This window comes from Impatiens glandulifera, chromosome 1 (genome assembly GCF_907164915.1).
Source record: "Impatiens glandulifera chromosome 1, dImpGla2.1, whole genome shotgun sequence".
NCBI lineage: Eukaryota > Viridiplantae > Streptophyta > Magnoliopsida > Ericales > Balsaminaceae > Impatiens > Impatiens glandulifera.
In genome coordinates, this window is record NC_061862.1 from 113,633,736 (window position 1) to 113,705,824 (window position 72,089).

At 29.6% G+C, this 72,089-nt stretch overlaps 2 protein-coding genes across 2 annotated transcripts; one reads left to right on the forward strand and one right to left on the reverse strand.

The window, feature by feature from the left end:
* Nucleotides 1–26,151: 26,151 nt before the first annotated feature.
* On the forward strand, nt 26,152–28,912 carry LOC124919608 (intracellular protein transport protein USO1). The gene has a single exon (XM_047459881.1). The coding sequence runs from the start codon at nt 26,266–26,268 to the stop codon at nt 28,783–28,785; it is 2,520 nt and encodes an 839-aa protein (XP_047315837.1). The 5' UTR covers nt 26,152–26,265; the 3' UTR covers nt 28,786–28,912.
* Nucleotides 28,913–35,025: 6,113 nt separating this feature from the next.
* LOC124919609 (gibberellin receptor GID1C) lies at nt 35,026–37,139 on the reverse strand. The gene is made up of 2 exons (XM_047459882.1): nt 36,726–37,139; nt 35,026–36,430 (listed from the first exon to the last, which is right to left on the reverse strand). The coding sequence occupies exons 1-2, from the start codon at nt 36,762–36,764 to the stop codon at nt 35,438–35,440; spliced, it is 1,032 nt and encodes a 343-aa protein (XP_047315838.1). The 5' UTR covers nt 36,765–37,139; the 3' UTR covers nt 35,026–35,437.
* Nucleotides 37,140–72,089: the final 34,950 nt, after the last annotated feature.

A 72,089-nucleotide genomic window follows, 5' to 3' on the forward strand; every position in this document is an offset into this window, starting at 1 on the left:
ATTGGGTTTATTCCGATTCTTTTTCTTCAAAACCTTATATGGAGGGTTACTCTTCAAATAATCGCTTACAAACGAAAAAGAGCTTATGACTGATATCTTTTGAATTGGAGTCATTGTGAAATCCTCGGTTTATTTCTAAGAAGATCACTTGAATAGAAGCAATGTTCTTATATTTGCCCCTACTTGTTTCCTAAAATCCGTCATATCAGATTTAGGATGAAATCGATGTTTTCTTCCTTTCTCAAAATTTTTTCTTTCTCTTAAGGATGCTAGGGAGTTTTATTTATTTATGTATGTTCAGGCTCGTTAACATGTAGGTTTCATATGTATATTCTCTCCTTTATTTTCTGCGTTGAGAAGAATTAGGTCTCCGTAGTTCAGACATTAGTCATTTTTCCATGTTATAAGTTATACAAAACATCAGATTGGATTATATTGAAATAAGCTTCTTTCAAGGTCGAGCTTTAAATTGTTCTGCGATTATACAAAATATATTTAAAGCGCATCGAGATTTCTTGGTACAATGAACTCTTTTCCTTCTATGTTAGATAGGCGGATAGCTCCTCTAAGGAGGATTTTCTTAACTAGGAAGGGTCAATCCTATTGGTGTTGAAATTTTCCCTAAGGACTAAGAGTTCTAGAGTTTGTTTTAGAACTAGATCACCTTCTTTGAGGTTTCTAGGTTTTTCCTTTATATTGAAGGTATCTGACATGCAATTTTGGTGGCTTGGGTTTTACATATAACGTTTAACCTCTTGTCTTTTATTAACGTTAGTTGGTCTTGTCATGATTTGAGTTAGTCTTCTTCGATAACATGGCTTTCTAAGAGTATTCATAAGGTTGGAATCTCGATTTCGATATGTTGTATGACATCCATTATGTAAACTAGGGAGTATGTGGTTTCATCCGTCGAAGTTCGAGTGGTCATACGATATCCCCATAAGGTGTATGACAACTTCTCATATCAGTCCTTATACATGTTGGTCATCTTCTTAATGATCATAATCACATTTTTTATCGCTTCAACCGCACCATTGGTTTGGGGTCTATAGGGCGATGATTTGTGATGCTCGATCTTAAACTCGATGAGCAATTGCAACACTTTTTCTTGGAAGTGTCGACCATTGTCAGAAATAAGGGCATGAATAAATGCATATCTAGTGATGATGCTAGTTCGGATGAACTTTTCCACTTGGAATGATTTTAAGACCTTATAAAAGGCTGCTTCAACCTATTTGGTGAAGTATTCTATAGCGACGAGTATGAACTCTCGTGTCCAGTTGACGTGTGGGGATAGTTTTTCTCAATGACATTGATGCCCTATGTAGAAAAAAGGCCCAAGGGGATGTCATATTATAGAGAAGCGAGGTCGGTGTATGCTTTAGGTTAACATTGATTTTGCAATGATGATAGCTTTTTACATTACTCACACATTCTTGTTTGAGGTTTTTCCAATAATATCCTAAACGGAGTATTTTCATAGATAAAGCCATTATATTCATATGTGGGTCGCATGTCCCTACATGTACTTCTTCCATGATCCTCATGGATTCCGGTTTATCAATGCAGATCATGTGAAGACCATCAAAAGATCGACGATAAAGCATGTTAGCGATCTAAGCGTTAGGGAAAATGACCATGTTCAGGAGATTTTTGTGCGCATATGCAGGAGAGAGAAAATTTTATTTATTTTTTTTGGGGAAAATGACCATGTTTGGGAAATTTTGTGCCATATATTTTTTTATTTATCTCTCCTACACAACCTTGTTTTCGTTCCCAAATTTCTTACCCCGCACTATATTATATATATATATATATATACATGTATATTTTTATATATTTTTTATCACTTAATAATATAAAATATGAAAAATAATAGAGGTAGCGAAGGGACAGCCAAAGCAAAACCACAAAGCAAAACCACAAATCACACGTTGTCTACCACGTCTCCCCACGTCTGTATTTAAAACAAATAATAATATAATTTTTCTTTTATTTTTCCCTTTGAATTTAAAAATAAGTGTATGTGAAAAAATATGACAAAAATATACATTTGAACTTTTTATTCTCCTGAAAATGTGCAGTTCAGGAGAAAAACATCCCGAAAATATGCAAGTTCGGGACATAAACATCCCGAAGTTATTAATATTCGGAAGAAAACGTCCTAAAAGGGTTCAAATTCGGGACGTTAATGTCCCGAATATGCACATTTTCGAGACGTTTATGTCTCAAAATTAAACATTTTTAAGACGTTTTCTCCCAAAAATGTGCATATTTGGGACATTTCGGATTGTTTTTTCCATAATATTAATACTTTTGGGACATTTATGTTCCAAAAGTGTTCAAATTCGTGACATTTTCCCCCAAAAGTGTTCAAATTAGGGACATTTATGTCCCGAAAGTGTTCAAATTTAGGACATTTATGTTCTGAATATGCACATTTTTGCGATGTTTATGTCCTGAACTTGCAAAATTTCGGGACGTTTTCTCCCGAAAATGTGCATGTTTGGGACATTTCGGGACATTTTCTCCCGAATATAAATACTTTTGGGACGTTTATGTCCCAAAAGTGTTCAAATTCAGGACATTTATGTCCTGAATATGCACATTTTCATGACGTTTATGTCCCAAACTTGTACATTTCAGGACATTTTCTCCCGACAATATGCATGTTTGGGACATTTTGGGATGTTTTCTTTCAAATATGAATATTTTCGGGACGTTTTCTCTTGAAAATGTGCATGTTTGGGACTTTTCAGGAAGTTTTCTCCTGAATATGCACATTCTCACAAGCTCACCAAACATTGGAACAAAATATCAATATTTCTATGAAGATTTTCATATTTGCACCATCTCCCAACAAAAATCTCCTACATCATCAAGTTTCTTCTCGAAAAGTTATTGTGGTCTAGTTCATACGAGAAGGATTCCACATCAGATTCCATTACAACGTTACCAAATTTGCATCAACTTTTCAAAATGAATTCTTGAAAATAAGTTTCTAGCAAACAAATCGGTACCTTTCGGGCTCAACGGGAGATTTGTTCAATGCATTGGGTTTTGGTGATTTTTTTGCAAAATAAATGTTTTGTATAACTATATCTGTAAAACATATCATGAGTTAAGGTTTTGAGTTGGGAGAAGATTTTCACAAGAGAGAGTTGAGAGAGAGAAATAATTGGAGGATTAGCGTTTGGGACTGAATTTATACCAAATAAAAATTTTCAAGCCATTTTATCCCAAATATGAACACTTTTAGGGCATTTTTTCTCAAATATGAACACTTTTGGGACGTTTATGTCCCGAATATACACATTTTTGAGTTTTTTATGCCCCGAACAATAGTTCAAATATGTTAATAATTTTCTCAGTTACACAAAATTAACATAATTAACTATTTTAATAATCAAGTTACAACATGTTTACAAGTTACAAAATTAACTATGTTAATAATCAAGTTACAACGTGTTTACAAGTTAAAAAATTAACATAGTTATTCTTTTGTGTCGTCAATGGTGGAGTAGTAGGCATTCACGTCTGTTGTCAATCTTACCTGCGAAAGTTAGGATGACAAGAGAAACACGAATGAAGTGTCATGCATACTCAAATTTGGATGTTGTTGAGCTGATAATGGAGTTGAAATTGAAGTTGTAATAGATTGAAACAAAAAACAATTACAAAACATTAATAATATGGTAATTAATTAAGACCAAAAATAATGTAGTTAGTCAAACCATCTTTCGTGATCTCGAGGATGACTTTCTCACAAATTTCTTAATGAAAGATTGTTTCTGCTTAGTCGGAGGTCGACCTCGATCCCTTATTTTCATAGGGAGTGTATCAAAAATAATGTTAATAAAGATACTTATGTGCCTTTATTTGGAGATGCTTCTCAGCCTTTGTATAGAGATGATTTTGTGCCTTTGTCCCCATGATAATGTTCCATAGACATAAAATGTTCCTTGGTGGGTTTTATGCTGTTGAGCAAAAAAGAACATTTTTCTTTAGATTTTTCTCTAAGGTGTTGAACCTCTTACATTAATAGGGTTAGACTGTTGTAAAGTTTTTTTTCCACGGGCATATCTGAATCGTTAATATCTTTATGCTATTGTTCCATGATATAACACATTAGTACCTCATTCACCCTCATTTTTGTCAACACAGCCATGATATGCCTACACAAAATACATTTGAACTCAAACATTCAACATTGACATTTAACATTGCAGTCAGTTCGGTATAGCGCACTTTGTAAGAAATATCTCTTAAATGTTCTCCATTAACCCCCAAAATGTGTTCATCAACTTCAAATATTATATTTGTTCTTTCCTCTTCAAATATTGAGATGTCGCAGAACAACATCCCTCTTACTTCTTGTTGGAACACCTTAAATATATGTTGAGTATAGAAGGTTTGGAATTTCCTTTAAAAGTCATAACCACTGACAATTTGGTATGATAGATATAAACGATTGAAAATTTAGTTTCTTTTCTTTGTCAATATTCCTCAACATAGCCCTATCATATTGCTCAACGAATTTTTTTAGGGATATTTTGAACTACACGTAGTCATCAAAGAAGGCTTTCATACTTTCACTCTTTTGAGATGTGGACATTCTCTGCCCAAAATTACCCTTTCACATAAACAGGTATCCATTTAAATCTTTCCAAAAATGAAGAATGCAACCAATCATTATCTTCTAACTGATAATCATCTAATAGTTTCATCAAATCTCTTTGCATTGTTCAATAGTAATGGAGTTGTATACAATATTTTTCAGCTTTTTCTTTATGAGTTTGTATTCAGCATGACTTCTAAATTTTGTTGGATGTTTCTTCATGATATGCCACAAACAAAAACAATGATGAGCTTTAGTAAATACCTTCTCAATTGCAATTGACATGGATCAACATTAGTGTGTGATGATGGAATTTAGAGATCGATCAATCATACATTCCAACCAAGTTGTGAACAACTAAGTGAAAGACTGTGAATCTTCACTTCACAATAAACCACATCTAAGTAAAATAGATTCACCATGATGATTGACCCTGACAAATGGAGCAAAGGGAATGTCATATCAATTTGTCAAATAGGTTGTATAGAAAGTGATAACATCAAAGAAATACTCATATACAGCCTTACACCTTCCATATTTCCAAAACACGTTTTTAAATCGAGATTCTTGTCTAAATCAATTAAGTAGAAAAAGTAAGAGTTCCTAATTTGCATTCTAAAAAATAATTAGTGAGTGTTTCAGCATTCCCGCTACTTAACCTCAACCTTCGTACTTCTGTAATGTAATTTATACATGATTTTTATCAAAAGACATGTTATCATACCCTCTAGCACCCACTACAAGGGATTGATATGTTTTGGCCATAGTTATTCCAGCTTCATCATTTGTATTCAATCTCCTCTTTGTATTTTTGTCTATTACTTTATAGGATCTAATATGGCGTATCTTTTAGGTCTTAATGTATGGTTGCACTCAAACATAAACTAGTTATCTCATATTCTCCTTCATTCCAAACAACTACATTAATCTTAACTTTATAGTTTGTCTTAGTTGTAGGTCTAGGTTGAAACTTAGATTTAGCCCTCAATTCTTTCATACAACTCATGGAACAACCAATGCTGAAGTATTTCTACTTACCACCTATATTTTTGGTCCCTAACTTGATGACGCCGAATCTAGTTGAGTGGGTATATGATGTGTAGAAATCACAAACTTCTTCTTCGGAGGAAAACGTCATTCCAACATTGGGAATTTAACTTTTGCAAAAGATCATTTCAAATTGGTCATTTTGAACTGAAAATAAGTGTAACTGAAAAATATGTAAATTTGAACAATTGTTTGGAACATAAACGTCCCGAACACTAATAATTTTAGGATAAAACGTCCCGAAAATATGTATATTTAGGATATAAACATCCGAAAAATGTGCATATTCAGGACAAAATCGTCCAGAAAATGTTCATTTTTGATAGAAAATGTCCTCAAAGTATTCACTTTTTAGAGAAAATGTCCCAAAAGTGAACACTTTTGGGAAAACGTCCCGAGAGTGTTTATTTCTGAGAGAAGAACATCCAAAAAAAGTGTTCACTTTTGGGAGAAAACGTCCTAAAAGTGTTCACTTTTGGAAGAAAATGTCTCAAAAATGAACAATTTCGGGAGAAGAACGTCCAGAAAGTGAACACTTTCGGGTCCTGAATATGAACACCTTAAGAATGTTTATGTCATGAACTAAAACATTTTCAGAACATTTCGGGATGTTTGCTCCCTATGACCCTAGGAAAAAAAACCTTGGTTTGTGTGGAAAAGGTCAAGGTTCGAGAAATTCAACATCGGTTTGCGTATCATGAATTTTCTATTTTAAATAAAACATTATTTTTTTAAAGATGTTGCTGATTCTTGATAGTTTTTTGAAACTAAATAAAAATAATTAATTTCGGGGTTCAATTTTAAATATTCCAGGGATTTATTGTAATCAAATCACAGTTTGATTTTTATAGAAAATCCTTTAGTTTAAATTAATTAAACATATTTAATTTTGTAGAAATTTAAGAGAGAAAATTTGTAGTGAATTTTATTGCTTGTTTATTAGTTGTGTTTATGACATAAGAAGTCTAGTGCTTAAATAGTGAAAATTATATTTGCAGGAAAGGAAGTGATTTAAATAGTTAATCAAATAAATTCATATGAATTGTAATTGACATGTCAATCAGCATCAGATCTTCAATCAACTAGCAAATCAATTAATCTAATTGATTTGCTATTGATTAATATTCCATTCTCGGTCAATTAGCAAATCAATTAGACTAGTTGATTTGTTACTGACTTTTAGTATTTCCTTCCAAGGAAGATTGAGAGATAAATATACACTCCCTCTTAAGTTGGGTAATAGATGTTGAGATTGTCCAACTTGCCACATACTTCTCAAATCGATTTAGGAAGAGCTTTGATGGTAATGTTATCCACCTAAGAGGAAGAGCCTTGGACAGCTATGAGAACGGAGAGGATGTTGTCGAGGGGATGAGATGTTACTAACAGTGAGTGATGTTTGAATTGTCTGAGTGTCGCTAGATGTTGACGACAGCGAGTGATGTTTGAATTGTCGGAGTGTCGCTGAATGTTGATGACAACAAGTGACGGTTTAAATCGCTGGAGTATCGCTGGATGTTGATGATAGCGAGTGATGGTTTGAATTATCGGAGTGTCGCTAGATGTTGATGATAGTGAGTGACGATTTGAATTGTCAGAGTGTCGTTGGATGTTGATGAGAGCGAGTGACAGTTTGAATCTTCGAAGTGTCGATGGATGTTGATGATAGCGAGTGACGGTTTGAATCGTCGGATTATCGTTGGATGTTGATGACAGCGAGTGACAGTTTGAATCGTTAGAGTGTCGGTAGATGTTGATGATAGTGAGTGACAGTTTGAATCGTCGAAGTGTTGTTGGATGTTGATGATAGCGAGTGACGTTGGATGTTGATGACAGTGAGTGACAGTTTGAATCGTCGGAGTGTCGCTGGAAGTTTATGATAGCGAGTGACGTTTGAATTGTCGGAGTGTCGTTGGATGTGATGATAGTGAGTGACGGTTTGAATTGCCAAAGTGTCGCTGAATGTTGATGACAACGAGTAACAGTTTGAATTTCTAGAGTGTCGTTGGATGTTGATGATAGCGAGTGACAGTTTGAATTTCTAGAGTGTCGTTGGATGTTGATGATAGCGAGTGACGGTTTGAATCGTTGGAGTCTCGCTGGATGTTGATGACAGCGAGTGACGTTTGAATTGCCGGAGTGTAGCTGAATGTTGATGAAAAATGATAAAAAAAAAATTGGACATAAATCGGTCGAGACACGAATACATACATATTAGGCCGGGATATAAAGTAAAATTTTAAAATAATATCCCACTTGTTTAACATAGTAGGTGATAAAATAAAGATAAAATATACTTAGGGAGTATGAGATAATATAATCATTTGAGTTCTCCTCCAATGGTTATTTCCACCATTGGAGGAGGCAGCGGAAAATTGTAAACAGGTTTCTTCAAGATGAAAGAACCTGCTGTAATAACATGTAGAGATTTAAGAGAGAAAGTTTGTAGAGAATTTTATTGCTTGTATTTATTACATAAGAAGTCTAGTGCTTAAATAGTAAAAATTATATTTGCAGGAAAGAAAATTATTTAAATAGTGAATCAAATAAAATCATATGAATTGTAATTGATTTGTCATTAGATACGAATCTTTAATCAATTAGAAAATCAATTAGTATAATTGATTTTCTATTGATTAATATTCCATTCTCGGTCAATTAGAAATCAATTAGACTAATTGATTTGCTAAAGACTTTTGGTATTTCCTTCCAAGGAAGATTGAGAAATAATTCTATAAATTTAAAAGATAATTTAGTTTGAAATAGAGTCGCCATTGATTTTTGTGAAAATTAATAAAAGTTGGCATACGTATACAAACGTATTGACCAGAGTTTTCTTTCAATTCGTAGTTTGGTGATACTCGGGAAAGAGTTTTATCTATTCATCCTCTATAACCGTTTTAAAAATGGTATCTACTTATAAAGTTGGCTTTTGAAAACTTATTGTATAACGATTTGAGTTTTAACCGTTTATTCTTCCGGTCCTAGTCATGCTTTTAGGTTTAGCGTTATTTAAAGTATTAAAATATCAATATTTAAATAATGGTACATGTTATAGATGATAACTAGGGAGAAAATACTTGAAGAATATTAGTCATTTTGAAAGTCATTAAGGTTTAGACATAAACACCAAACAAGCCTCGTTGAAATATTTTATGGAAATATACCAAAAATATTTAAAATGCATTTTCTAATTTTTCGAGATTTTTAAAAACTAATTTTAAGTCTCAAAATTATAAAAATAATTTTGAATTTTTAAAAGTGGAACCAAACAGGCCTAGACCAGAGTCCTAAGTCGGTCCTAGCCTAATAAGCCTTAGTCCTTCAAAACACAAAGATGCAATTTTTTAAATTTTTTATCTTTGATTCTATGATCGAAGAGTTTGGGTAGCTTCACAAAGCTCCCAAGAATATGTTGATCATCATCTCAATGTATGGATCGACCTAGATGATGATCGATTTGTTCAAAATAGTTTGTGATCAAATTTTGGAACTTTGATTTAAAAGTTGTTTTAAAGTGAAATGAATTATCTAATAGCATCCTTATATAATATATATTTGATTGGTACCAAAATAAGAATATTGGTTGTTCATTTTATTTTTAAATTTTTGATTTTGATGAGACATGATCGAGATGGATCAAACATGATCCAAATAGTTTCCCAACATGTTTAGAATCGTGTTGGGAAGTTCTCTGGGCTGTGATTAAACAAAATTAACACAAGAATAGCAAATCAGTTTTTTTTAATTCAAAATTGGGTTTTGGTTATTTGATTGATTGATCGATTCTATCCTATCCAGATAGTTCCTAAATGATCCTATGAATGATTTTCATCCATAAAACACTATGAACATCAAGCATACAAGCTTTTGTAATTTAAAATATAAAAATTTGAAATTCAAACTATAAATATGAATTAGAGGATGATTGGAATCATACCAAGAATTGAAGAACACTCCTTGGACCTTACAAAATTTGTTGAGACGTCTAGATCCAAGTTTTATGGTCTCAAATGGAATTTTCGAAAAATCCATAAGCTTTAATTGCAAATTTTCTAAAATCATCCGATTTGAAGGTGGAGATTGAATTCTCCACCTTCAGAATTACTTAGGGGGTATATATACTCATATTAAGTCGATTGGAGGTGTCTAGTGGCTTGAATCATCTAAAAGCCATTAATGGCTTTTTGCTAGTCTTGGTTGAAGTCGTCGAAATATGGATGATTCATCCCTATTTTGATAGGAAGACTTGATCATCATCGTAGGGTAATCATTTCCGGCTTTATATGAGCCGAAATAGTAGACTGTGAAGGAAGTTCTAAAAAGGGAAAATCATCCACGGTTGTTTAAGCTTATCTAGATGGCAGTCGCATTGAAGACGAAGGTGGAACTCAAAATGACGTCGTTTTGAGCGCTCTTCAGCGTTCCATTGGAGTTTTGTCAACGTTTGAGCAGTCCGTTTTCCAGTTAACGATCATCTCCCGATCTACCACGACCCGAGTGCGCGTCTCCTCGGCTACAATCGGCTACGTGTAGCGTTTCTAGGCGATGGATGAAATCAAGCGCTAATCCGATGGCAACAAATCCTCTACAGTGAATCCTCTAAGTTTTGACTACACTAGATTACTGATATTTGTTTTTATTTAAAACCTTAAGGGTTTATTTAAAATTAATTTTTTTTCACCATTTTGGCTTAATTTTGATCATTTAAAATACACAAAATATTAGAATAAATATGGAAAATATTTTCCCAATTTATTTTATTTTTTTGTATATTTTTAGGATTCAAATAAATAATTCTCTTTAGATGAATTGGATACAAAATTCATTTTAATTATTTCTTTTTTTCCCTTAATTTTTCTAAAATTATGGGTACAACATTTATCCCAAAATTTATTTTGTCCTTAACTTTTAATTAATTAATAAAATAATTAATCATAATTAATTATTTTAAATAAATTTTTGGCCATGGGGTTAATTATTTTGGTTTTACTTAGGATGGCCTAAAATCTGAAACATCGGCTCTAGGATGTGATCAAGGTTTTCTTCATTTATCATAATATTTTATTTTTCTAAGGAATGGACAGGGGAGTTTTATTTATGTGAGACCGGGCTCGCAAACATGCAGGTTTCTTACGTATCTTCTCGGTTTATGTTTTTGCATGAGAAGAATCTGATCTCCGTAGTTTGGATTTTAGTCCTTTGTCCATGTTGATACAAATTTGGGGTTGGATTATGTTGAGATAAGCTTCTTTTGAGAGATTTAACCCATTATGTGCATGCTTGATATTATACAAAATATCTTTTAAGCGCATCGAGATTCTTGGCGCAATAAACTCTTCTCCTTTTACGTTAGGTAGGATGACATCTCCTCTAGAGAGGATTTTTTAAGTAGTAAGGGTCATTCCCATTGGTTCGAAACTTTCCCCTAGGGTCTAGGAGTTCCCAGGTTCGTTTGAGAACTAGATCACCTTCTTTGAGTTTTCTATGTTTGACCTTTCTATTGAAGGTGTTAGACATGTATTTTTGGTAAGCTTGAGTTTTGTATAAAGCATTTAACCTTTTGTCCTCCAATAACATTAATTGGTCATATCGAGACTTGAGTTAGTCTTCTTCTATGACGTGGCTTTCTAATAGTACTCTTAGAGTTGGAATCTTGATTTTCATGGGTTGTATAGTGTCCATGTTGTAAACCAAAGAGTAGGGAGTTTTGTTCGTCAAAGTTTGAGCGGTTGTACGATATCCTCATAAGGCATATGGAAGCTTCTCGTGCCACTCCTTATATGTGTTGGTCATCTTCTTGATGATCCTATTCACGTTTTGTTAGTTGCTTCGACCGCGCCAATGGATTGGGGTCTATAGGGCGATGATTTTTTATGCTCGATCTTGAATTTGTCGAGCAATTTAAACATTTTTCCTTGGAAGTGTCGACCATTATTTGAAATCAATGCGTGAGGAACTCCATATCTAGCAATGATGTTAGTTCGGATGAACTTTGCCACTTGAGATGATTTCAAGACTTTGTAAGAGGCTACTTCAACCTATTTGGTGAAGTAGTCTATAGCGATGAGTATGAACTCGTGTCCATTTAACACGTGAGGATAGATTTTCCTAATTACGTCGATGACCTATGTAGAAAAGGGCCAAGGGGATGTCATGTTGTAAAGGAGTGAGGCCGGCATATGCTTTAGGTTAGTATACATTTGGCATTAATGATAGCTCCTTACATAACTCACACATTCTTGTTCGAGGTTTTGCCAATAATATACTAGCCTAAGTATTTTCTTGGTTAAAATCATTTCATTCATGTAAGGTCCACATGTCCCTACATTTACTTCTTCCATGATCCTCTTGGATTTATGATTATCTATGCAAAGAATGTTTTTACCGTCGAAAGATCGACGGTAAAGTTTGTTGGCAATCCAAGCGTAATTGGTGGAATATTGGTGCAATGTTTGTCGTTCTTTGGCTCGTAAATGGGAATTGTATTCTCCATACTTAATGTATTTCGAGAGAGTATTGTATCATGGTTTAGTAACATTCTCACAAGAAGTGACTGGTCCTGATTCAAAAGTAGGTCATTGCTTTTGTCGGATTTTTGAGGTTTGACTTTGATTCTATTAGAAATTTGAGTCATGGTTGCGAAAGTAGCTAGAGCATCTGCGGTTTTTGCTTCTTGGAGCATGAACAAATGATATTTGATCAAATTTGTTCATGAGTCTGGTCAAGTGGACGTGGTAGGGTTTCAAGTTTTCCCCTTTCACTTGCCACGTGCCATTGGCTTGGAATATGACCAAGTTAGAGTCATCAATGACTTCTAGCTTAATTGTCCCTTTTTCATATGTCAACATGAGACCCGAGAGGCATGCCTCATATCCGGCATCGTTGTTGGTGACGGGATATTCGAGCTTTATGGATATTGGGTAGTACGTCTCATTCAGGTCAACTAACAAAATCTCAATTCCGTAATCCTGTTTTCTAGAAGCTACGTCAAATATTAGTTTCCATATGTCTGATGTTATACTCATAATTCCCTCGTCGGGGAATTCGAGTTTGTCTTTTAACTCAACAATGATAAGTTGGTCAGCAAGGAAGTCTACAACAATACTTCCTTTGATAGAATTTTGTATCTCGTAGGCTATGTCGTATTCGGATAACATAATCATCCATTTGGCTAACCTCGGTGACAAAAAGGTTCGTTAGAACAAGAAGTGCATTGGGTCCAATCCTGATACCAACTGATGGGGTGTGCTTACATGTAGTGTCTCAAACTTTTGGTGACCCATGCTAAGGCACAATAGATTTTCTCAATTGAAGTTTAATTAAGTTCACACTCAGTCAATCCTTTTACTAATATATTACACAGTCGTTTCGAGTTTGTCCTCACTTTTTAGCCAACAGGCTTCCTATGGATGTGTCTGTTATAGTAAGATATAGGATAAGAGGAAGGCCAACTCTAGGTTGTATGAGTATAGGAGGGGATTTTAAATAATCTTTGATTCTGTCAAAGTCTAGTTGAGAATATTCATTCCATACAAACTTTTGGTCTTTCTTTAGTAGCTTAAACAGCAGATCACGTGTCATAGTAAGCTTATTAATGAATCGGCTAATGTATTGGATTTACCCAAAAATCATCAGACTTCTCTTTCATTTTGAGGGACCGGAATAGACATGATTGCTTCAATCTTAGAGGGATTGGCTTCGATTCTCCTCTGTGTGATTAAGAAGTCTAACATCTTACTAGTCGTAACCCCTTTTTCATATGCCAACTTGAGACCCGAGAGGCATACCTCATATTTGGCATCATTGTTGGTGACGGAATATTCGAGTTTTATGGATATTGGGTTGTACGTCCCTTTTGGGTCTACTAACAAAATCCCAATTTTTTAACCCTACTTTTTTAAGCTCCATCAAACATCAGTTTCCATGTGTCTGATGATATACTCATAATTCCCTCGTCAAGAAATTTGAGTTCGTCTTCTGACTCAACAATGATAAGTTGGTCAGTAGTGAAGTATGCAACAACGCTTCCTTTGATATAATTTTGTACCATGTAGGCTATGTTGTATTTGGATAACATCATCGTCCATTTGGCTAACCTTGGTGACAGAAGGGTTCATTGGAATAAGAAATGGATCGGGTCCAATCTTGATACCAACTGATGGGGTGGGCTTGTTTGTAGTGTCTGAACCTTTTGATGACCCATTCTAAGGTCCAAAAAAATTTCTCTACTGGAGTGTAATTAAGTTCACACCCAGTCATCCTTTTACTGATGTAGTACACAGTCGTTTCGAGTTTGTCCTCGTTTTCTTGAGCCAACATGCTTCCCATGGTTGTGTATGTTATAGTAAAATATAGGATAAGAGGAATGCCAGCTTTGGGTGGCATGAGTATGGGAGGGGATTTTAAATAATCCTTGATTTTGTGAAAGGCTAATTTACAATCTTCATCCCATAAAAACTTTTGGTCTTTCTTCAATAACTTAAATAGCGGATCGCATGTCATAGTAAGCTTATTGATGAATCGACTAATGTAATGGATTTTACCCAAAAATACTTGGATCTCTCTTCTGTTTCGAGGGATTGGCACAGTCATGATTGCTTCAATCTTAGAGGAATCAATTGTGATGCCCCTCTTTGTGATTAAGAAGCCTAACATCTTACTAGTTGTGACTCCGAAGTTGCATTTTCTTCGTGTTGAGTCGTAGATGATATTTCCTTATTCATTTCAAGAATTTTTCGAGGTTTAGGACATGTCCTTCTCTATCCTTCGATTTGACAATAATGTCGTCGACATATACTTCCACTTCGTTGTGGATCATTTCATGAAAGATCATGATGGCTGCCCTTTTATAGGTGGCTCCCACATTCTTAAGACTGAAATACATGACCCTATAACAGAAAATTCATACTTCTGTTATAAACATGATCTTTTCCTTGTCTTGTAGGGATATCAGGATTTAGTTGTATCCTAAAAATTTGTCCATAAATGACAATCGTTCATGACCGGCAGCATGATCGCCAGTATGTCAATGTGTGATAGCGGGAAATGATCTTTAGGTCTGGCCTTGTTCAGATCTTGGTAATTTACACACACGTAGTTTTTGTCTTTCTTCAGAACGGGGACTACATTGGCTATCCAGGTAGGATATTGAACTACCTCGAGAAATTCGGCTTCGAGTTGCTTTCGGACTTCTTCTCATATTTTATTCACGACTTCCTCTTTCAACCGTCTAAGCTTTTATTTTATTGGCTTATCGTCAGAGTATAGAGGAGTATGATGTCATGTGATTTTTGGATCAATAATTGGCATGTCCATGTATGACAAGGAGAAGATGTCTTTGTTGACGTGTGATTGTATAACATGTTGATCATCATCTCAAGGTATGGATTGACCTAGATGATGATCAATTTGTTCAAAACAGTTTGTGATCAAATTTTGGATTTAAAGGTTGTTTTGAAGTGAAATGAGCTATCAAATAGCTTTCTTAGATCATATATACTTTATTGGTATCAAAACAAGAACACTGTATGTTCGTTTTGACCAATTCAAGACCTCACAATTTTCATTTTAATTTTAAATTTTTGATTTTGATCAAACATGATCCAAACAGTATCATAACATGTTTACAATCATGTTGGTAAGCTTTTTGGGTTGTGATTCAACAAAATTAACCGAAGAACAGCAAACCCGTTTTTTTATTTCAATATTCAAAATTGGGTTTTTGTTATTTAGATCGATTGATCGGTTCTATCATATCCAGATAGTTCCTAAATGATCCTATGAATTATTTTCATCCATAAAACACTATGAAGAACATGCATACAAGTTTTTGCAATTTCAAATTCAAACTGTAAATATAAATTAGAGGGTGATTGAAATTATACCAAGGATTGAAGAACACTTATTAGACCTTAGGGAAGCTGTTGGGACGTCTAGATCCAAGCTTTAAGGTCTCAGGAGTATTCGAAAAATCCAAAAGTTTTGAGCTTCAATGATGGATTTCTCAAATCTTCTGATTTGAAGGTGGAGATTTGATTTTCTGCCTTCGGAATTACTTAGGGTATTTATATTTGTCCTGAGTCGATTGGAGGCGTCTAGTAGATGAATCAGCCAAAATCCATTAATGGCTTTTAGTTGTTCTTGGTTGAAGTTGCCGGAATAGGGATGATTCATCCCTATTTTGATAGGGAGAAATGATCAACATCGTAGGTTGATCATTTCAGGCTTTAAATGATACGAAATGGTGGACTGTGGAGGAAGTTTCAAAAAGGAGAAATCATCCACGGTTGTTGAAGGTTATCCATATGGCGGTCGCGTTAGAGATGAAGGTGACACTCAAAACGACGTTGTTTTGAGCGCTTTCCAACGTTCCGTTGGAGTTTCGTCAGCGCTTGAGTGGTCCGTTAGCGTTCCAACTAACGGTCGTCTCCTTATCTGTTGCGACCTCAGCGTGTGTCTCCTCGGCTACAACCGGCTACGCGGAGCATTCTTGGGCGCTAGATAAAAATCCAACACTCATCCGATGGCCACAAATCCTGCTATAGAGAATCATCCGGATTTCGGCTGAACTGGATTACTAATATATTTTTTAATTTAAAACCTTAAGGTTTTTTTTTTAAATTGATTTTTCTTTAAACATTTTGGCTTTAATTTTGATCTTTTAAAATACAAAAAATATTAAAATAAATATGGCAAATATTTTCCCAATTTATTTTATTTTATTTTGTATTTTTTAGGATTCAAATAAATATTTCTCTTTAGATGAATTGGATACAAAATTCATTCAAAATTATATATTTTTGTCCCTTAACTTTTCTAAAATTATTTTGAGATAATATGGGTACAATATTTATCCCAAATAATTTTATTTTTTTATTTTGACCCTAACATTTAATAAATTTGATTAATTAACACAATAATTAATCATAATTAATTATTTTAAATAAGTTTTTGGCCATGGAGTTAATTATTTTAATTTTATTTATTTAAAAATAATTCAAAATAATTATTTTAATATTTTTAAATTGAAGTGTAAATTTTTAATGCTCATTCCCGAATATGCACATTCTCACCAGTTCCAACCTAAAATATCCCCAAACATTTGCATTTATACCACATCCCAACATTTGTGTGAGCATTTGCACATTTGCACAAACTTCCAACAAAAATCTCCTACGTTATCAAATTTCTTCTCGAGAAGTTCATACAATATAGTTCAAACGAGAGGGATTCTCACATTAAATTCCATTACAGCGTTATCGGACTTGCATCAACTTCTCAAAATGAAATCTTGAAAATAGGTTTCTAGTAGAGAAATTGGTATCTTACGAGCTCAACGGGTGATTTGTTCAATGCTTCAACTATTAGGATGTTGTCTTTGCTAGTTTCCTAAATATGAAACATGCATTAAGTTCGTTATCATGAGCTAGGGTTTTGGGCTAGTAGAAGATTTTGTATATTTAGATCTAAAAACATATCATGAGCTAGGATTTTGGGTTGGGAGAAGATATTCGCATGACAGAGCTAAGAGAAAGAAATAATTTGAGAATTAATGTTAGGGATTGAATATATACCAGATATTTTTTTTCTCTTTCCTGCACATGTGTTAGGCCACGTCGGATTCGTGGTCTTCCTTTCGCTTCCTCTATCATTCCTCATAAAATATATATTGTCTCATAAATAATTTATATATATATAATAACACTATAATATATATATATATATTAAAAAAATTATAAATGGTATGTAAAAATAACTAATTCTCCTACCTAATTATTTTTTCTCTCATCATATATATATATATATATATATATATATATATATATATATATATATGATAAGCGATAAAATATATTTATATTAAATTAATTAGGAGACATATAATATATATATATTCTCACTAATCATATAAATTATATATTTTCTCATCAATAATTTTTTTAATATTTTAATAATCTCAAGTGGTCTAGCGGTTAAAGTGTTCTAATTTTAGAGTTTAAATCCAAAAAAATGTGAATTTAAAAGTTAGTATTATAAATATTTGAGAGGTTAATGTTAAAGAATACATTTTGAGTATAATATATAGTGGCGCAACTCTTAGACAAAGGATAAGAGTCATGTGAAAGTGTGAGGTCAAAATTTGTGGTTAGTTTGGCAAGCATTTGAAAGTGTGATGTCACGAGATGAGGTTGGGTGGTGAGTGGTTTGTCGAGGGATAAAGAGGCATATGAAAAAGTTTGAGTCACAAAATTAGGTTCAATTGGAGGGATTAGGAGTTTTTTTAACGAGGGATAAAAGAGATTTGATCGATTGAGATTAGTTGTTGATTTGTTGAAGTATGGGTGAAAGATGTCGACTAAGATTAGTGGGTAGTTTGCGAGGGGATAAAAAACCTTATTAAAATGTGTGAGTAACAAGATGAGGGTCTATTGGGGGGTTGGTGGTTGATTTGACGAAGGATAAGAGGTGTGTAAAAATGAGACAATATGAGATATCGATTGAGATTTGGTGGTTGGTTTGCCAAAGATGGGATAAATATAAGAGGTCTTTAACAAATCAGATATTAGTGGTTAAAAATATATGAACAATATATTGGTTTACCGAGTGATAAATTAGGATTGATTATTGATTTGTTGATGTGAGGGTAAAAAAAGAGGTCGTGTGGGGATTTGTTGTTGATTTATCGGGATATATCGACAGTTAAAAATATATAAATAAGATGTTGATTGACCGGAGTGAAATGTGTGTGAGGTCACAAGATGAAGGTCATTGGGGGGATTAGTGGTTGGTTTGACGAGGAATAAGAGAGGTGTGGTCGATTGAGATTGGTTGTTTATTTGTTGAAGTAGAGGTAAAAGAGGTCGACTAAGATTGGTGGGTGGTTTGCCGAGAAGATAAAGAAGCGTATGAAAAGTGTGAGTCATAATATGAGGGTCAATTAGGGGGATTGGTGGTTAGTTTGACGAGGGATAAGAGGTGTGTAAAAGTGTGTGAGATCACGATATGAGATATCGATTGAGATTTGGTGGTTGGTTTGCTTAAATTAGGGTAAATGTAATAGGTTTTTAACAAATTATATATTAGTTATTAAAAATATAATGAATGAGATGTTGATTGATCGAAGTGGTCGATTGGATTAGTTGTTGATTTATTGAAGTGGGGGTAAAAGAGATCGCAATGACAACAATGCGAGGTGGGGATTTGTGGTTGATTTGTTGGGATAAAATGTCGGTAATAAAAGGAGATATCGGCGGTTAAAAATATATAAATGAGTTGTTGATTAATTAGAGTGTAAACGTGTGTGAAACCACAAGATTAGAGGTCTAAATTAGGATTTATGGGTGATTTGTCGGGGGATAAAGAGACATATCAAAAAATATGAGTCATAAGATGAGAAGTTGATTTAGGGATTGATGGATGGTTTAACGAGTGATAAGAAATGTTTGAAAGTGTGTGTAAGGTCATGAGATAAGATGTGAATTGAGATTTGATGATTGGTTTTCCGAAAGTGGAGAAAAATTTAAGAAGTAGGCAACAAATGAGATATTAGTGGTTAAAAATATATGAATGGTATGTTGATTGACCGAAATGTAAAAGTGTGTGAGGTCACGAGATTAAATTTTGATTGTGATTGATGAGTAGTTTATCGAGGTGACAAAGAGACATATAAAAAAATGTGAGTCACAAAATGAGAGATCGATTGGGAGATTAGTGTTGGTTTGACAAGGATAAGAGGTCTATGAAAGTGTGTGAGATCACGAGAGATCTCAATTGAGATTTAGTGATTAGTTTACCGAAGTGGGGGTAAAAAATAAGTCGCGGTAATATAAAAGAGGATAGTAACAAATGAGATATTAGTGGTTAAAATATATGAATGAGATGTTGATTAACTGAAGTATAAAAGTGTGTGAAGTCACGAGATTAGAGATCGATTGAAATTTGTGGATGGGTTTCCAAGTGGATAAAAAGGAATATGAAAAAATGTGAGTTACAAAATAAGTGGTCGATGGGTGGGATTGGTGGTAAAGAAGTCGTGGTAAGGATAAAAATGATGAGATGAGAGATGGGATTTGTGGGGATAAGAGACCGATAATAAAAGAGATATCGATGGTTAAAAATAATATGAATGAAATTTTAATTGACCGAAATATGAAAAAAGTATGAGTTCACGATATTCGAGGTTCATTGTGATTGGTGGTTGGTTTGTCGAAGGGGATAAGAGGCATGTAAAAAAATGTGAGGTCATGAGATGAAAGATCGATTAAGATTGGTGGTTAGTTTAACGAGAGATAATAGATGTATGAGGTCACGATATGAGATGTGGATTGTGTGATTGGTGGTTGATTTGTCAAAATGGTGGTAAAAAAAATCACGAAGGGATAAGAGGTCGGTAATAGTGTAAAACACGTCTAGCATTATTTTAGATAAAAACAAAATGTATGACACAACTTCAAGTAAATTCTCTAGATCGATCTATTGTAACTAACGAGATAAATGGTGTAATTGACTTAATTCTTACTAAAATGAAATATACATTTCTTCACATAAATTTTTTTGTTTTAAATCTTTAGATATTTAATGAATTTTAAAATATATTTTAACACTAAATTTTAAATTTAATTTAATTTTTACAAATTAAAACTAATTTTAAATAATTAGATTTGAATAATATTAATTTTATTTAAAATATTTATACATAAATAATATTTTATTTATATTCTTATACGTGTAAATACACGGGATTCATGCTAGTCTATATATATCTAATGACGCTTAATTTGAAATGTTGGAGGTGTAAGAAAATGATCATCACCATCATAGGTATTTTCTCTTTCTTATATATATATATATTTCTCTCTCTTCATTTATCTTTATTAATTAATTGTTTTTCTTTCCCTCACCATATATATATATATATATATATTTTCATCAATACTATTAACAAATTTCATCATTAATTATTCTATGTCGGTTATTCTTTTATATATATATTAATATATATATATATATATATATATATATATATATATATTAATATTATATATATATTAATATATATATATATATTAATATTATATATATTAATATATTTTTATTAATTATTTTAAAATTAAACTTAATAATTCTCATCTAAAATATTATATATATTAATTGAATTTAACATTAAATATTAATTATAAAAAACTGCAAGAATCAAGAATAATAAGAGTTCCGTTATCATATTATATTAATTATAAAAAAAAAATTATCTATATTAATTCAGCTTAACATTAAATATTAAATATGAAAATATGCGAAATAAAAAAAGTTTCAGTTATCATATTATAATTATCTATTAATTTAATTTAACATTAAATAATGATTATATCAACGTATATAACTACAATTAAACCAATATATTAAATCAACTCGATTTTTCATCTTCTTCTCCACCCAAATATTTTCTTCCTATAAATAATTTTAGATTTCAATTTAAGAGAGAATAGTGATATCTTCATATCGACTCATAATATTTTTCAATTTCTCTATCAATATCATTCTTTCAATAATTGAATTTGCATTATGTTATGTTTCAACAATTTGTTGTTCACTGTTTTGCATTTTGATCGTTTTAAGAAACTACAACAACATCCTCGGTCTTCAAGCGTGTTATCTCGGTATCGACTCGTAATCTTCTCAATTTCTCTATCAATATAATGTTTTCAATAATTGAATTTGTATTATATTATGTTTCAACAATCTGTTGTTCACTGTTTTGCATTTTTCTTAGGAATTTGATCGTTTTAGGCAGCTGCAACCACGTCATACGCATTTCATCGATCTTCTTTTGAATCCGATCGTTTTAGGAAGCTGCAACAACATCCTACGCATTTCATCGATCTTCTTTTGAATCAGGTATGGTTAAAATATGAGTAATGATAAAATTCTATGAGTAATTAATAAAATAAAAATAATTTTTTTTAATGCATATATGATCTCTATATTCTTAGTCTAAGATTTTTTACTATTTTTCAAATTTCTTTTTGAAATATTATTATTTATTTATTATTCACATTATTTTATAATATTTGTCTTGATTATCCTATATTCATATTATATTAATAATAATGTGATTTAGTCTGAATTTAATCGTCGACGTTTGTTAATTCTATCATCATTTATTTAGGTTTTTGAAACATGTTTTATATATTAAATTGAATTTTATTATGGAGGACCTATAAAAAAATTCGAACTTAATTTGAAGAAAAATGGAAAGCGAAAAAGACGAGAATTTGAAATTAAGAAAAAGCCGAAGATTCTTTGACTCAATGAATTTAGAAAAGTTTTTTTTTAAATTAATTTTTTTAAATTAATTTTTTTAAATTAATTTTTTTTTATTATTTCATAACACAACCTAATAAGATATTTTATAGTAAAATTATAAGTAAAATTATATTTTAATAAATAATATTAATATTTTAATTATATACAAAAATATAATAAATAGATTATATATATATATATATATATATATATATATTCAAATAATACAAAATAATTTAACTTTATATTTTCACATGTTTTAAATAATTGATAAATATATATTATTTTAATTTATAATATTATTATAAATATATATTTTTTACACAAATATTATAAAATTGAATTTATTATTATTTTAATTAAAATAATAATTAATATTATTGTTTAACAAAATATATATATATATAATAATAATAATAATAATAATAACACTTTAAGTATAAGTATATGTAATTTTGAAATATGAATACATAAAAAAGATGGTTCATTATTATTTTTTAATAAATATTTCACATATATTTTAATTAATATTTTGACTTTTAATGGATAATAAATCGTTTTCAAAAATTTTGAGAGAATAGAGTAGAAACTTAAATAATTATGATCAAAAGAGAAAAAATATAAACATATTTTGTTAAATATTATTTTTGTCTATTTAAGATAAAGTGATAATTTAGTTAAAAAAATTAGAAAAATGAAATTAATTTAATAGAACAAAAAAAACTAAAATTTTAAATAAAATGACTATATTTGTAATAATTTATTTCAATTGTATCTAAGAAAATTATAATAAATATGAGATTAAATGACTTCACACAATATTAAAAAAATGGAACAAATGAAAAAACAATATTGATACTATAAAATTTATATAATGGTTCAGTATTATTTTTTAATAGAAATATCACATATATTTTAATTAATATTTTGACTTTTAATAGATAATAAACAATTTATAAGAGAATAGAGTAGAAACTGAAACAATTATAATCAAAAGATAAAAAACACAAACATATTATGCTAAACTAAAGTGATAAAGTGATAATTTACGTTAAAAAAATGGGAAATTTAATTAAATTAATAGAACGAAAAAACTAAAGTTTTGAATAAATGATCAGATTTGTAATAATTTATTTCAATATATCTAAAAAAATATTTTTATAAAAAAATTATAATAAATATGAGATTAAATGACTTCACACACTATTAAAAAAATGGAACAAATGAAAAAACAATATTGATACTATAAAATTTATGTAATGGTTCAGTATTATTTTTTAATAGATATTTCACATATATTTTAATTAATATTTTGACTTTTGATGGATAATAAACTGTTTCCAAAATTTATGAGAGAATAAAGTAAAAGCTGAAATAATTATGATCAAAAGAGAAAAAACACAAACATATTTTTGCTAAAATATTGTTTTTGCCTATTTAAAATAAAGTTATAATTTACATTAAGCAAATGAAAAATTAAATTAAATTAATAGAACAAAAAAACTAAAATTTATAATAAAATGACCATATTTGTAATAATTTATTTCATTTGTATCTAAAAAAAATGTTTCTATAAAAAAAATTATAATAAATATGAGAATAAATGACTCCACGCAATATTAAAAAAATGGAATAAATGAAAGAAAAATATTAAAAAAAATTCAAACATATATATTTAATATATACTGTGTTGCCTAACAATTATGATACTATAAAATTAATGTCAAAATACAATATAATGTTAAAATTTATGTAATAAAATTCAAATGATTATTAATTTTTTATAATTCACGTGTAAAGATATAAATACAAAAATGGAATGTTAAATTTTTATATAACAAAATTTAGTTAAGATAAAATTTTATGTTTATTGTATTTGATAAAATATTTTTCAACTATTGAATATAGCAGTCATTAATATATTATATAATATGATTCAATTTATTTTTTATAAATTTTTTTTTAATTTTATGTCTTAATTATTTCGCTTTATATTTGTCCGTTTGCATCGCACGAAAATTCTGCTATTAGTTAATAAATATAATGACACAAAAAATTTGGAGCTAAAAGTAAAACATTCTATTTTTCGGGTCTAACAAATGGTCAGAATTACCAAGCCCCACATACTTTTAATTATGAATCCATCATTTTTACACAAAAAAAAAAATCAATTCAATTTGTATTGACTTCTAGTGGAACTTGATAATTCGAAATATCATTCTCTTACATTAAACTCTATTTGTGGATCTAAATTCTAGAAAGAAATAAAATTTTGTAAAGCAAACCCCCAACCATCATTTATTCACAAAACTAATTAATAAATTTATTCGTGGGATCAAACCAACCAAAAATAAATCATCATGGGAATGAGAAAATTATAATATACTTCCGATTCTGATGCGATCGACAAGCTTTCTCTATTGTTCTTTTTTTTGAGTTCGGTATTAAAAGGCCTCTAGATGAAAGGCAAACTCTAAAACTCTTTATTAAAAAAATAAAATAGATTTTTAGATCCGACATTAATATCTTTTTACTGCAAAGAATGAGACGAATACGAACTCGATAAATGGTCACTAATACGATTAGAAGATAGAGTAAAGATGGCCCACAAAATATTGAGTATTATTTGGATTAAAAAATTCAAGATAATAAATCGGATCCAACTAAATAGAGTAAATAGAGTGTTGCACTAAATAAAATATAAAAACGAGTAGTGAAAAAAGAAATAAGACACACTTAGATACTAACAAAAACTAGTAAATAAACATGAATAAGATGAGTTTTCAACTTGAGTTTATTTTTAAAAAAGAAAGAGGAGGTTAAACATATATTTTTAATGGTCCCAATACATTTTTTAAATATTTTTTATGTTACATTAAGGCAGGGAAATTTGATGAAATGGCCCCATAACAGGGGAAATTCCAGAAAAGGCCCGCGCCTACTAATGTTGGCAAAAAGGGTCCTTTTGCCCTGCGAAATGTCAGAAATACCCCTCGCACGCCAGATTTTACGCTCAATGACGCGAATTGTCATTCACGCGATTTAATCTAAATCGCGTGATTTCATTAACGCGTTTTAGATGAAACGCGTGAATGTCAATTCGCGTTTTTCAATTAACGTGAATTTCCATCCACGCGTTTTAGATGAAACGCGTGAATGTCAATTCGCGTTTTTCAATTAACGTGAATTTCCATCCACGCGTTTCATCTAAATCGCGTTGATCAACTCACGCGATTTAGATTAAATCACGTGAATGACAATTCGCGTCTTTAGTCTTATATATAACTTTTTGGCCCTAATTTAAAACAAAACCTCCCCGATTGATTCTCCCTCCCACCCCGACTACCGACTTTCCATTCCGGCTTCCTTCAACATCGATCAAGATCATCGTTCATCAACATCATCGGGATTCCTCCAACATCATCGGGATCCCTCCAACATCATCGTTCTTCAACATCATCAGGTCAGTTTAGGGCTTAAGGTTTAGGTTTAGGTTTCGATTTATATTATACCGTTTATATTAATGGATATGGATGTATTTAGGTTTAGGGTTTGGTTTTGATGTATATTATGCCGTTTCCTATATATATTGATGTATTTAAGTTTAGGGTTAGGTTTCGATGTATATTCTGCCATTTATATTCATGAATATTTGTGTATTTAGAGTTTAAGGTTTGGTTTTGATGTATATTATACCGTTTCCTATATATATTGATGTATTTAGGTTTAGGGTTAGGTTTCGATGTATATTCTGCCATTTATATTCATGAATTTTGGTGTATTTAGAGTTTAAGGTTTGACATTCTATTTATAATACAAGTGGTTTGATTTGGGAATATTGATTTATTTATTTTAAATGAATTTTCTTTTACATGTATTATATAAATAAATTATTTTAATTTTCTAAAATTTAAAAATATTTAAAAACAATATAAGTTTTTTAATAATTTAAATGATGAACTTAAAAATAATCATTGATAAGTAATAATTTGAAGTAACTATATATCAAAAAAAGGTCTAAACATAACAATCAAATTTTGAATTTCGGGCCCTCACGTTTCTCCCTCCACTACTTTCCTGAAAAGACCATTAGACCCTTTTACCCATAAGGTCTCAAAACCCTAAATCCTCATTTTTCTCTAGATATTAAATTATACATCATCACTATATTCTCAGCCACATAAAAACCAAAACCCTAAAAATCTCTAACCTTACATCTCCCATCTCGGCGTCTCCTTTCATATTTCTCAAATATCTACCTCAGAAATCAGAATCCAAGCTAGACCCACTAATCCATGGCGAAAAAGAAATCGACCCATCTCGACAAACCGCCCAAGGAGGACCCAGGCGAGCATAACACTCCCCAACCAGCCGCCATGAAAGAAGAAAATGGGGCCGCTTCAGAGAAACTCGACAACCTTAAATCCCTTAACACAGTCCTCCTTAACGAAACAGTTCAACGTCGTCAACAGGTAACCTCTCTCCTCAAATCCAAAGCTTCTCTGGAATCGGACCTCACTCGCGCTCAAATGGACAACACCGCCCTTCAGGCTGAGTTGGCTGGTTTGCACGACAGCGTTGCTCAAATGGATTTGGAAAACAACGTCGTTTCTCTCTTCGTTGGGACTCAGGCCAGTCTGCAGGCGGAGGCGATTGGGAAGGAGAAGGTGGAAACCGATGAGAAGATTCGTAATGCTGTGATGGAGTTGGAGAAGGCGTTAAAAGAGAAAGCGGCGACTGAGGAAGTGAGAAGAGAGAAAGAGGTTCGTATTGAGTCATTGGAGAAGCAAATGAACCGTCTTTCTGAGGAGATTGATAATGAAAGGCTGGAACTGAAAAGGGTTTTTGCAGAAAGGGACGCCATGATTGCTGAGCTTGATGTTCAGATTGAGGAGACAAATGGGCTGAAGGTCAAGCTAGCAGAAGCGGAAATTTTTGGGAAAGAGACCTTAGAAGGCTTTGAGAAGCTTAATGTGAAGATCAATGGTCTAGTGAAAGAAAGAGAAGATAGAGAAAGAACAATGGAGTCAATTATGAAGCAGAAAACCGATGTTGATAGAGCCTTGCAGACTTCTAATCTAGAAGTGGAACAATTAAAGATCCAGGCTGAGGAAATCATGAGATTGAAGGAAAAGACAGAGGAGGATAGAAATGGGGAATTGAAGGAGAAAAATGAGTTGCAGAAACTTGTGGATCAGCTGAATCTTGACTTGCTGAATCTGAAGGAGAAGGAGAATCAGCTGCATGGCGAAATCGATGGTCTGGAAAGATTGCGCATTGAAGCAACAGAGAAGGAAAAGGAAATGACTTCCTCTATTGAAGTACTGATGAAGGAGCAAAGTGAGAAAGAAAGTAGAATCCAGATTCTAAGTGAGGAAAATGGTATTATAAAGAAGGATCTCGATGATGCCATGAAAGAAATAGACAATAAGATGAAGGATTTGGAGGAACTCATGAACTGCAAAATCAAGATCGATGAGGAGAAAGCTGAGAAAGAGAAAGAAGTTATTGAGTTACAGAGAGAACTAATTGAAACAAGAATCGCCATGTCTAAAATGGAAGAAACACTCAAAGCTGAATTAGACAACAACAAGCAGTTTCAGTCAGAAGTTAAGCAAGGCAAAGAAGTTATCAATCAGATTACCAACGAAAGAGATGAAGCAAGAAAAGGATTGAATGATAAGAAGGAGCAATGCAATAACTTGCTGTCCAAAATTGCCTCCATGGAGAAAGAAATCGAAGAAACCCAAAAACTGATGGACAAGATGGCAGACGAAAAGAACAATTTGTTGGGAGAAAGAGATGATGCAAGAAAAGGGTTGAATGATGAAAAGGAGGAAGGCCATAACTTGATTTTGAAAATATCTGCCATGGAGAAAGAAATCGAAGAAACCCAGAAACTGATAGAGAAGATGACTGACGAAAAGAACAATCTGTTGGGGGAAAGAGATGATGCAAGAAAAGGGTTGAATGATGAAAAGGAGGAAGGCCATAACTTGATTTTGAAAATATCCTCCATGGAGAAAGAAATTGAAGAAACCCAGAAACTGATAGAGAAGATGACAGACGAAAATAACAATCTGTTGGGGGAAAGAGATGATGCAAGAAAATTGTTGAATAATGAAAAGGAGCAAGGCCATAACTTGATGTTGAAAATATCCGCCATGGAGAAAGAAATCGAAGAAACCCAGAAACTGATTGAGAAGATGATAAGAGAAAAGAGCAATCTAGTGGAAGAAAGAGATGATGCAAGAAAATGGTTGAATGATGAAAAGGAGCACGGCCATAACTTGATGTTGAAAATATCCGCCATGGAGAAAGCAATCGAAGAAACCAAGAAACTGATTGAGAAGATGACAAGCGAAAAGTGCAATCTAGTGGAAGAAAGAGGAAAACTAGAAGCCCATTGTGAAATATTAAAGAAAGAAATCGATTCGTTGCAGATCTCCCTAAAGAAAGCGAAGGAACAAAACGATTCAATGAAAGCAGAAATAGAATCAGTTAGTGCTGATTCAAAGAAGGCGGTGGTGTTGCTGAGGAACACCCGAGCACTATTTGACTGCAACCCGAAGAAGGATGAGAGAAATGGAATTGAAGAAGTAGAAGATGGAGCGTATGAGGTTGAGTTGGAGACAATCAAGAATGCGTTCAAGAACAAAGAGGAGAAAGTGGAAGACATGAAAAGGGAGTTGGTTCTTTTGCAGAATTCAATGGAGGATGCAAACAAGAAGAAAAGTTTCTGGGCATTGGTTTCATCTGCAACCACTATCTGTTGTGCTGCAATTTCTCTTGCATATGTTGCAAAAGGCCATTGAAGACTGAGAAAGAAGGTTCTCTTCTTGTTTTCATCTTTTATTTTTTATTTTGTTTTTGCTTAAACTGGAAGATTGACAATACAATGCTCTTATCTTTTGAAGTTAAGTCATAACTCATATTTCATGATTCTCCAACAATAATTTCCTTTGATATATGTTGTTTGTTAGTAGTTCATTTGAAAATTCTTTTGTTTCGTAATCTGAATGTCTGAATCTGGCTAATGTCTACCTATAAGGTGCAACTAAATCATGTTGCCAATGATGAAGTTGTTTGGTCTAAGGTTTTTATTTTAGCCATACTCTAGTTGCAAGAGCTATTATATGGTTATCTTCTTCTTTTTTAGCTGTGTCTGAATTTGAACTTGAATAAGTTTTCTAACCAAAACTGATTTGAATCAATATATGAATTGGACATTTGAAATAAAAGTGTTTTAGCTTTGTGTTGTATTAAACCGAAAGAGATTGATTCTCGAAATTCAATTGATGAGAATTTTTTTAGCACAGAAAATGTAAGCAATCTAACTGGATTACATCTGTATTTCCCTTTCAGTTCTTAGTGTTAATTTGGGTAGTTTTATTTTGATTGAACTTTATTTTTAAACTTTGTAATATGTACTTAATCAATTATAAAATTGCCTTGTTCAACAATAAAAGGAAAAATCATCAATCATTTGATGTCAACAATCATCTATACCTTTATTTATTATTTTTTGCTACCTTATTAACTCCAAAATAAAATCCACTGAATTTAGATTAGATTTGTGAATAAAAGTTTTACAGGATCCTAAAATATCATTGTTACAATCAAAATCCTTAATTTGTTTAAAATGTTGAACTTTTGACTTGATATATAGTACTCACATTTTTGGATAAAATAGAATTTTAAATTTTTTAAAACAAATTTTTATCTTTTTAAAAAGAAAATTTTAAAACAAATTTGTGCTTAATCCCAACCTAAATTTTCTGAAAACTTGGATGGAAAAACTGAGTGTGAGGTATGTGTTTATTTCTATAAGTTTGGTCATATTAATTTACAATTTCAATTCAAAGTTGAAACTGTATTTAAATGGGCCAGAAGCAAATGTGGACTGTAGGGTTCTAGGGGGGTTTTATATGTTGCTAAAAAGTTGTCAAATTACTTTTCTCATGATTGGACTTTACAACTTTTTGTTGTAAAAATTATATTCCCCTATTATTAAAACAAATTAAATATGGTTAGAAATCAGGTTATACCTTGTCATGTATGCAAGTATATATATTAAAAATTAATTTAATGTAACAGTTTTTAATAATTATAGATCCGACATATTTGACCCTTTAAATGTATATAAACCTTGTGGTGTTTAGAAATTGATTCATTTTCAAATGCCTTTTTCTTGCTCTTTAGTAAATTTTTGTTTTTCAAATAAAGTTCACTACATTCTCAAATTACAAAGCAAACGGCCCAAACAAGTTGCCCAAAAACTCAATGATGCCTAACCGCATAAACGCGGTTCACACATGTAAACAATCCTCAGATGACAATATCGACTCAACAACCGAATGGGATTTAGGGTTTCAATTTCTTGTAAGTGTGTTTGCCATGAGAAGGTGAAAAGGCCTCAACCGAGTGTTTTTAATCCAACAGTTATGGTTGGCCCAAACCCTTTATAACACAACTTGTTTATTCCATAAGTTATTTATTTCATATCTTATTAATGAAAAGTTGAGGATAAATTACCTTTGGGATGTACTTTAGAAAATCATTCCTTTCATATTACATGTAATTTAATCAATCAATCATCATTAATTAAATTCACATGCATACCTTGTGTTTATCAATTTTTATAATTTTTGTAAATTAAAAAGTTTGTATTAATAATGAAAAGAATTTACAAGATTTTAATAGGATGCTCTAAATATGTCCACTTCAAATTTTAAAAAGTAAAAATGTTAATAAAAAATGTCATGATAATTTCATTAAAAAAAAATCACATATTACTGACCACAACTGCAAAATTAACTTACAAATATTTATTTCATATATAGAAATTATGGCGACAAATGAGTAAGTCAAGCTCGAACCAGCTTAAGCTCGAGCTTGACTCGATTAATTATTTATTAGCTTGACTCGAGCTCGAACGAGTTTATAAATTTAAGCTCGGACTCGACTATTTATCTACAAGCTCACCTCGACTCGAAAACTTGAACTAAAATTAAATTTTCAAGTTTAAATTCAAACTAAAATTTATTTTCAAAATGAAAATATCAAACTTTCATACTCATTCAACATTAAAAACATAATATTTTAAAATAAAAAAAATCAAATAAAGCAAATCAATATTTAATCATCAATAATAAATGACATAATATATCGATCTAACAAAGCCTAAGTAGACATTTTAAGTGGAGTATAATGAGATAAACTAATTGATAATTGACAAAAACATGACTATTAACATAATTATTAAACACCTATAAGTCCTCTAAGTCCTCTTACTACGAATACGTCTCGCAAGTTGAATATCTGTAGGCATAATAGTCACCCGTTTGGCATGGATGGCGTGGAGATTAGTGTCTTCAAATAGACTAACTAAATAAGCCTCAACTGCCTCCTAGAGAGCAAATATGGCGGAGCTCTAAAATCTCAAATCTGTATTGAAATCTTGTGCAATCTTACGAACAAATCTTTGGAATGAAAGTTTATGGATCAAAAGTTTCATACTCTTTTGGTACTTACAGATCTCTCTCAAAATAAATGTTCCTGAAGAAACTTGTGAGGCTTCTTCACACCTCTAGTAGCTAGCAATGATTTTATAGCCGCCTTCATCGCAAGTTACTTCCTCGACTCTTTGTCTCTAGTCGATTTCTTAGCGAGGTCTATTTTGTGTACGTCATTTGAATAAATGAGTGATAATATGGATAAATGAAAAAAACTTTGTGAATGAGTGAGAAAAATTGAATAAATGAGAGATAATATGAAAAAAAATAAAGAACTCTTGTGAATAAGTAAGAAAAATAGTGAATATGAAAAGTCATGTAAGATATAATAATGCATTAGAGAATTATGTTTTTATTTTTAACTTTTAGGCCATAAGATATAATAATGTGAATTGTGGGTCTATCATATGGACTTTGAAAAGAGAGAAGAAAAAATATTTGTTTTAGATATTATGTTTTAATATTAAATTAAATAATTATATATTATTAGCTCAAAAAAGCTCGACAAGCCATCAAGCCAGTATTATATGAGCTCGAACTCGACTCAAATATTAAACAAGTCGACTCGAACTTGGTCAAAGTCAAGCTCAAGTCGAGCTTTAACCGAGCGGCTTACGAGCAGCTCCCGAGCACTTGACTCATTTGCAGCCCTAATAGAAATATTTCGATTAATAAATAAAGTAAAAAAAGTAAAGCATTGTTCTTTAGGTTATTTCATTAACCATAACTAAAAATCATTATTTTACTCCCATTTTTCTCAAGAAATTTGACCAAATAACCTTAAAAAGGTTCTTAAATGCGTTGGTGACCAACGCATAAATTTAATTGCGCAAATGACCACTTCAAAATATTCTGACGAAATTATTTCGTCGCGTAACGCGAAGGGCAGAATCGTCTCGCGAATGAAAAGTCTGCGAAAAGTCCAGAATGATTGTGACCTTCGCGTGACGATCGTGCCTTTCGCGTTACGCGGCGGGGGTAATTTTACAGGGTTTTTTTTCGCGTAACGATCATTTCCTTCGCGTTACGCGACTAGAATAATTTGGTTATAATATTTTGAAGTGGTCATTTGCGCAATTTAATTTGAGCAACGCATTTAAGGCTATTTTTAGGATCATTTTGTCAAATTTTCCGTTTCCTCTATTATTCACTTAATTCATTAACAAAAATATTAAAATAATTTCTATTTTAAATTATTATCTTTTATTTTATTATTATTATTATTATTATTATTTATTAATACTTTTAAATATGTCTATAAAAAACGAAATTAAAAAGGAAGGTCTAAGAAGGCCCAACTTTTTAATAGTTGTGTGATGACTGATGAAGTGATGAGTAATAAATAAATGAAAACAGTAGTGGGCCAGTTGCAGAAAGTAAAAATGTATTTTACTCTTTAATAGAAAAATATAAAAAGAGGCCATTTTTATTCAATCCAAAATCCTCAAATTTGAACTTGGTTTTGATGAAAAATGATTAATAATTTATTATATTTTAAATATCAAATTTTAAGAATATTATAATTTTTGTAATTAGAACACTAAGATTTATATATTTCTTTGTTATAATAATAACTTTTAAATTTTATTTTTATTTATTTATGTAAAATAATATAAATATTTAAATTATTATACTAATTATATATAAATAGTATCTACTAAAATAGTTTAAGTGATAATTTAAATAAAAGTGAAAATTATAACAGTAAAATGTTACATTTTTTTAAATTAAAGATAATATTATATAAATAATTATTGTACATCAAAGACTCCCCCACCTTAATTTGTCTCATTTAATAATGAATCAATAACATCATTATCATATGTACTATATTTTTTTAACACTATTTAAAATTCACTCCAAAATCTTAAAATAACAAATGGGTAGTATACATTACGATTATATATATATATATTAGTCAATCAAAACATAAATTCTAAATTATTGTTACAAACATTAATATATATATTAAAAATGACTTATTTTTTTAAATAAATAAAATTAAGATTTTTGGGACATTTATATAAATTCCATTATTCAAAAATATATAATGTACTTATTTTATAATTTATATGATGAAAATTGATAAAAGAAAAATCCAAAAGCAAATTGAATGTGATTCCAAAAAGGTGAGTTTTTGTACTGTCGTACCAGATGTACTTTGTGGTCCCTCAATTTTTAACCATCCGATGTTCTAATCCCCAAATTCTATTAGGTGTTTGCCACGTATGACGTGTACATACATACTTATCTTCAAAAAAAAATAAAAAATTGTTCCATTTTTTATAAGATAGAAAATTCAATGAAGAGCATATATATATATAAGTTCAAATTTATTATCTAATCAAACATATTAATCTCAATTATTATTAACTCGCTTAGTTTAATAAGAGTTTTCAAGAGTTTAAATTTTCGAATATAGTTATCATCAAGAGTTGATTAAAATATTAATTTCTTAACCAAACAAAAAAAAATCAATTATTATTTATAAATAATTTCACTTTTACAATCAAATGACAGAGACATGAAAATGCTATTTGATATTTTAATAGCTTAAACTAATAACTAAAAATTTTAAAAATACAATACCTTAAAATTTAATTTTAAGTATTTGAAACATACAACAAAATAAATAACATTTGTCTCATTAAACCTATCAACCCGGAAAGAAGTTCATAACTTGTATTATAAAAAAAAAAAAAAAAATTTAATTTGAATAGTTCTGATATTATTTTGTATATTAAATAATCTCTTTAAATTTGTTTCCATTTAATGTATTAATTAATAATAATACATAGAAAAGACTAAAAATTTAAATTAGAACAAAATTGCAAATATTTAGTTTTAGATGAAAATGAATAATTCAATTGAATGTGTCATATAGATACACTGCCTTACTAAATACAATTTTTTCACTCACCACACTAAATGTGACAGTTTCATAATCGATGATAAGTCAAATCAATTGCAATTGCGAAGACACACTAATGAGGATTGTGTTTTCGTCTGCTTCCCCACTAACCAGGCTGTCTTCCCCATCATTGATTACACACCATATTGGGATAAAAATCTTCATTTTTATTTTTACCCAACAAAGATGAATGATCCCCACACCCTCTTTTTGCATTCTTTAGTCACCTCATCACATCAAAATATCATGAAATTTGTCAACAAAACCTTTCTTTTTTTCTCTTTTCCCCCAAAGATAAGGTGACCCTATGACACCCATTTGAGAAAAAAAAAAGTATACTATGATTGAACATAGACCATATCAAAAACCAAGCCAACATATGACTTACATGGACATTATTGACTCAGCCTCTGTCCCTTCTATTTATAGATAAGCTAAAGCAGAGAAAGCAAGCAATGTCTTTGAATTCCCATCAAGCAGAATAGAAGAGATTTCTCCTTTTCTTTACTCCAAAATGGGCATAAGATCCAGAAGAAATCTGCAATTTTCCCCCCCTTCATCAACCAATTCCATAACAAGACCTAACCCCACATTTTTGCCATGTTTGGTTTTCTTTCTTCACAAATTCATTATCAATAAAAACCAAAGTACCATTTCGTCAATCATCATCCATCATAACAACAATATAACAAATCTTAACTCTTTCAAACATAGTAATAATATTTATAAACACCATACATTCATCATAGAAAAACAATGGATGGTTTTGATCCATTGACTTACAATTAGTCCATAAAATCATTTACCCATCTCTAACTCACCCATGTCAGAAACGGGTAACATCAGGAATTAGTTCATATACGCTAATTTTGTTTTTACCCACCACACAGCTTTGCTGCTCTTACACAAATAGAGACGCAACATCACAATTCAGCAAGTTAAAAGCCGAACTACTTGCCTTTTATAGGCGAACAAACACAAGGAAGATATCCCACAATATTTTTTTTTGGTGCCAAGTCAGTAAAGCTGAAATATAGACAGTTAAGAACTCACAAAGTTACTAATCTCGTCCATGACAGTGTAGAAATGATCGTTATTTGGCAACAAGTAGAAACCGACGGTTGCCCTCTCCAAGAAAAGAAGTTTCACTTCTTGCCCGTTTCTCTTTAAACCATCAACATAAGCCAACTGCCAATCCTGAACAAGATCCAAACCGGCTACAACAACTAGACTCTTTGGGAAGAATTCGATCCCTTCAAGCGATTTCCCATTCGGACCAAATGGATTACAAGCTGGATGATCCCTATCCGCTCCTTCTGGAAGAAAAGCTCTCCAATACCAATCTCGGTCACGAATGGTAACAAAATATTTCCCATCAAGTCTCTTCTCCGATTCGGTTCTCCTTTCCCCACCAAACATCGGATTCAAAAGTACATTACCCAAAACTCGAATTCCTGATTCAACTGCCCTTGCAGCTACATTATGAACAATATTCCCTCCTGAACTATCTCCCACCAAATAAATATGAACTTTCGAGTCCTTTTCGCTCTGCAGCCATGTTTTCGAGTTAACCCACTTAACAGCTGCCCAACCATCGTCATACGCGCACGGACAGCAGTTTTCAGGTGCCCGTCGATAGTTTACCGATACCACAACTGCCTTACAATTACCCACTAGCCTACGACATAGAGTGTCGTAAATTGCTGTGTTTGCAGATGAATGAACGAAGCTTCCTCCATGGAAGAAGATTATTACAGGTAGAATTTCTCTGCCCAAAGGCTTCTCAAGTTCTATTATACTAGGTATACCTTCATCGACCGGGGCAGGGCGATAGATTCGACTGAGAAGGCTTGTTTCCCGGTTCATGATCACATCGAACGAGAGAACCCCGTCGACTGGATTTGCGTTGGCGGTTACTTTTCGGTCAAGGAATTCTGCTAAATGACGGTTGAAGGTTCCATCTGGTCTACGGAGAAGATTGTAAGACAGTTTGAAATTGGAAATGAGTACCCATGTATTCAATGGAACCACAGTCTGTGAAAAGAAACATCAAAGAATGAGTAAACAGAAAGAAATCTTGAAAAAAAACAACCAATCAAAGACTGTTCAGAGAAGATGACAGATGGCTGGATTCAAGGTTGTTTTTCCCAAAACACATGAGGGAAACCAATCAATGGAAGACACCGTAAAAAGGGAAGTTTATACACGTCTAAATAAGAAGATACTTATGGACAAAAACAAAGACACGATGATATAAACCTACTCATTCACTTCTCTTCAATAGCAATAAAATAGATTAAAAAACAAGTAGCTAGGTTTTGATGGTTACCATCGATTCACTGAGATTAATCTCTTCGTTTCCAGCCATTTCGTCGTTCAGGGAAGAATCAACAAACAACCCAAATCAAAAACCCCACACCCATAAACAGATCTTCCAAAAATTTCCAACTTTTATGGGCGGATCACAATTCTGAGTACCGAAATTCGAAACAGTGAACCCTTTTTTCTTCCTCTCCACTCTATCCCTCCCACTGAAAACCCATATTTCTCTCTTCTCCCTCTTTTTCACCCATCACTTCTCTGATGATCGATAATACTCTGAATCAAACTAAGTTATTCTACCTATAATCTCTCTTTTTTTCTCTCTATAGCTTAGATATTGTATAAACTGAACATCTTTCTCTCTCGATATAAGATTGTTTGAGCTCTCTGATAGAGTTACAGGGATGATGAGTCGGGGAGAGAAAAAGAGAATGAAGGAAGGAAGGAAGCAAACAAGCAAGCAAGCAGAGGATGAGAAAGGGGGCTACCAGGTGAAGGATAAGAGAATGGCGCAAGATAGAAATAGTATAGTAGATAATGCTAAAAGGGACAATAAATCAACGGCCAGGAAAGCTAGTTACGAACTTCTTGTATTAACCGTTGGATTGGGCATCAGACGTTAACCAATAAACCAACGGTGCAGATCTATTGCTCGTATAACTCGTGTCACGAGAAAATCAGAAGAATAAATTCTGCATACGGACAAAAGTAAAAAAAAAAAAAAAAAGTTAAAAAAAATATACTGAGTAACTCTTAGGGCTTGTTTGTTGTTGGTTATGTAGACGGGTGTTTTATTGGATTGTTTTGAAAAAAATCTTATCCGATAAAAAAAATGAAACAAAAGTAAGTTATTTTGAATTTAATTGATTGCATTTCATATTAAAATTAAAATTTTATAAAATTTTTATAAAAATATTTTAATTAATAAATTATATAATAAAAATATGAATTTTCAATAAAAGTAAAAATAAATAGCCAAGTCATGTCTAGATACTTATAAGTTATTTAAATAACTAATATAATCTCCTTATTTTTTTTATAAATTAAATATATTAATTTATTAATTAAAATATTAATTTTATTTTTTAAATTAAGTTTTATTAAATATTAAATATTTAATATTTTTAAAATCTTTTCATACACAAAAACAAACTTATTAAAATTAATTTGTTTGTTTCAGTTTAATTAAAACTCCCAAATTTTGGGAATGTGTCATCCACAAAATTAATGGTCAGTTTACAGTAATTGATTGTGAATTGGGATGTGAAAATCTCAATATAATAATGAAGTGTTATTATATATATATATATATATATATATATATATATATATATATATATTAAAATAATTAATTATTTTTTTATAAATTAAAATTAATTAATTCATCAATTAAAATATTATTTATTTTTTAAAATAATTATTTTTATTCAACATTAATATATTTTAAAATTTTACATCTATTAAATAAAATTTTCATATAACATTTATTAAAATTATATTATTATTTTTTTCATTTTAAATGACCACTCAAACTGACGTGGATGGGTCAATCTTAATTTAACGACCAGTTTATATTCACGGTATTGCATTATGATATTTATAATTAGTATTATTATATATATATAAACTTCAGATTAACCAGATTTATTGAATATATATATATATATATATATATATATTTATATAATAATAATAATTTTTTTTTCTTGGAAGAGTGAATGATATGAAGCAGGCTCATTACCTTAAAAAATAATAAAATATATTTATCTAGTCATTCTCTTTCACATTTTGATTCTTTCTCTATTTCTTCTCTTATTTTCCTAGGGATGGTAACGGGTATCTTACTCGTTGGGGAGAGAAGTATTCAAGAATTCATCATTAAATCCGATTTTAATTTATTATCCCACCTTAACTTCGAACTCGACGGGTATATCTATTTATATTCTGATCTTCGATTCGTCGGATATTCGATCCCCGACGGGTACCCAATTACCCGATACTAAATATTAAAATAATATTATATTTTAATTAACACATTTAAACTAAAATTATAAAAAATTATATAAATTTAATATATTATATTAACTATTATGTTACTACAAAATATAATTGATCTAAAACTATTAATAAGTATTTTATTTTTAAATAATAGACGATTAATTATCCACACTATATAATATAAATTCATCCATACTACAAAATACAAATAAATATTTAAAATTGATAGTGCAAAATTCTTAATTAAACACAAACTTAAAAAATCATTAAATCAGTTTTCTCAAAAAAAAAAAAATTTCTTGAATACACTTCTTCAACACATATAAATTATAACCTACAAAATTAATAAAAAAATAATCAACATTAACATATAAAAAAATATAAAATTAAGATTAAAGTATTTAACTAATAATATATCTCATATCTAAAATCTTCTATAAACAATTTATTACTTATAAATAATATTTATAAAAATAATAAATAAATAAGATATTAAACTTTTATTCTCTAAACATATAAATATAGTAAAACAATTAGGTGGACCTTTATTTTTTTCTTAAAAAATTGACTATTTATCAGGGCGGAGTCAGGATGAAAAATTACATAGGGCTGACTCCAACTTGCATCTTAGTTGTAACGTTTTATGCTCCGCTTATTTTTCAATAAAATTTCCACGATTATTAGAAGATGGAGACTCGTCATGCCCTCTCAAAGCACACGCTTGCAAAGTGAGCCACCGAGTGCTTTCAATAATTGTTGTAAGTCGTAATCTGTTATTTTGTTTTTCATCTAAAGACTATGCATTTAGTATTTTGTCAATATGACAAGGATATTCATTAGATTATCAAGATATTCAACTGCCCTATTATGTGGTGAAATATTACATCCTATATGCATAACAAAAGAGCATCTATCCTCATTTGTAACTCTTTTTCAATATTTGAATCTATTTATTGTAAATGTAGGTTTTGGGGGTTGCCTATGTTCAAACAAGAAACATGAGAAACAAAAAGCAGTATCTTTCAAAGAAGAGTATTCTAACTAAGTAAATTTCTTAAACCAATGATTTTGGAATCGTCGATTTTGATTTCCAAATTTGGTTGGCGGGTACTCATCCTTAATAGGTTGATATGACCCCATCTTGATATAAGCTTGTCTAGTTTCATCCCTTTGATTAAAATGATATTTATATATCGGAATACGTAATGATGGATCAAGTTTAAGAGAATTTACATCAACATCAATTCTATGAGATTTGTTAGGTTTTTGAACATGGATATCAAATTCTTTATTTAAATACCGAATCAAACCAATGTAACTATTTTAACTTGTTTATTAATATTAATTTATATTTTCTTATAAATTTTTGAAATAATTTAAAATTAAGAAATATAAAACACTATTATTATTTTAATTTTTATATTTTACCCTTATAAATAATTTGTATTATTAATTATATTGAAATAAATAAAAAATAATATATAATTATTATATAAATATAATTTTAAAATAAATAATATTATTATATGATTTACATTATTTTATATATAATTTTTTATATAAATAAATCTTATTTATATATTAATTAAAATTTATGTATTATTATAAATATTGTTAGTATAAAATAATATATTAATAATAATTATTTTAATAAAATTATATTTAAAATATAGGTGAGGCCAGGGTTTAATCACATTATCTCATACTGGGCTAAGGATCATATGTCAAATAAAAATATAAAATATTTTATTTTAAGATTTTAATTTAGGTGGGGCTGAAGCCCACCCTAGCCCATGCATGGCTCCGCCCCTGCTATTTATTTTTGCCTTAAAACAATACCTTATTAAGAATGAGAATAATGATAAATTTAAGACCTTGGTTGAAGTGATTTTTCAAATTTAGTACTCTCCTAATATTTTGTCATTTATAGAACTCTTTTTTCCTTATTTAATTATATTTAAAACTCCTTCAAACGTCCTTTATTTATTTAACATTATATTGATTTTTATTGATTTCTGTATTATTATTCTAACATAAAATCTTGGTTTCTTTCTTTTCTTCGTTCGGCAACCAGCAACCACGACCGACCTTAATTTAATAAAACAACTAAAAGAAAAAGTGATAAAGGATCTAGATGGTATGATCAACTGGACGTAGACAGTAGGGATGTAAATGAACTAAGCTGCTCGCGAGCTATTCGAATCTCGGCTCGGCAAAAAGCTTGTTCGAACTCGTTCGTTAATCTTAACGAGCCGAGCTTAGGCTCGTTTAAAAGCTCGAAAATTTAAACGAGCCGAGCTTGAGCTTCTCGATATTCGGCTCGTAAGCTCACGAACATGTTCGTTTATAGGCTCGCTTATAGGCTCGCGAACAAGTTCGTTAATAGGCTCACGAACATGTTCGATTATATAAATTATAAAAAAAAAATTAAGTAATATATATATATTAAAATAATTAATATAATAATAATCTTTAATTAAATTTAAATTAATAAATATATATTTTTTAAAAGATACCTCTAGAACTATGTAGAAGAACTGAAAGAGGGTCATTCATCCTTCTATCTCTCATAACTCTCTCTTCTCTTCCGTCTAGGTTTTCAAGGTTGCAGCTCACAAGGAAAAAGAAAAGAGTTTATTATTCCCACCATTCTCATCATGCTCTTAGTTGACTAGAAAGAGAAGGGATTGACTAGATTGCGTACAAGATTTCGAGACACTTTGCTAGGAATCTACACTGTGTATTGATCTCTTTGCTTTTTCTGCTGTCCAGGTTTTCTCGCTTTACTTATTAAGTCTTAGTTACTAAATCAAAAACAAACAAAAAGTAAGTAAATCAATATCTTATTCTTTATTTATTAAGTCTTAGTTACTAAATCTAAAAGATAATTTTATATGTGAAGGATAATTCAGGGATAAAAGAGATTCATTTGACTTAAAGTCTTGCAGTCAATGGTTGTGACTTCTCTGGCATAATTATGAAATTGGTAAGTTTATATAATATAATTATTGGTTGACTGTTAAATATTTGTTTGTGTGATAATCATATTATGAACTGAAATAAGTAATGATGATGATGTGTTATATATAATGTAGGTATGTTGATTTTGTGATAATAAATTGTAAGATGTTGCTGGATGAGAATTGAGAAAAAAATATTTTTGATAATATGATAGTGTAATGACATTTTTCAAAGTATACTACAACTAAGCAAAATGCTTTATAACATAATCCTTTATTTTATTGTCTAGTGTTAAATATTTATTTATTTTGTAATCATATTATGAAATGAAAATAATGAATACTGATGATGTGTTATTTATGATGTAGGTATGTTGATTTTGTGATAGTAATCTATAATGGTAAGATGTTGCTGGAGGAGAGCAAAATGCTCTTGATAATATGCAAGTGTTTTGGTCTTTTTTGAAGTATACTCCAACTAAAGCAAGATGCTTTATCTTATTAGATAATTGCAAAATACTTTTGATAATAGCAAAATATTTTTGATAATATTTGTGTGTTATGGCCTTTTTAGAAGTATTCTAAAACTAAAGCAAAATGCTTTTTGTAATTATGTTATTAGCTAGTGTTTTATCATTTTGATAGTTTATTTCCACTAATTTGTTACACATAGCAGTTGAAAAGTATATTTACAATTTTTACTTTAATGTTGCATTCATTTCATTGTTTAAGTTATAAACGAGCTTTAAACGAGCTCATAAACGAGCTTTTTAAACGAGCTCTAAACGAGCTTTAAACGAGCCGAATACGAGCGGCTCGTGAACTCAATTAAATTCATACGAGCCGAGCTCGAGCTCGATTATAAAAGCTCGAAACGAGCTCGAGCCGAGCTCGAGCCCGAATATATAACAGACGAGCCGAGCTCGAGCTTGATACTGTTCGGCTCGGCTCGGCTCATTTACATCCCTAGTAGACAGTTCCATTATCTATGATAACTATGATATGAAACATATCTGTATCCCCAATCCATAGTAAGAGATGCCCTAGCCTTAGAAACAATAGAAACAAGTCCAATATCCCCATGTTGAACACTGGAAGAAAAAGAGTGAAATAAACAGTACCAATAAAAGGTATTTTGACAGTAGACTCGATCTGGGGAAGTTCAAAGGGAATCAAGGCGGAAACCCCCTTCATAATGGCCAAATTTTTACCGAAATCGATCCCCTTTTTTAACAAATCGACAGAAATAAAGCTTGCGTCTGCGGGAATGATTGAGCATGGGTTGTAGAATGTAGAACTGATAAGAGGAGGAGGAAGAAGGAGAAGAAGAAGATGGGAAAAGAGAAGGTGTGCGCTATCAAAATTGTTGAGGACAATAGTACTTTTTAAGAGACGTTGATGAAGAAGAAGTTTAGAATAATAATAAAGAAATAAATAAAAATCAATATAATGTTAAATAAATAACGGACGTTAGAAGGAGTTTTAAATATAGTTAAATAAGGAAAGAAGAGTTCTATAAATGACAAAATATTAAGATACTACTAAATTTGAAAATTCGCTTCAACCATAGTCCTAAATTTATCATTAATCCCTGTTAAGAATTAGTTTATCTTATTTATGAAAAAAATACAAAACATAACTTACTAAATAATAAATAACTTTAAAAATAGCATCGAAATTGAAAAAAAAAATATAATAAAAATATTATTTAACTTTATATGTATTTTGTAGTCTTCAAGAAGTTACAAAGAAGAAACTACAAAATAAAGATTGAAGATTAAGTTAATAAATAAGTACAAGATTGTAAAAATTGAAGAATAATTATTTATTAAATAAAATTAAAATAAGTAATATCAAATTTTAAAAATACAAATGAAAATATTATTTACATGGAATTTGTTTTGTTATTGAAAACTTGAAGTTGAACAAAAAAAACCTAGAGAGAAGATAAAGTTGAAAAAACTAATAATGTTGAATTTAGAATGTAGAATGAAGAATAAAAATGAAGATTAAGAGAGAAACACTTATTACAAATTAATGAATGATGTTAAAAGTAATGTGTGAGTAACGATAAAATAATTAATATATCTATATATATAATGATGCTTAATTTTTAAAGTGTCCGGATTGCCAGGTCGAGAGCTGTGTTTAATTTGGATATATATGTGAGAGTAAATGGTTACTTGAGTCGGATTGTGAGTTGATCAATCCATAAACTTAAAACGGTTAAAAATAAAATTAAAAATGTTATAGATATGTTTCGAACTTGCAACATAACAAAAACAAGTACACCTCTTTAACCAACTAGGCTAATAACACTTTATAATTTAAATTTAACACCAAATTTGATAAACGCATGACATTTTTAACTAACTAATATATATATATATATATATATATATATATAATGATACTTAATTTTTAAAATGTCTGAATTGCCGGGTCGAGAGTTTTGTTTAATTTGGATATATATGTGAGAGTAATAGATACTTGAGTCAGATTGTGGGTTGACCCACCCATAAACTTAAAACGGTTAAAAATAAAATTAAAAATGCTATATGTATGTTTTGAACTTGCAACCTAACCAAACAAATATAACACTTTAACCAAGTGTGATTAAGATGTGGTTTGTCGAGGGATAATAGGCCGATATCAATTTAAAATGGTTAAAAAAGTATAAATCAAATATTTGATTGACCAAAGTGTGAGGTCACGATGTTAAATATTAGAAAATATGAATCAAATGTTTGATTGACCAAAATGAAAGTGTAAGGTCACGAAATGGGATGTTCATTCGGAAAAAAAATATGTGAGAAGATAAATTGTTTTAGCGAAGTGAATAAAATATAAAATAAGAGGGTTCTATTTTTTATTATATTTTTATCCGTGTGCATGTCAAATGAATATTCTTAGTTTATTAAATGATGATTATGACTTATTATTTGGAATTTAAAAAGATATTTAAATTTTATCAATATATGTATTAATTTATTCGGGTATCGGGTTTGGGTTTTCAATACTCCCATTCCCGAACCCGATCGGGTAACATTTTTTACTCCCCGACTCCGAACCAAATTTAAAATACCCGAACTCAATCATCGAATACCCATAGGGTATACTCGAGTACCCATTGCCATCCCTATATACTCCTCTTAATATATATATATATATATATATATATATATATATATTTCTTTCCTTATTTAGTTTTCAATAATAATATTTATATCTTTTCACAAAATTATATATAATAAAAATTTTATTTATATATATAATTATAAAACTTTTATAAGTTATTTTATATTTTTATCGTATTCTACATAATTAAAATAAATAAACAATTTTTTTATTAATTTATATATAAAATTTTCTCAAATCATATATAATATAAAAGATAAAATAAAAAATATTCTCATTCCTCATTTATTTCTCAATATAATATATATAAAATAAATATTCAATACTCATAATTATAATATTTATAAATAAATGTATATAACACTTCATAATATATATATATATATATATATATATATATAATTATGAAAATTTTATAAATTATATAATATTTTTATTAGTATTATTTTTATTATATATATATATTTATATATTTATGAAATTTTCATATTTTCATCATATTTTACAATTAGAATATAAAGCTAAAATAGATTTAAAATTTTTTTCACTAATTTATTAATTTTATTTATATAAGATAATTATATTTTTTTTTTCTAAAAGAGGTTTGTTTTATAATGTATTATTTTTAAACATATGTTCTCTAATGAAAGTGTTTAATTCGCAAGTTTTTTAGAATAATAAATATTGGGTTGGTGTTGACTATGATAATTACTATACAACGACTTGCCCTCTAGTAAGTCCCTCGAGTTGTTTGAGTTGGCTTGAGCCTTGCATTTATAGACGTGAGGAATCTGGATTCCTTTTATATGATTAAGTTCAATTTATTTATGCATATAACTTCTAAAATAATTATTAGACTACTATAAGTATATTGATTTTATTGTATTAGAATATTATCTTATATTATGTTTTAGTTTAAATTATTTGTCTTTTTACTTTTATCTTTTACCATAAGAGTTAAAGAACTAAAATATATTATTAACAATTTATTAGTCTTGAATAATGTTTCAGTTTCATGTAAAAAAAACATTATTTTGTTGTCTTTTAAAAATTAAGCCTTTTTAACATATCATAATCAATTTTTTTTTTTTTAAAAAAAAACATATCATAATCAAATAGAGGTAATTAGATATATGTTTTTTAAATGGTAATAAAAATGCTTCTATTCAAATTTTGTTAATAATATTAATAAAGTGAATAAGATATTTTTTTGAATGATTTTAATTTCTAAAAATTAAGTTTGTAACCCTAAAAAAAACCCTTGTCTCGATAATTAAGAATTCAATCTCGATTTGCATGTCATAAATATTTTTTTTAATCAAATATTTTATTAAAATATTTATAAAAATATGTCATTGACATTTTGAAATTAATTATAACAATATTTTGATCAAATTTTAAATAATCTTTTAGATTTAAAATAATCAAATTTCAAAAATCTTTTAGATTTAAAATAATCCAATTAAAATTTGATTAAAGAAATTTATATTCAAATTAATTAATTTATAAGATTATTTGTTAGAAGATTCATAAATTAATTTTTAAAATCAATTAAATTATACATTTACAGACGTATTTTTGACTAGAGTCTATTTTTAGTTCGATGTTTGGTGATCCTCGGAAAAATATTTTCGCAGTATATCCTCCATATCCGTTTGAAACGGTCTCTATTTTATAAAGTCTTAGATTTTTAAAATTGATTTTATTATGTTTTATTTAACGAATTATTCTTCAGATCCTAGACATGCACATATTTTTCTTGAATTTAAAATTATAAAAATTATATTTAAACACTGATACGTGAGGCATATGTCGACAATTAATGAGGAAAGTACCTGAAAAATATCAGTTTTATATTATTAAGATCTAAAAAGATTCCAGACAAGTCTTTGTCAAAATAATTTTTTTATGAAAATGTTTTATTTTTCAAATTTTTAGAAAATGGTTTGAGGTTTCAAAATCATAAAAATAATTTTAAAATTTAAACCAAACAGGCCTTATGATCGACTCTCTTGGTCCTGGTCTAAAACCCTTGGTCATGGACTAAAACCCTTGGTCATGGACTGAGATTCCTTGATCGGGTGTGGAAACTCTCGGTCGAGGTGCTAAAGACTCTCGGTCAGGTGCGAGAGTCATCGGTATTGGGTGTGGGAGTCCTTAATCGGGGTGCGAGAGTCCTCGGTTGGGGTGCGAAAGTTCTCAGACGGATGCAGGAATCTTCGGTCTGGCGCAAAAATTCCTCGGCCGGGGCTCAAAGAATTCTTTGGTCCTAGGTTAGTCTAGGCTAACTTTCCTCAGTCATGGGTGCGAGGTTTTTTCGGTCCTGGGTGCGAGGTGCTCTTGTTCTTGGGTTAGCCTCAAGATAACCTTTATCGGTCGTCAAGAACATCAAATTGCAGGTTTGATGTTTTGATTAGGGCCTTGATCCATTTATTCAAGGGCATGAGAATCTTCATATGGTCCTAATGATCATTTATAAAATTATCCCGATGTGTCATTCGATCGGGATGATGTCACATTTAACTGAAATAGTTTTGAGGTAAAAAAATGAGTTTTATTTTGTAAGCTTATTGAAGTGTAAGGAGCTTGCCAATAACTTTATTATGCTTCATATGATTGAATGAAAAAACATGAGCACTAGCTATTCTTTTTAACCAATTTAAGAACTGAAACTTTTATTGATCTAGTTTGAAATTGATTTTAATATGTTCCCAACATCCTTAGAAACATGTTGGTAAAGTTTCTAGGATGTTGTTCTTGAGTAATAACTCAAAATCAAAAATCCGATTTTGAAAATTTTCAAAATCAAATTTGGATATTTCAGATTTAGATTGATTGATTCAGTTTTGTTTCAACAGAAAACTTATAAATGACCCTAGGATCGTTTTCAATCAAGAAATTAGATAATCAAGTAATATATGAAACTAGTTAAATTAAAATATAAAAATTTCAATTTAAACTGGTAATTTGAATTATAATGTGATTGAAAGCTTACTTGCAATTGTAGAACACTCCTTAAGTCTTTTAGAAGCTTCCTAAATGCTTGGATCAGAACGTCACTGTTATGCCCAAGTGCATCTTTTCATGTTATAGGAGGCTAGTAGTGACAATGGTATATTATTTGAGTTTTTACCCTTATTTGATCACTTATAAATTATACTTAGAGATTTTTATTGAAACAATTAATACTTAGACCTGATATTACCATTAGGATTAGGAATATAAATTTTATTTGTCAATTATATGTGTGAAACAACATGTAGAAGGACCTATGTAAAAGGGAATCACCATAGAATTAGGATATATAATTTTCTCTCTCTTAATCAATAAACAATTAAACCCACTTGACAGCAAATAACCAAACTCTTGAACAACCAACAATTAGGAATCCTTGAAGAACAACCAACCTTAGCAACCTTGAGGAAAATCAAGCATCTAACAGCTTGGGAAAGACAACCAGTCTTAGCAAAGACCATTTTTTTTTTATCCAATTCCGAAATTAAGACAAACCCTTTCCAAACCCACTTTTATAACCCACATATATCTAGGTATTTCATGTAATTTCTATAACCTGCATATATGTTTGAATAGCATGATTTTATGACAAAACATGGTTTTATTGACAAGCATGAGTGATAAACAAGCTGTTTTCTCAAGCATGATAATGTTTATCATGTTTTCCAAATATGATAGGGTTACCCTAATTTATAAAAACACACAATATTTATGAAACCAAACCTTTATGAGTTATGCATATATGGTGACCCCTTATTGATGAACAATAATTGACGGAAATGGGATGAGCTCTGGTCAGCTGAATCCAAAATACTGGCTGATTATTATGGGACCATAGTTTATAGGATGAGCTCTAATTACTGCTACCCAAACTGAAAGATGGTCCAAACAGGTCAAGGGCTTTTAGGGATGGACTCCTAATTGTGCCTAGCTAAATACGGCTCAAACAAATTCCTTACGTTCAGGATCTGCTCTGAATGATATAGGGTCAAAATACAACTCAAGATGTAACTGTACAAACACCATGATATCATTTCTCTAACCATGACTTTGATGTTTATAAAATGATTATTTCTTTTTTAAATGAAGAACACTTTTTATGCATATGTACCTCTTTTAAAAGAAAATCATTCAAGTATGTTTTAAATACTTAAGTTTTTGCTGAGTCATTAGACTCACTATACTTGTGTGGTGTAGGTACACAACCATATCTGTTATGCACTTGAAGGATTGAGTCTTGGAGGGGAGTAATCTGATGGAAATGAGTGTGGAAGGAGGGACCAATACTGATGGCTTACTTGACTTTTTGTATATTCACTTATCTTATATTTTTGTATCTTTACTTGGCTATCTAATGGAGAATGTATATAAGACTGGTATAGAATTATGATAGATGTGATGGAGTTTAGCTTACCTTGTTATAGATTCTTTTGGCTATATTGAGAAGCATGTATATATGAATTATATGTTAAACATGACCAATATTATATGGTTTCCGCTAATGATATCAATGTTAATAGATCTAACTGTTTGAGCAATAGTTATAATATATGAGTAGGGATATTTCACTTACAACCTTATAAAAAAATTTCAAAATTTTAGAAAATCTTGAAAATCTTTAATGGAAGATTTATGTTCGGGCTTAATTCAGAGATGGAGAGTGAATCTCTTCCTTTGGTTTTCCTAGAGGAGACTATTTATAGTCTCTCAAGGTCGGTTCATCGACTAAGTGGATCAGATTTAGATAAAAGACCATTGATTGTCTTTTATTTGATCTTTATCTAGTTGCCCGTATATGCATTGATGTTGCATCAAAAGGTAGGGGAAATGATTACTGGATTAGGGTGATCATTTCACCTTTTAAACGAAGTCTAAAGGTGGAGAAACGACAAAGTTCCATCTTTGAAAAATCAAAGAGGGAAGCTTGTTCAATCTGGCTTGTCATCGTGAGGAAGAAGACAAACCAAATGAAACGACGTCGTTTAGGGAGAAAAATCAAATGTGGGACGCTCTGTCTGCATTCCGTTGGCGATGGGCGATCTACATGCGTTTGGTTTGATGTCGTTGGAGGCATCCATAAGCCGATCTGCTGTTGTGTGAAAGCGCCTTTCTTCCGTTGTAGTGGGCTACACTATCGATTGATAGGTGTTGCATTATAATACAACGCTCATCCAATGTCTATGAGGTATGTTGCACTGATCTCCTCGAATTTCGACTGCAATAGATTCCAACATTTTCCTAGCTTTGGAGCTTATTTGAAATTGATCTTTTTTCAATCCTTTTTGCTCCATTTTCAACCTATAAAATATACAAAATATTTTTAATAAATATGACATTTTTTTTGGTCATTACCTTAATTAATCGAGATTTCATTATTACAATAATTAATTTAATTAATTATTTAATCATGTTTTGGCCTTTAATTTTTTTATACTTTATTTATTCAAAATAATTCATAAATTGAAATTTTAGTGCTTACAAATTTAAATTCAAATATAATGTTTACATATATTTTTAAATTCATCCAATATATAAAGTTGAAAAATATTTAAAAGAAAGATCTAATAAGGAGCAAATCTATGTAGGGGTTCGGTGGACTGAAGCCACCCTGAAAATAAAAATTGACAGTAAAAATATGACTTTACCTCATAATTTCTTAAAATTTTCAATTTAATTATATATTTGTTTATTTAATTATTAATAAAAAATTATAAAAATTACCTTTATACACTCATTTTATATAAAAAAAATTTATAATTTTTTTTAAGTCCACTCAAAATTATTTTAAAAAAATCACAACTCACTTTTCCGAATTCAACCTTAGATCTAATGCACACAGACACAGACCAATCATGACAATATTAATCATGACAATATTAGATGGAAGAAAAGTAGTTTGGATGAAACAAATTTTCAAACATTAAATTTTGAATTAATTATGAATCAAACTGTACAGTCTAATATTCCTCATTATTATATACTAATTTGAAAAAATAAAATATTAAGAAATTAACTAATCAATTCATTCAATTTTTTTATATTTACAATGATTTTATTTATTTAATAATTTAATTTAATAAAAAAATAATATGAATTAATATAAAAATAAATAAATTATTATAATATAATAGATAATTGGACAAATATAAAAATAATTTAAATTAATATATATATATATATAGAAAAAATATGTGGTAATAAAAAATTATTCTTACAAGAATATAGTTTCTTTTTAATAATAATAAATTATTATAATAAATAATTAAACAAATATTAAGAAAATATAATAATTAAATAAAAAAATATGCTGATAAAATATTTTTCATATAACGTCTTAATTTATTTTTTATAATAATAAATTATTATAATAGATAATTGGATAAATACTAAAAAAATATTTAAAATTAATATTTATATATAAATAATTAAATAAAAAAATATGTATCAATCAAAAAATTATTCTTTGGTCATAATTTATTTTCTATAATATTAAATAATTCTTAAATACATTTCTTAATAATTTAAAACTTAACGTATTTAGTTAAAGATATTTTAAAATACATTTATTAATAAATCTCAAATATATTTTTTATTAATTTTTTTTACATTTTTTTTTTGTTTTTCTTTAAATTTATTTTTAGCAAATATATTTTTTTTTTAAATTTTATTTCAGTATTTTTAATTATTATATATAATTATGTTTTTTTTTTATTAAAAATAACATTAATTATTATTTTGTGTGTCTCAATTTATTTTTTTATAATAATAAATAAGTTTCACATACATATTTAAAATTTAATAAAAATAATTTCTTAATTTTGCCTTTTGGTATGATTTTAGACATTTACTCATCACCTGTGGACGAATCTTGTGGTCTTAACAAATGCATTTTAAAAATTCGATTACACCATTCAACATGATCTTATGTTCTAACTCACCCTATGTGGACACGAATCATTATGTTTTATCACCAATATTTGCATTACTCAAGCCGACATTCTCTCCATGAACGAACCATTTGATTACACATTTCGACATGATATTAAGCTCTAACTCACCCACCGTGGACTAACCTTTAGTTTTCTCACTAGTGTTTGCGTTGCTTAAGGACATTCCCTCAGTGGAGGAACTCTTAGGTTATTTCACCCACCATTGTTTGTTTATTCAAGCCGACAATCTCGTTTCTGCTTCATCCGCCACTATTATATAGTTATCACTCATGTAAAATTCAATCCCACATATAATAATTACTTTTAAAGAGATTCAAACTTTAGTTTTAAGTATGAAACGTGAATACTTTAACGGATACACTAAGTAAGAATATTGAAATAACTTTATAATTTTGAATATGTATATATATTTTGTAAATTAGATTTTGTAACTAATGTATTTTTTATTTTTTATATTTATATATTTTCACTCACCATATATATATTTATTATCTTTTTTCTTATTTTTAATTTATATATATAATATTATTTGAGTATGAAAAATTTGTTTGTTAATATAATAATTAATTAATTTTTCAAAAATTAATAATAATGGTATATATAAAATTATATATAATTAAAATAATTAAAAATTTATTCTAATTTTTCTTAATATATATAATGTGAGAAAACATAAAAAATAAATAAATGATAAGATATAAAAAATTATATAATATATAATTTTGATAAAAGTAAAAATTAAAAAAATAATTATAAAAGATAAATTAATATTTTAATTATTTATATATATATTTATTATATTTAAATATATTGTCAAATTATTTTTTAAATAGGTTATATAAAATATAATTATATATATTATAAAATAATTAAATCAAATAAAATAAATAAAATGATTGGGGGAGAGAATTTGAGAAGGAAATGTGATAAAGATTTACGTAAATTTAATTGACCGAAAAAACAAAATAATTTCTCTCTTTTATATATTTCCTCTCACTTTTTCTTTTTACAACAATGAGTTGATGTCACGTCATTTCCTATCTCATTTTTTCCCCAATTTATATAAGAGAAATGATTGAGAAGGGAATGTGAGATGAAATGACGTGGCCGGTGGCTTAATCTAATTTCGATGAAAACATAATAAAATTTCTCTATCTAATCCATCTCCTTATACTTTTGTATTTTTTTCATCTAATAACATTTAGGTGGCGTTTAATACGTGAAAATGGTGAATTTGTCATCCAAATTCTAGATGAATTGACACATTTTCGTGTTTGGTATCCATTTAGAATCGATGTTTAATAACCAGTAGGGTTTGATTTCCCATTTCTATGGGAAATGGATTTCCTGTCTTCCATAGCGGCAATTCCTTTTATAATCCAACTCCGGGCCGCCTCGTTCTTACCGCCGGCGTCAATCTCTCTTTTGCCCCTCATCCGGATATAAAAATATTCCAACTTTTTAAAGTTCAAGTCGTTCTTGAACCCTAGTCGCTTCCGATTCACCGTTCCATAGCCAAATTCATCGAGGTAAGTCTTCTTCTCTCAACCATGGATCGGTTAGGCATCACCGCCATGGAAGTCGACGAATCCAATGAAATTCATAGTTTAATAGACCACTGGCTTTGTTTATGACGTTTGCTGATACTATTTATTGAACTTCATAGTTCGATTGTGATGAATAATAATGTATCGGTAGAGATAAAATACTTTCATGATTTTCTCGCTAGGCGGGCTCATTTGAATACATCAGTATATCAAAGTGATGAAACATGTATTGAGAAATTGAGAATGGATAGAAATACTTTTAAAGCATTATGCACGATGCTTGAAGTTAAAGGAGGGTTACGAGATACAAAACACATGTTGGTTGATGAACAAGTTGCAACGTTTGTACATATTTTAGCCCATCATGTTAAAAATTGTGTGATTAAGTTTATATTTCAACGATTGGGTGAAACAATTAGTAGGTATTTTCGACATGTTTTAGATTCTATTATGCTAGTTCAGAAGGATTTGATGAACATACCAGAACCAATCCCTACTGACTGCACAGATGAATGGTGGAAATGGTTTAAGGTATTGTTAGTCTATTTTACTCATACATTTATACAGTGAAAAATTATTTGAAAATAAAGTTGTAATGTTTGTTCTACCTCGGATAGAATTGTTTAAGATCTCTAGATGGGACTTACATAAATATTAGGGTATCCTCCACAGACATACCTAGATACAGAAACAGGAAGGGGGAAATTGCTCAAAATGTTTTAGCAGCATGCTCATCGGATGAACAATTTATTTATGTTCTTGCTGGCTGGGAAGGATCTGCTGCTGGTAGTAGAGTTTTGTGTGATGTAATCACACGTCCAAATGGGCTTAAGGTTTCTATAGGTGAAAAATTTATTCTTCTAAATCATATCTTATTATTGTAATTATGTTTTCTAAAATGATGGATTATTATACTTTTATAGGTTAATATTATCTTGTTGATGCTGGGTACAGTAATAGTGAAGTATTTCTTGCACCATATAGAGGGCAAATATATCATTTGAATGATTAGAGGGATGGCCACCGACCTACCACTTCCGAAGAATATTTCAACATGAAGCATTCTTCGACTAGAAACGTGATAGAGAGGTTCTTTGGTCAGCTTAAAGGACTCTGGGCTATTCTTAGAAGTGCTTCGTTCTGTCCTATTGGAATGCAAACACAGATAGTTTTGGCTTGTTGTATACTGCATAATCATATAAAGAGAAACTGGTTGATCCATTGGGGGATTCTATTCATTCGCACGGAAGTGATCCGAGTGCTGAATTTATGGAGGGAATTAGTGGGGTTGAAATATCCTCTGCTTGGACATCCTTCCGGAAATACTTAGCTTATAATATGTATAATGAGTGGACTAGTTCATATCATTAATATTGTTTAATCTTTCCATTGTACAATTCTTATTTCATGTACAATGTTTATTCTTATAATTGAATTTGAATAAGTCTTCTCATCATATTTTATATATATGATTAAAAATAATTAACAGATTTCAGATGCGCGAGCAGCAGTTTTGTGCGAGTAGTAGAGCAGCAGTCTTGTGCGAGTAGTAGAGCAGACAGCTGAACTCGGTAGTTTGGTGGTTCATGTCAATGTTTGCACACCCAAAAATGCAAACACAAACATATGGTGCAATACATAAAGTGGGTTAATCATATGAATTAAGATAATGTTCAATTAAGAACCTTTTCCATTTTAGAAAGTTCAACAAAATACCGAAATGATTTTTCTTTGAAAGTAGCGACATTCTTGTGGCTCTACACAATTTCCAGAGTATACATTAAACATAACACAACATGTAATTGCAGTGTACATGTAGATAGGTGTCCCAAACAGGTTTATCAATAACGACACATTTTCGAATAGAATCCCAACCAAATCCGCTTGTTGAACCATACAGCATGTCGTAAACGATTCCGAAATTGGTTTTCAATGTTTTAACTCTAGATTAAATATGATGTTCAGATCGAATCCCATAATTAGGCACCTTTGTTCAATTTTTTTCTCAACGGCTTGATACAGACCAGGCTTGAATCCACGATCAGTTTAGTACTTTCATGTGCTATGTAATTCAAGCAGAATTTGTATAAGCAAGGCGTCCTCTTCATCGGACCAACATCTTTTTGATATACTCGAAACTTTCCCCCACACAATACCCACATTGAACTCATATGCCGATTTTCGCCTCCGATTATGTTGGGCGGGAAGGTTTCTAGGATTTAAGGCACGAAGAGAAGGAGACGGTGCAAAATCAAATAACAGTCAAACATATTTATAGAAAGGTATTTTGGTCAATTTTAAATCAACTCCAATTCTATTTTTAATACTTACCAAACACTGGAAAACTATTTCTAATGTTTTCAGCATGGTATTGGAATTATAAAACGAATTCAACCTATTCCAAATCCAATTCCAATTCTGATATCAATTATAATTTGACAATTTTATCTACCAAACGCCACCTTAGCTCTCCCAATTTCCTCCTTTGTTGCCCCTTTATATAAAACCTTATTAAGCTAAGTAGAAGAGAAAATAAAAATAAATTAATTAGGAAAATAAATTAATATTTTAGTTATATATATTATATTTAAGAATAATGATAGGGTAGCGAAAGTTTTGGAGCGAATGTGTAACGAAGTGATGTGGAAGGGTGACTAACGATGACTAAACAAATCAAATGATTATTTATCTCTCTCCTATTCATTAATAATTTATCTCTCTCTTATTTATTAATAATTTATTTTTTATTTTTCAATATATATTAATAATTTATTTTAAGTATTATTAGGGACAATAATAAATCAAATAAAAAATAAAAAATATATATTTTCAAATATATATTATATTTAATAAATATATATATATATATAAGGGAATAAAAAATTAAATATATTTTTTTTAATTATTTTTAATTAATCATTTCTCTATTTTTCTCTCTTTAATTTTTTTATATATTTATAATTATAAAATGTATTATAATTATAAATTCAATCAATTAACTTAAAATGTTATACATTATCTCCTCCTATACTATCATATTGGATTAACTCTTATCTTTCTTTTTATTTACGTTTGAATATTAATATTTCATAGTTTAGGTTATATTTATTTTTAATATTATTATATATGATTTGAGTTAGATCATCTTTATAAATTATTATTTTCTTTATTATAACTCATTTTAAGAATAAATAAATTATTAACTCAAATATATATGTATATATATATAGAAATTAATTAATTAAAAAATTAAGAATTTTTGTATTTTTTGTATTCTCTTAAATATATATTTATTAAATACAATATATATTTGAAAATATATATTTTATTATTTATTTATTTATTTGATTTATTATTGTCCTTATTATTATTCTAATTTTTTATAAATAAATAAATTAAATAATAAAATATATAAATATATATTTACAAATTAATAATATAAATAAAATAAATTATTAATAAATATTGAAGAGATAAAAAATAAATTATTAATAAAGAGGAGAGATAAATTATTAATGATTAAGAGAGATAAATAAACATTTAAAATTATGTTTAGTCATCAGCACTAGTCACCTTTCCACATCACTTCGCTACACATTAGCTACTAAATTTTCGCTCCCCTTATCCTTACTCTATATTTAAATATATTGTGAATTTAAAAAAAAAACTAATATTTTAGTTATATATTATATATATTTTATTTAAATATATGGTTAAATTAATTTCTAAATAGATTATATATATATATATATATTATATTTATATAAATTATATATATATATAGTATATTTATATAAATTATAAAATAAATAAATAAATAAATAAATTATATAATATATAAAAAAAAGTTAGTATAATATATTTTAGGAGATTTAATTAAGAAAGAAATACTATGAAAGGTTAGAAAAATAATATGGTAAAATAATATGGTGATTGAACTTCCATATTTATCATTAAGCCTTAATATATATAGATATTTATTTTTAAAATAAATTAAAAAATTATATATAAATTTTATTTTATCAAAAAATATAAAAAAGATTGGTTATTAAAATATTTATTTTTTAAATAAATAAAAAGTTATATATAACTTTTATTTTATCAAAATATAATATAAAAGAAAAAAATATTTATATTAAATTAATCATAAAATAATATATATATATATATATATATATATAATTATAGAAAATTTAAATTAAAAAATTTAAAAGATATAAAAAATTTAAAAGATATAAAAAATTATGAGTAATGATAGGGAACGCGAATTTGGGGCCGCAAAAGTTAGCGAAAATAGAATATTCTCAAAAACACCGAATATTTTATCTTCTTTTATTAATTAATTTTTCTCCTCTTAATAATTAATTTTTCTCTCTTAATTAATTTATCTCTTAATTTCTCTTATTTATGAATTAATTAATTTATCTCTCTCGTTCTCTGATTAATTTATTTAAACCATAATCTCTAAACCCTAAATTCTAAACCCTAAATCTTAAATCATAATTAATATCTCTTATCTATATTTAGTTGAATTATGAATTTATCAAAGAAATGAGTGAAAAAAATTTCGTGAGAATAAAAATACTAGATAAACATTTATAAGTAATAAAACTAAAAAAATATGAAAAAATAATAAAAAAAAGAAAAAAGAAATGAGAGTTTAGGGTTTAGGATTTAAGATTTAGTATTTAGGGTTTAGGGTTTAGAATTTAGGGTTTAGGGTTTATAATTTAAAAAATATTTTTAATAATTATTAATAAAAAAACTTAATATCTACCGAGAAAATAGATTAATAAATGGGAAAAAGAAAATAATAAATTAATTAATAATCGAGATAAATTAATTAATAGAGGAAATAAATTAATTAGTGGGAGAGAAGAGGAAAAATAATTAATGAAAGAGATGAGAGATAAATGAGAATGAGAGAAATAAATTAAGAAGAGAGGAGCGAATATTCTATTTTCGCGTTCCCTATCATTACTCAAAAATTTTTATATATATATATTAAATAATGAGAGACAAAATAATAAAAATTAATTAGGAAAGAGAAATGAAATAAATGAAATTTTTTAGGATAATAATATTGGTATAATATAAATTATACCAATATTATTTTATTATGGTGTTTGTTAGAATTTTACCATGAAAAGGAACACGTATTAGATTAACATCCTCAACAACACCTACTCCACATTCGAAAAGAATTTCTTCAAATGGTAGTCTGAAAGATTTAACTCTGAAATGGAATTTAACATTGATCTCCATCAAGAAATTATGGCTGGAGTGAATATGGTTCAAGGTTAAATGGTTGAGTTAACCAATCACATGAATAGAGCCGATGTTGAACGTATGGAACAAGCTTATTCCTTCGCAAGACAAATTCAAGCCGTTGAAAATGTTGAAGCTGCTGCTAATAAAGAGAAAAACCTTATTTCCCTTGACGTTGATAATGTTAAAAAGGGGGAAGGAAGTTCAAGAGGCGGCGCAAGCAGTAGAGGAGGTGTTTCGACAGGCACTAGATCCAAAAGAAAACCCGTTGATGAAGGGGGTTGCAGACCAACCAAAAGAGGTGGAGGTTGCAGCGGTGACCGTGGTGGTGGAAGCGGTTGAAGAGGTGGTCGTGGTGGCCGTACTCTCCCTCCATTTCAAAACCTCCTGACTGGTGAAGGGTTTGCCTACCCAAACGTGAAAAGGGAAGAACAATAATCTCCTCTCTTTTAAACTATCTTTTGTTGGTTTCTGAACTTGGTTTTTGGAATATTGGTCTTTGGAACTTATTTGTGTAGTTTGCGAACAAGTGTCATTCTTAATTTAATTTGATGGGTGCTAATCTTATCTAATTAATTATGCAAAGTTTTAACATCATCAAAAATGGGAAAATTGTTGGGTCAAATTATTTTGACTAACGGTATTTGGATGAAAAACTTGTGTAAAACTTAAATAAGAATGAAACTAAGCCGTATAATTGTTTTTGTGCAGGTGCATCAAAACATGTTAAGATAGACTTAACTTGAAATAAGCTTATTAGATGTATTGGTTGTTAGACGCGCTGCCAGTTAGACGTGCAGTCTAACGAATACGTAGTTAGACGTGCAGTCTAACGGATACGTAGTTAGACGTGTAGTGTAACGGATACGTAGTTAGACGTGCAGTCTAACGGATACGTAGTTAGACGTGCAGTCTAACGGATACGTAGTTAGACGTGCAGTCTAACGAATACATAGTTAGACGTGCAGTCTAACGGATACATAGTTAGACGTGCAGTATAACGGATACATAGTTAGACGTGCATTCTAACGGATACGTAGTTAGACGTGCAGTCTAACTGATACGTAGTTAGACGTGCATTCTAACGGATACGTAGTTAGATGTGCAGTCTAATAGATACATAGTTAGATGACAGTTTAACGGATACGTAGTTAGACGTGCAGTCTAACAGTTGAAAGTTAGATGCAGAGCGTCTAACTCCTTCAGACTAGTCTGAAGTGACCCATAGTTAAATGTGCCGTCTAACTCCATTAGACTTGGCGGTCTAATGGATCCAGCTATTAGACGCGGGTGTCTAACTTCATTAGACTTGGCAGTCTAATGGAGCACGTCTAATGCCTCTCTTCAGCAGTTGCTTGAAATCATTCGTCTACCCACGATCAACTAGCTGTACGCTACTCTTGCTCCACTCATCCGTGTAGATCAGTACGACAGCCAGTTGCATCCAATGAATGAATGCCACATATGTAAATATTCTTTCCACTACTTGTTCCTTACAGAAAAATTCTAAAAGAATATTCGGCGCACTACCGGATTGGTACGACCATAATCTTTGTGCATAGAGTCTGCTGTACTCGTGTACTATGGAGCTTTCTAATGGGTGCTTGCCACGTTTCAATGCAGAAGATTCGACCGTCGGTGCCTGCTCTCTATTTAAAGATCTTCAAGGACAACGTACGAGCTGTCGCACTTACACACTATCTTACGAATTGCTTATTTGTTTACTGAGTTTTTAGTACATCAAGACAGAGAGATAGAATCAAAGTATTGTCTAGCTGAGTGATACTCTTAAACATACTGTAAGTTGAACATAGTCTATTCTGTTCAACAGTTAGCTAGCACTGAAACTGTATTTGATTCAAATAAAAGTATAGTGAATCCTTACGGTGGTTGGAAGAAGGGGTGACGTATGAGAGTTTGCTCCGAACATTCATAAATAACCTGTTGTGTCTTTTACATTTTGTCCTCTTCCCTTTCATTGGTTCTTAGTTTCAAACCTAAGCAAACGTTTCCGCACTTGAATCGCTTCAAGAGTTTGCAAGGGTTTGTGAAGAATAGAAAGTGATATAAATCCCTAACAGGATTTCTATCAAATCATTTATGCAAGAAGTTTTCATCAATAGTTAGACCCCGTCTCTATTGGTGTCACCGATCCTTTCACCATATTGAGTTGTTTCTCTAACTTGTTTTTCTTTTCTTCAATGCTTGTAACTTGTTCATCAATGTAATTTGTTGCAATGTGACTAAAACTTTTACCATAATAACTTCTCCAAATCATTCATATGTGATATTTGTTTATGATGTTCAACCTATTTCTCATTTTTATTATCTACTCAATTTATGATTCAATATATGACGCTGTCTTTGTTGTCATCATTTCCGTATTCTCTTAAGTGTTTTCACAATGAGGTCTTTCGAAAATTGCATCAGTAGCTGAAAGTCTGTCTCTAGACACTAATCAACGTCTCGATTAGTAGTTGTGCTATGGCCTTCATCTTTTGCTTTATCATGGATGGTTAGACAAGTGAGAATATCATGTTGAGGTTGAAATCTTTAATAAGACAATGTCTTTGCATTGATTGGTTTTTAGTTAATTGTTTTGAAATTAGACACAGTGATTTTTCAATATGAATTGTAGAATGTAAGGTTGGATAATAATAATAAAAAAGTATACAACTAACTCAATATAATACATCTAATCTGCTGAGTATCATAATAAATTGATATAGAATCAACAAACTTAATTTTATTCTAAGTGGCCCCAATCCAATATATGACCACTCTTGAAACTCATCAACCAACTTCGATTAAATTATAAAAAATAATCATATACTCATTTAGAAAAAAAAATATATATAGCATTTTAGAATTATATATAGATATTTAAATACTTAAATGTTTGAACATGTATTATTCTTCCTCATAGTTTACTTAACATCTGTTTACATATTCTATCGACATGAAAATGTTTGTTTTTTTTATTTAAGATGTAACAAAATAATTAAATTAAAATATTATTTAAGAAAAAATAAAATAAAATAAGAATATTAATTTAGCTGTCCCGTATATAAAGTGAATAGAACAATTATTTATCAACCTTTGACATTTAAATATATATTTCACATTTTTCACATAAAAACATATTTCTCTGCATTTAATTTTTTCTATTTTTTTTTAAAAAAACGGTTAATGCCATTTCATTAAAAGTCCAAAAATAGGAGGGTCAAGAATAAAAGTTAGACAAACCTTAAATATAATTAGAAGATGACAATCAAAAGACCCTAAAAAACTAATTAGTAGCATTTGCAAAAACAAACAACAAAGATTACAAACGAAAAAAATACAATCAAAAACAGACCCTAACTACTCCGATCAGGGTGTTTATTCCCATATAAACTTGTTGCGTCATAAAACATTCTTCCCATTCCCCTTCCTCTTGCGATGCATGGAGATTGAATAGAATATGATGACAAGGCTTGCTTATTCCCATTGTGTAATCTTTCTTTGTACGAACATGTGCTAATCTGATAGAAATAATTCTTTTTCAAGACTTCAAGGTTCTTATCTTTGTTGTCCTCTATTTAAATTTCAGGATTCTTGATTTTGTTTTCTTCATCATCAGATTTGGTATCCCCTGCATCAGCCTTTGTATACTCTGCTTCATCTTGATTAGTCAGAGTACATTCCTTTCTGGTTTTCTCTACTCTAGGTTGATTTGTTGGAGAATAACTTCCTTCTTCTTTCTCAACCTCTGTTTCAATACAACATTTATCCTTTTCTTAATTAGAGTCCTATTTACCCTCTTTCCTCTAATCACATTGTTTTCTTCCTTTATAGAGTCCTCCTTGACTTTAATTTCCCGCGGTTCCTCCACATTTTGCTCTTTGATGTTATATTTCTCTATTTTATTTTCCTACTTATTTTCTCCCTATCATTTCAGTATTCTCTTCTCTTCTTCCTTAGCTTGAGCACATTTTATGCTGGCATGTTGGAAGTATTACAGAATGAACATCTGTGTGACCTCCACTCATAAGTGACTCCCATGATAGTAAATTTTCCTTTCTTGTCAACCACTGTCATTTTATCTGGCAGTGTGTTTCGATGATGCACCTCAATACTAATTCTAGTAAAGGAAATATGCTCTTCTCCTTCACTAATTGGGTTCATATATAATGATATACCCAATAAACCTGCAAAATGACTAAGATTTTCGACATTATACATGTGTGTAGGGATATTCCAAAGTTTGAACCATATATGAACTGTTTCCTTAGGTATTTTTAATTGGTTCAAATCTTTAGAACATCTTTCAAACTTCATCTAGTTGGATCCAATATAAAAAAATGGGACAATGGATTAAGTATGTAGCCCACAAACACACTTAACCATTTAACCAGACGCAGAACTTGCCGCCTGACGGGCTCAAACCCAGGAACTTAGGGTTATTATCCACCTCTTATTACCGCTAAACTAGAAGAGGGGATGTAGTTGGATTCAAGATATGTATGACCATTTTTTTAGAATTTCATCCATATTTGATTCCCTCTTGAATTTCAGAAAGTAGAGATCATATATACATTTGCGGAAATTTTATCCAGTCCCTTTCCTCCAATTGCTTCATAAGTGTCTCTTTCGTGACTAGAAAAGAAACTCTATTTTTTTATATGTAGTTTCCCACCACTACATTTCCCATTCCTTAACAAAAAATATTTCTACTACACTAGACAATTTAAATTCAAAAGGAGAATTCAATATCTCTACTTTTATCTGTAGATTGCCCAAGTAGATTTTTCATTTGTATGCATGATCTTCAACTTTTTTTTTCCAATGTTGTTCTTCCAAACTTCAATGATTTTCTATGTAGATTTACTTATGATAGTATAGGTCTTTGATTTAGGAGTCTCCATTAACTCTCTCATTGTTGCAACAAACCATTTTACTATTACTTCATATTCATAGTTTTAAGTAAATTTTAGTCCTGAAGATAGTAAATGTTAAGCTGAACTGTTGTATTTTGCATTTTCTGTTGGAATTTTTAAAATAATTCTATAAATTCCATTAATGAATGGAAATTAGAATGTGGGTAATAAAATTAAATCAAATTCACATGAAATTCAAACGTGAATTAAATGGTGAAATTTGATCCAAATGTTTGAATTAATTAATTTAAATTAATTAATTAAAATGCCTTGATGACCAATTAACAAAATGTTGTTAATTTATAGCGTGACTTACATGAGTTTGTTATTATTATTAATTGTTATGATAATTTAATATTATTATTAACATATTAAAAAAACCATGTAACGTGAGTATTGCAAAATAAATGTCTTCATTAATTTTGGCAAACAATTACCCTTCATTAAGAAGAAATATTAAGGCAAATGAAGAGGCAAACAATGCCAACCGTTGGATCAATTGATGATTTAATTAACTGTTTATTATTTCAACAATCTAAATAGTCATTCTATCCCACACCATCCAATGGACAAAAAATACACATCACTTCATCATTTTCTTTCTTTCTCACTCTAGAATTCCAAAAGTCTTCTTCTTGTTTTGTGAGTGTTCTTCGAGTTCTTCGCTCAATATTTTCCGTTGAAACCCGGTGATAGTTCAGGTACTTTATCAAGCTCGTTGTGTAGTGATTCCGGTGCTGAATCACTACTAGATTCGTTGTACCCTGGGAGACAGCCATCTGCGATAAGCTCCAGCACAAACGGGAGACGGTGGAACTGTTTTAAGGGATATTTAATGCCTAATTAGAAAATTAAAGCATAATGTTAGGATAAACATTTAGTTTTAATTGGCCTATTGGCTAACGTATGGACTCTTCAATTAGCTAGCATTAGCATTGAATGTCTAACATTGCATTTCTGCAAATCAACGTATAGGCTGATGTTAATTAGTTATGGATTAATTAACAAATGAATGAGCAATATTTATTGCTAATAAACGTTTGGATGGTTTTATTTATAGGTTTAATTCTCAGCAATATATACCCATTCATTATTCATTTTACACATACTTTATCCTTCATCTTTCTCACTCTAGAATTCCAAAAGTCTTCTTCTTGTTTTGTGAGTGTTCTTCAAGTTCTTCGCTCGATATTTTCCGTTGAAACCCGGTGATAGTTCAGGTACTTTATCAAGCTCGTTGTGTAGTGATTCCGGTGCTGAATCACTACTAGATTCGTTGTACCCTGGGAGACAGCCATCTATGATAAGCTCTAGCACATGGGGAGACGGTGGAACTGTTTTAAGGGAAATGTGTCTAACACATGCCTCGAATCAACCATCAAATACGGTGATATTGTTCTTCGTATATCTTATTTTATTTTTATTTATTTGTAACATTGTATGTATATATATTTTTCTGTTATTTTTCAAGACAAGATTTCTAACAATCTTAAAACAGTTTCGTGTGCTAAGTTATTTAGTAGCTTTTGCCGTCAAAAATCTTTGTCTTTGATGTTTTAGAAATACGAGTCACGATGTTGTAAAAGAGATGATGGCTCATTTCGACAAGTTGAAATTATCCATCTTAATAAGAAGAAGAATCGACTAATAAAGATAAGTCTTTATTATACACGTATAATGTTAATTATTAATATTTTTCTTGTATTATTAAAAGCTTTATTTTATAAGCTGATAAATGTTTGACATATAAATTTTCTCAAGGAAAAAAAAAATTGTATATTCAATGTACAAATGTTATCTTGAAAATAATTTAGAAAACAATAATTTGTTTTCTTTTTCATTAAAAGTTTGAGAGTTACTAAAATTATTATTAATAATAAATGAAAAGGTAACTAAAAGGTTAACTTATAATTTTCAAAATAAAATAAAATTTGTGATTATATTTAATAGTAATTAAAATTAATTATAATTGAAACATATGGTTTCAGTTTTAAAATATTGATTATTAACGAAATATGGTCTATTTATATATGTACATATAAATTGTCTTATATATTTACCGTTTGATTATGATACTAAGTTATCAATTTTGTTTGACAGAGTTTAAGTCAAAAATAAGAGAAAAATAAGTTTCTCTGAAGAGAAGACAAAAAGTCGTAAACAGTAATATAACAATAAAAGGGCGCATTGGCACAGTGGTTCAAAGTTCAGGTTCAAAGTTCAGACGCGCAAGGGTGTGAGGGAGGCAAAAGGTCCCTAGTTCGAATCCCATTTAGCCAATGATTTCTTGTATAGAAATCTGATGAGTTATAAAATGACACTAGTCATTTATGATGGAACCATTCAAATTTCTTTTATAGAAATTATTAGATGAATGGAGCCAATGATTTCTTTCATAAGAAATCTGATGTGTTATAAAATGAAACCATTCCAATTTCTTGTGTAGAAATTATGAGATGAATGGATAGTCAATAATTTCTTGATAGAAATTAGACTAGTTAAAATGACTTGTAGTCAATAATTTCTTGGTAGAAATCAGACTTTTAAAATGACTCTATCATTGATGTTGGAGATGAATGAGGTCGATAATGATTTCTTATATAAAAAAAAACATGATTTGTCTAAATGACATTAATTATGAATGTTGAAATCATTATAATTTCTTATGTAGAAATTATGAAATAAATTGAGTATAGAAATTTTAATTTCTTAAGATTAAATAAGTTGTTTGTGTTAGAACTTATTCTAATCATGCATTGAAAGAGACAATTATGTAAGTCGAAATATTTTCGCAAGAATTATCTCGGTGAGAATGATCCACCTAGATTTGTTTTGAGCATTGTCACTTCACGTGGATTATCGTTCATAACACGATAATGTAATTACTTCGATTAAGACATGAGGTACGTTTGTAGTTATATTTTATTTGATTATATTGCTAAGTGATTATTTATATATATCATGCATATTAGCTAATAATATGATGATTTATGTTCATTCATAATAAGTATGATTATCTAGAAATTTATATATATATATATATAAATTAAGATTTATTTTCTATTTATTTTTATTTTAATAGATAATTTTGAAATTTGTCATAAATTGAGTTCTTTAATTGACAAAGAATTGTTAAAGAATGTTAAAGGTCATCTAGTTAATTAAGAAACGAATAATTGATGACATGAATATTTATTTTTATAATTAGTTAGTTTTATATTCGATTAAAGATAAATGATCAACATTCTAATTAAGTGTAATAATTAATATTCTAATTAATTATCATGTATTTTTTAAACGTATTTTTAATGATAAATGAAATTGTATATATATTTGTTTAATAATATATGACATATTATTTATTTGATTACGTTTCTATGTTATTAACTATATATATTATAGTTGTTTTGTTGTGGTGACAAAAATTCATGAAGCAATAATATACAATATCATATATATGGATATATTAATTTTGGTTTAATATAATATATTATGATATACATTGTTCAACGCATCATTAAGACTTAAGACTTACGTAATTTGATAATTTTGAAATCAAATAATTACAAGGAAAGTCTTGTTTGATTTGAGAATAATGTGGCAAACGTGCCGATATTATGGGATGCAAACGTGCAACCGGAAATAAATATTTGAGCGACTTCGGTCAAAGATGCTTGAAATATTATGATTTCTTTTGTAGAAATCATGTGATACGGTGAATATTTATTTGATTAAATATTCTAATTTCTTTTATAGAAATTAAGTGTTGAAATAAATATTTTAATTGATTAAATATTTTAATTTCTTATGTAGAGATTATGTGAAGAATGATTTATATATGAATAAACATTCTAATCTCTTGTATAGAAATTATATTTTATTTAATTAAATATTTATGATATAGTTATCTTATTCATTGTATGATAAGTATAACAAAAGAAATTTGTAAAAAAATTGTGTGACAATTTCTTGATTAGAAAATCATTGATTTAAATCATATAAGTGTGTGATTTGAAAAAAAAAATGGTACCAACACGAATGTGGGGGCAAATATTTTTATTGATTATAACACAAAAATAATTGTGTATATTATGATAAATAAAAAGATAATTTATTGTTAGAGAAATATGTTCTCTATAAAAGATAAAGTTGCGCAACTTTACAAAAAGAAAGAAAATAACAAGAAAATGTCTTGTTTATATTTGCCGAGTTGGTGTTCAAATCAATATTTTATATTTGAGGATTTTGAAATCAAGAAATGTGTCATATTTTGACATTATTTTCATAAAACTTTGAAGAACCAATGTCTTCAAAAAGATTTTATGAAATAAATGAAAAAGAAAGTTTATAAAGTCTTGATATGACTTATAACAAATTTTATAATAATGATATGAAAATTTGATCATACTTTTATTAAAAAGTGGATGGGACAATTATATATATCATGAAGACAATGAAAATTATTTCATTACGTGTCTTTTGTATGATATTTTTATCGTTGAAAATTTGATAAAGGATATGAATTGCACTAAACGAAATATCATGTTGTTATCAAATGATATATTGATATTATTAAATGAAAGACTTTACGTCTTAAAGTGAATATGTTTACACTTAGAAGTGCAATTTACGTATGGAAATCTTCTAAGAAATGTATGATGGATAGATTAAACGTTATAATCTATATTTTTGACTTATGTCGAAAAATAAAATATTTTTATATAAAATATATAATCGTTTACACGAAGGCAGAATAGTTCAAAGACATTTTGTCTACTAGTTAGCCAAGTAAACAATATTTTCATAAAAAATTAAATGATAAGCATGTACGGATGACTATACTTCTTATTAGAAGATGTTCCAAGGTTAACTAAGAATGTACCAACATAAATTTCTAATTATTGTGATAGTAATTAGAAATTGGACAAACTTAGAGTTAGTGACAAGTCTAGACATACACGTCTTAGACATAATGTCATTATACTATATACTCTCTAATGGAGTTATCAAATTTGACTATGTAAGTCAAAGATAACAATGTGGATCCACTAATCAGATTATTGAATAGAGAGAAAGTTTGAAGTCTTTTGAGACATCAGCCTACTATAAGTTGGTATGAAGGAAAACCCAACCTATGCAGACTGGAGATCCCAAGAACTAGGTTCAATGGGACAACCTAATTGTACTGACTTGGAAAGTTATTGTTGAGGATTAATCCTATAACGAAACAATATATATTTCGATGAGGATAAGCATATCGCTTTTAATGATTCTTTGTGAGCAAAGAGATCACCTATGTGAGGGAGAAGTGGGGCCGCTTCGAAAGAATTGCACGGCTCAATTCTAGACCCTCTCACAGAACCAGGCGCGTGTTCCATGGCCAAAATGGACACAACCATGAGAGCTTGACATGTATTAGGGAGAATTCTATGTGAAAGTGTGTAATCATTTACACAAAAGGCAGAATAGTTCAAGGACATCGAGTCTACTAATCAGCTAGTAAAGTTATATGCTTTCACAAGAGAAGGTTCAAAGGGTTACACCTACCTATCCTATGTAGAATTCAACTGTTGAACCTTTCACCGGGTTAATCTTTCAATTTCCATTAATGTGGGGGATTGTTGGAATTTTTAAAATAATTCTATAAATTCCATTAATGAATGGAAATTAGAATGTGGGTAATAAAATTAAATCAAATTCACATGAAATTCAAACGTGAATTAAATGGTGAAATTTGATCCAAATGTTTGAATTAATTATTTTAAATTAATTAATTAAAATGCCTTGATGACCAATTAACAAAATGTTGTTAATTTATAGCGTGACTTACATGAGTTTGTTATTATTATTAATTGTTATGATAATTTAATATTATTATTAACATATTAAAAAAACCATGTAACGTGAGTATTGCAAAATAAATGTCTTCATTAATTTTGGCAAACAATTACCCTTCATTAAGAAGAAATATTAAGGCAAATGAAGAGGCAAACAATGCCAACCGTTGGATCAATTGATGATTTAATTAACTGTTTATTATTTCAACAATCTAAATAGTCATTCTATCCCACACCATCCAATGGACAAAAAATACACATCACTTCATCATTTTCTTTCTTTCTCACTCTAGAATTCCAAAAGTCTTCTTCTTGTTTTGTGAGTGTTCTTCGAGTTCTTCGCTCAATATTTTCCGTTGAAACCCGGTGATAGTTCAGGTACTTTATCAAGCTCGTTGTGTAGTGATTCCGGTGCTGAATCACTAATAGATTCGTTGTACCCTGGGAGACAGCCATCTGTGATAAGCTCTAGCACACGGGGAGACGGTGGAACTGTTTTAAGGGAAATGTGTCTAACACATGCCTCGAATCAACCATCAAATATGGTGATATTGTTCTTCGTATATCTTATTTTATTTTTATTTATTTGTAACATCGTATGTATATATATTTTTCTGTTATTTCAAGACAAGATTTCTAACATTTTCTCCTTATAAAGAACAATCTCCCATTTCTTAGAATGCATCAAGAGTGTGACTTGGTTTTAGTCCAAATAAATTGGCCCTTTCATTATACCATATCATCAAAACTCCTTATTTCTTCTCATTGATACATGCATTATTTTCCAAAGACTTTTGAGTAGCAATTGGGCCTTTGCTGTTTTTCTACACTTTTTCATTAATTACTTCAACTATTATTTTAATTTCATCTTTGCAGTTTATTTGATTCATGTAAGAACAAAGTCCTGCAATTCTTTCGCCTTACTGTTTTTTTTACCCATATTCTAATAAGACTTCATAACAGAGGATTCAAGTAAGAGCAATAATCTTGAACGACGACCTTACTCAAACCCTATATGATGTTTCTTGAATTTGCAACTTATAGCCCTAGAAATTTTTTTCCCGATGTGCCGAACGTGCCAGACGTGTCAATCGTGCCGAACGTGTCAGATGTGATGATTGTGTTAGAAGTGCCAACGATCTTTACTCTGACCACATTTTCTGTAACCGATTACCAAATCAACGGAATCACGCGACCATGCTAACTGTGTTGAATGTGCCGACTGTGTCGATCGTGTTGATAATCTTGATTCTGACGTAATTCTTGTTGAATACGAAAATGTGCACGTTCTTGGGGAAGAAATTCAAGATTCAGTCGTCAAAAAATTCTTATCGAAAATCGCGAAAGCTTTTCTCTCGCTAAGGTAAAGTTTTCTTTCTCAAATTTCTCTAAATTTGAACCTATTGAGACTTACCATTTATAGCATTTATAATTATTGAGTTATTTTTTAATTTTTTTATGAATATATTAATCATTTGAAATAGATGTTCTTAAGATGTTGATTTATGTATTTCTTAAATTCTTACTAGTGAGACTATTAGTCTCGTTTGAATGAATTGTTGTATTGTAAAATTGATTTTTTCTTATTTAAAAAATACTTAATAAAAATTCAAAGAAAATAAGATGATTAAATAATTTTATAATGAAATTTAAAAATAAATAAATATTTATAAGAGAATGAGAACTGGAGGATTGAAGAAGCATGTTACTCGGATTATTCACTTTTGTTGTTTTACATTGTCTTTCTTATTTATTATTGTAAAAGAAATTTAAAAGAAAATAAAAAATAAAAATATGATATGAACTGTTGAGATTTAATTTAAGATTAAGTATATAGAAAATCATCCAAATCTTTATATGACTAATTAACTATTTAAACGTTATAAGTAGAACATTAGGATGTGGATGTCTCGTGATTAACGTTTGGTTTTTTAGATGTACATTTAGGTAGCGAGTTTCATATTCAAAAAATTGCTCACACTTTGTCTTTTATCTTCGTGTTGTTCTCTTGTTTGAACTAACAAGAAATCAAATATATTTGGTTATTGATTATGTTGGAATCTCAAGACTAAATCATACTCATTTATTTTGAGCAGGTTCTTGAATATCATAAATATTTTTTATAAATATTCTACATAACAGCTCTAACATGCTTTAGAAATTTTAAACTAATTCTATAAATTTCATTAGTGAATAGAAATTAGAATATGGATAATAAAATTAAATTAATTTTACATCAAAATAAACGTGAATTAAATGGTAAAATTTGATCCAAATGTATAACTTGAATTAATTAATTTAAACTAATCTATATATATATAATGATGCTTAATTTTTAAAGTGTCCGGATTGCCGAGTCGAGAGCCGTGGTTAATTTAGATACTTGGGTCGGATTGTGGGTTGACCCGTTTTTAAAATTAAAACGGTTAAAAATAAAATTAAAGATGCTAGAGGTATGTTTCGAACTTGCAACCTAACAAAACAAGAACAACTCTTTAACCAACTAGGCTACAAAGACTTTATATTTTAAATTTAACACCAAATTTGATAAACGCGAGACGTTTTAATATTAATATAAGTTCAACTTTTTAACTAACTAATCTATATATATATAATGATGCTTAATTTTTAAAGTGTCCGGATTGCCGGGTCGAGAGCTGTGGTTAATTTGGATACTTGGGTCGGATTGTGGGTTGACCCGTTTTTAAATTTAAAACGGTTAAAAATAAAATTAAAAAT

What these genes read in the sequence shown, in the direction of transcription:
- LOC124919608 (XM_047459881.1), top strand. Translation starts at nt 26,266, where the DNA reads ATGGCGAAAAAGAAATCGACCCATCTCGACAAACCGCCCAAGGAGGAC.
- LOC124919609 (XM_047459882.1), bottom strand. Translation starts at nt 36,764, where the DNA reads ATGGCTGGAAACGAAGAGATTAATCTCAGTGAATCGATG. An exon ending in TTAATCTCAGTGAATCGATG is followed by an intron (nt 36,431 to 36,725) that starts GTAACCATCAAA and finishes TTCTTTTCACAG; the next exon opens with ACTGTGGTTCCATTGAATAC.